Source organism: Papio anubis, chromosome 13, assembly GCF_008728515.1.
Source record: "Papio anubis isolate 15944 chromosome 13, Panubis1.0, whole genome shotgun sequence".
NCBI classification, from domain to species: domain Eukaryota; kingdom Metazoa; phylum Chordata; class Mammalia; order Primates; family Cercopithecidae; genus Papio; species Papio anubis.
The window spans coordinates 17,249,203-17,321,291 of record NC_044988.1 but is presented as its reverse complement, the minus strand read 5'-3'; positions in this window follow the sequence as shown (position 1 = coordinate 17,321,291).

The window sequence follows — 72,089 nt, the reverse complement described above, 5'->3', positions numbered from 1 at the left end:
ATCTACCCAGCTACATTTATATTCCACAGCCTGACCCCTCAGCACAAATTTGGGGCCCCTGTTTTGGCCAAGGGAAACTGCAACACCTGTCCCTGCTGTCTCCCCACCTGTAGAAACTTCAGACTCTCTGTGCCTGGCCACCTTCACTTCTAGGTCCCAGCTCCTCCTCCCATCCCTGACTTGGGAATTGCCTCAGCCGAAATCTTCACCATTTTGCCTGCACAACCAGTCATGGGACTAATGACAACTTGCAACCACACTGTAAATCTGGGAGCCACTGCTCTACTCACTTTGGGGGCCCCTGATGAGCAGTAGTGGAAAGTTTCTCTCCCCAGTATCCCTGTTATGCTGAGCCATCATCCATTCCGTCATCCATTCCATCATCCATTCCATCATCCATTCCTACCATTGACAGCAGTGTTCTGGATACCACCCCTTATTCAAAAGCTGTCATCTTCTAGTCTACTACTGTCTCATGGAAGAAGTACAACCTGTTTCATATGGGACTCTCTGGTTCTGGGAACACACAACCCAGTGGGAACATTGCCTCAGTTCACATCTCTACCAATTTGTCTATGCAGTCAGTCATAGGACCAACTGCAACTGTAGTATGGGAGCCACGGCTCAGCTCACATTGGGGGCCCCTGATGAGCACAGTGGAAAGCCTCTCTCCCCAGTACCTCTGTTATTCTGAGCCTTGCCATTATGGCTCCTCCAGACACCTGTAGTTTAGGGAGCATCACCTCTGCAACATCATCATTCATTCCTACCATTGACAGTGGTGCTGTGGTTACCACCCCTTATTCAAAACGATGATGGATGATGATGTTGCAGACCTTTCAGTCTGTTATGTCTTAAGGAAGATGCCCATTTAATCTTACCTGGGGCTCTGTGGTCCTGGGAACCCAAAAGCAACATTGCCTCAGCCTACGACTCCACTAGTTTGCCTGCACAGTCAGTCATAGGAAAAACCGACTTCCTGCCATGCTATACAGGATTCATCTTCCAGCCCATATTTGGGGCTTCTCATGGGCAGGACAAGTCAGACCATTCTTTTATTCTGGAAAACCCTGCAACCCCAGCATCAGTTATAGGCCTAAGGTTTCCTTGCAGCCCAGCCACCCAGTGGCAGCATAGCGGCAGCAGATCTCACTGGTGTGGCATCACCATATTCTGCATTTGACCTGCCTGTCAAATGCACCCAGACATGATTAGAAACCCAAGTGCCTTCCCCATTGGCAAAGCCAAGTCTTCCACATTTAGATTTACCACTGGGATGCTTGGCACTGGGGACAATAACCTCAATGGTTTGCAATTCTACTCTAGGCCTACTGCAGACTATCAGACCAAAGCCCCTACAGATGGTGGAAACATTGGGGTTGGCATGTCTGCCTCAGGCCCCAGTTATACATCAGGAACCCTGGAAGCTACTCCAGGATGGAGGGGAACACTCAGTACCAATTCTGACTCCCCATTTTTTGGGGGGTAGCCTGGGCCCACTTGCCCAGGACGTGGACTGTGGTATGGTAGGGGATAGCAGCAAACCCATGGTTGGAGGCTCTGGTACTCCTGTTTTTAATCAAGGCACCTGGAGCAGACATAGACGGAAGAAAATTTAACACTTAGAGGGCCTACCACCATAAACAAGAGACATGTGTTAGGAGACATGTCTCTTTTTAACCTGGATAAGAGCACCTGGGGCTCACCTGGCCACACATCAGTTGTGGCCACAAACACTGGCACCATCCCTGCTTGTTCCACCTTCATACCAAGTACCTGGCATGCACCGCTCCAGGACCCAGGTGTTGCACCCAGAGGGATAACCACATCCCCATTGTTGGAGGCCCTTGGGCTCCCTTTATTCATCAGTCTATGGTAGGTCTGATGGTGCATCTGCAGTGAATGCCACCATAGCTATAATGAGAGGCCTTCATGTGCTGGCACAGCAGCCAAGCACCCAAGGTCGACCTGGACAAAGAACAGATGGTGCAATGGGGGACAGCACCACAAATGCTGTGAGTGGCCACATTTATGGTCCCCCATTCACAAAGAGCACCTGAGGCCCACCTGGTACACACAGGTGCTGTGATGAGGGACAAATAAGAAGTAAGTCTCCCTCATGTGATCCCCATGAAGGAACTTTGTCCCTAGAGGAAGGAGCTCAGTCCCTTTAAGTTAAACTTAAGCTTCTGTCTCCCTTTAGAAGACAGAGGCCCAAAACCTCAATGGGTGTGTGTGTGTGTGTGTGTGTGTGTGTGTGTGTGTGTTTTGGAGGGCATGAGACCCCTGTGGAGAGTAGAAGAAAGAAGAAACCAGCATGTGTCAGCTGTGCTCTCCCTGGCTTGACTGTTAACCTGGCTGCCCCAAGTCCCCAGCCAGGGGACTTCTAATCTTTGAACTGCCAGGACGCCCACTGCTATTTAGAGGTGCTACTTTCCCCCTGGCCCGTTTCCAAAATGGGCCCATATCTTTCCCCATTGTGTGTATTAAAACCTTGTTTTTGCTAATGTGCCTCTGCTCATGTGTCTTTCCTCTTTGACTCAACTGTAGAAAAAGAATTCACTTGCATGAGGGGTAATGTATTGAGACAGACTTTGTGCAAAACTTTCTGTGTCTCAGGGAATAAGATCTGGAAGCAACTACCCTTTCTGAATTCACATGCTGATGTTTCTGTGTGAAGTTTGAGCATCAGGGATGACAACGCAGCGGGACATGACTTTCATACTGGAGAGATATCAGGTGGCTAGCCCTTGCCTCTACCCTCTGTTTGTCTCTCCAACCACTCTGACTTAATTGGAGTTCATATCCTCCCAAATGTGTGTTAGGATACTGCACTTTCTAATTTTCATTTTTAAAACTGTTTAAATGTCTTTTGTGTGTGTCTTTTTGTTTAATTTAGACTTAGACATGTCATCCTTACAGATTCCCAGAGAGGTTGGGCTTGGCATCCAGCTTCTTGCGTGTAGACGAAGAAAGAAAGGAAGCATTCATGCCTACTCTGTAATTATTGAAAATTGGTGTTTACTTAGAATTTATCATGCTGCTTAAAATGATCAGAAAAGATTGTCTTTAATAACTGTATTGCCTCTAGTCTAAATCACTAAGATATCAAATCTCAAGAGTTACAAATACACCCAGATCTGGCTGACCCTAGCATTCTTCTAGGTCTCCACTAGAGTGAATTGCTGAAAATACAATCTTTTCTAAGGTATTTCACAATCCAGGAGAACCATCTCAAGATGGTTCTAGCATCTCAAGCTTCTAGCATATTAAATATTTGCTAGTGATGACTTTATAGTAAACTCTGTGCTAGGCCCTGGAGATACAGAGTTGAGACATCTCTTGTCCCAGAAAATTTACAATGTAGCGAAGAAGGCAGATGACTAGACCAAAATTTCAACTAGGTAGGTAAGGTGCTGAGATAATGGGAGCAGGTAAGAAGAATATTAAATACTTCTGGGGGTAATGAAACATGAAATGCCCCTACAAGTAGGAAAAGGGAATAGTTAAGTGGAGAACCACTTCTAGGTTAAAGGATCACTTCTAGGTTAAATCCATGGCATTGAAAAGTTAGGGAAAGAATGGAGATGACCAGCCAGTGGGACACCAGACAGGTGGCCAGGTGTGGCTGAAGAGTGAAACCAAAGCTGGGAGATGCACCTGCAGTGTTCAACAAGGGCAAAATGAACACAAACTTAAACACCACAGTGGGGCACCCGTCCATTATTCTGAAAGCATGAGAAGTAATGAAGGAATTTTAAGCAAAAACATGACAAGATTATATGTAGTTTTTTTTTTTTCTTTCTTTTTTGAGATAGAGTCTTGCTCTGTCACCCAGGTTGGAGTGCAGTGGCAGGATCTTGGCTCACTGCAAGCTGCGCCTCCTGGGTTCACGCCATTCTCCTGCCTCAGCTTCCTGAGTAGGTAGGACTACAGGCACCCGCCACCACGCCCAGCTAAATTTTTTGTATTTTTAGTAGAGACGGGATTTCACTGCATTAGCCAGGATGGTCTCGATCCCCTGACCTCGTGATCTGCCCGCCTCGGCCTCCCAAAGTTCTGGGATTACAGGCATGAGCCACCACACCCAGCCGATTATATGTAGATGTTAGAAACCTCTCTGTGACTGTGTGAGAAAGAAGTAAATGGTGCCAGGGCAGAGGCAAGGAAACTTAGTGACACTACAGTGAGCCAAGCAAAGATGAAGCAATGAGCTTCTGGTGCAAAGGACCTGACAGCAGGGATGGTGAGGAGGTCAGAGAAGAGGGAAGTGAAATGGGTGACAGCAACAAGCCGAGGCCTATCTTCATCATCTGGCTTGAGTAAACGAACATGAGTGATTTTGGCAAAAATATAAGTTCTACTTTTCATAGTGTGAGATGATGATGGAAAATCTAGATTCGATTTGGAAAGCAGTTCATTCACTCTATCAAGTTAACATATCTGTCGAGCATCTGGGATGTGCTGTGGACTGTTGTAGGTAGTAGCGTCAATTACAAGAAAGGAAAAATTCCTGATTTTATGGACCCCACATTCTAGTTGAAGTGGAGAAAAGAAGCAACAAACTTGCAACTTATCTGGTAGATTAGTCAGTAACAAATGCTATGGAGAATAAAGAAGTACATGGAGGATTGAGATTGTGGATAGAGAGAAGCAGGGGTTTCCATTTAAACTATGGACAAGACAAGCCTCACTGGGAAAGTGAAATGTGAACATCAGAGGCAACTGAGCCAGATATCTGAGCAAAGAGCATCCCAGATAATAGGAATAGTCACTGCAGAGGCTCAGGGGAAGGACACCTGGGGTCTTCAGGGAGCAGCTAGTGAGATAATGTGGCTGGAATGGAGTCAGTACATGGGAGGGATGGAGGGAGGGAGGGAGGAGGGGACAGAGAAGATGTGGGGTGAATTCCTTGCACCACCACTTATTAATTGTTTAATGACAAACAGTGGACTCCAACCTTCAAGAGTCTCAATGAAATCAGTTCTACTATGGACTGTTTACCTGACAAAATTTCTAAAACGATAAAATGAAATAAAATAAGGAAATGACTTGTAAGTCATTATTGTTATTGTTCTATACATTTGGATGGATAAATGGATATATGGATGGATAGATGCATGGATGGATAGATAGATAGATAGATAGATAGATAGATAGATAGATAGATAGATAGAAACTGAAATTTTGTGTCCCCTCAAAAATTCGTATTTTGGAAACCTAACCCCCAATGTGCTGTTAATAGGAGGTGAGGCCTCTGGGAGGTGTCTAGGTTTAGATGAAGTCATGAAGATGAAACCCTGTGATGGGATTTGTGCCTTTATAAGAAGAGCAAGAAACATCAGTGCTTCTTCTCACTGCCACATGAGGACACAGCAAGAAGGTGGCAGTCTTTAAGCCACAAAAAGGGTCATCACAGGAACCAGAATCTGCTTTCATCTTGACTTCCCAGGCTCCAGAACAGAAGACAATAAATGCATTTTGTTGAAGCCATGAGTCTATGTTATTTTGTTATAGCAGCCCAAGCTAACTAATATAGATAGGTAGGTAGGCAGATAGATAGATCGATGATAGATAGATAGATAGATAGATAGATAGATAGATAGATAGATACATACATACATAGATACATAGATAGATATAGAGAGCGCATATATATATATATATATATATATATATATATATATATATATATTCTGTGAATGAGTTCTTTAGGCAGTGGTCCTCTGATTGCCTTTACTAGGCAATGCAAATAGAATAACCCTATTTTAAAGGAAGCATAAAAATGCTTACTTTTATGAAATGAACACATATAAAATATGATAACTGAAGAAATGCACAGCATTGTGCCTAGTGCAATATTTATGAGATTAGCCCTGTATCAACAAAACCATCACAAAGAGACTAGTGGACTCCTCCTGGTGCCCTGCTGCTTGATTCCTTTACTCTCAGTTGTTTAGTACAGTTCCAGAGGGTCAAAGTTCCTGCTCACTGGCTGCAGAAAATCACCTGCCTTCTGTAGTCAAACTGCCTCTCGGAAGCAGGGTCAAAATCTGTTTGCTTCTAATAGTCCTGCACCCTGTCTCTACCATGCCTGGAATATTACCAATGACAAATTAAAAAATTCAAATTTCTTGACTTTTTCTAAAAAGGCCTTCAGTTATAATTCTGATGAGGCACATTTTTAAAGAATATGTGAGAGATATGAAGATGATTTTGATATTTATGTTTTGATGCACTTACATAGCTAAAACTATTTCTAAACAAATAGAAATATTTTTCTGTTTATTAAAATAATATATGAAGATGATATCATTTGAATAATGCTAAAATTCAACCTTTCCTACTCTAGTTCCAAAGACAGTCATTTGCTTTTACTCCCATAGTTCTAAACTTTATGCTTATTCTGCTCTGTCGTGATGTACCCATTTTAGAAAATATTTCTACCACCCTAACATAAGGGAGGATGACATACTCCCACTCCCACTCGTATTCCTTATCTCTTCCTTTCCAATAGTCATGTTCATTTCATTGATTTTGCTGCTTTTGTTTTATAACTTCATGTAATTTTACTAGTTTTATTGATGAGGGAAAGTGGTTAAAAGCATTGGTTCTTAAAGTAGACAGCTTGGTTTGGAATCCTTGCTCTTCAGCTTACCAGCTTTGCAACCCCAAGTAACTGATGGAGCCTTCCTATGCCTCTCTTTCCTCACCTGTATATCAGGGAAAAGGCTAATACCCGCCACATGGGGTTGCTTGTAATGCTTAAGTGGAACAAAGCATTTGCAGACTTTAGCGTCCAACACATAGATGCTCTTAAGTATTTTCTATTATTATCAATTTCTTGTTATATCAATATTCACTCTAATCTTATGACTGTATGCACAAAACTGTTTTCCCACGGCTCCTCTGTCTTTCCTTTCTTCTTGCACAACTCAACTCTGTCTATAATGTTTACTTTTGTTTGTCTGCCCCCTAAACACTTACATTTTGTCATGCACTGGCAACAAAGTATCCCATGTTTTATCCGTAAGTTGACTCTAAGGGTTTGACATAGTTTGGCTGTGTCTGCACCCAACTGTCTTCTTCAATTGTAGTTCCCATAATTCCCACCTGTTGTGAGTGAGACCCCATGGGAGGTAATTGAATCGTGGGGGCAGGTCTTTCCTATGCTGCCTCATGGTAGTGAATAAGTCTCATGAGATCTGATGGCTTTATAAAGAGGAGTACCCCTGCACAAATTCTCTCTTGCCTGCCACCATGTAAGATGTGACTTGCTCCTGCTCGCCTTCCACCATGATTGTGAGACCTCCCCAGCCATGTGGAACTGTAAGTCAATTAAACCTCTTTTCTTTATGAATTACCCAATCTTGGGTATGTCATTATCAGCAGTGTGAAAATGGAGTAATACAGGGTTGAAAACTAATAAATTGTATTGACTATTTAAGTACTGCTCAGTCCTGGAGAAAATAGTGAGATAGGATTATATTTTCTTCTTGGCAGGTGGAAGGCCCCAACTTGTGTCTTTTCTATCAATTATTTAAAATTGTACTTTTCTCATACAGATGTTATTGCTTTTCATACCATTTGAATTCCCTTCCTCTTTTTTCTCCTTGCATTCTTTGCCCATAAAAAATGTATTTTGTATTTTTAAACTCAATATTGCTTATGTGACTACTTCCTTTACTTTTCCTGAAACCTTGTGCCTTCGCAACTCCATTGGAAGCTCTAGGGCCAAAGTAAGGACATGGTCTCAGAAAAAAGAGGGCCAAAGCAGCTACTCAAATTGTTTTTAGGCAACAACAGAGCTGCTCACTAATTACTCATTACAAAAAAATGTCTAATTCTGACCTCGTCATCCTAACTTCTTAGATCTGTGGTAGAACCAAGAATCTGCACTTCAACCAGCACTCTGGGTAAGTATGATGCAGACAGTCCACACTTCATATGCTGCTTCAGGCCTTAGGTGAAAGCTTGCCAAAGGCCCATTCATTTTGTCAGATAGATAATTATATATAGGAAGTGCGGCTAAACCAGTAGTTATTAATAAGCAGAGTATCTCTTCTGCATCTGCTTCTCAGGAACTAGAAAGCAGCTTGTGGGAAATGTGAGAATTTCAGAGATGTGGATGCATGTCTTTCTGGCTCTAAATATTTTCATTTTAGAGATCTAGAAACTTCCCCTGGCTGTAAGGACCGTTCCCAGGCCCTCCCTGAAGCAGTCACTGCTGTGACCCCAGGGCGATGTGATGCAGTGATGGCCTCCTGAACCACAGCTCATTCTTTTCCGGAGATAGAGCTGGGAATGACTCTCCCAGAAGTCCCAGGACAGGAACGTCATCTTCAGGAGTGCCTTCTGAATAGGGAAACTGAGGATCCTAGCATCAAATAGCTGCTAAGTGTTTGAGCCATGATCTAGATCCTGGGTTTATTCAAGGCAGGGTGGGGGACGTGGGAGGGAGCAGAAAAACAAAACCAAAGAGAACTTCTGCTAAAAAAGGGGTTATCTTAGGTAAATAACACCTTTTCCTTAAATCCATACTATGTTTTAAATGACTGTTATCAGAGCCTTTCTTGGAAGTAGGTTTCATAAGATGGAAGGCAAATGAAAGTTTATGGGCAGAGAGATTAGGGATGGTGGGGAGAAGTACATTGAAGTTAAGGATTCACAGCACAAACTTGGACTGGCTACAGTGGATCTCGGCTGTAATCCCAGCACTTTGAGAAGCCAAGGAAGGAGGATTGCTGAGCTCAGGAGTTCGAGACTAGCCTGGGCCACATGGCAAAAATACATCTCTACAAAAGAAAAAATAATAAAATAAAATAAAAAGTTATCTTGGAGTAGTGTTGTACAGCTGTAGTCTCGGCTACTGGGGATGCTGAGGTGGGGGAAATCACCCAAGCAGAGGGAGGTGAAGGCTGAAGTGAGCCATGTTCACACAATGGCACTCCAGTATGGGTGACAGACTGAGACTCTTTGTCAAATGACTAAAACAAAACACAAACTAGGTCAATTTCTAATTTGCCATTGGAGTAGCGTAGGCTGTTGTACAGAAATTTAGAAGCACTGACTGGTGAAAATACCTGAGTTAGCCACATTGACAATCGCTATAAAAGTGTTTTTCTGTTTTCCTTGAAGTTTTATTGATCTCATCGAATACGTATCTCACATACGCAGGGAAATGTGAGCCTTAAAAATGCTAAAATATTTGTGAGCCTAACCTCGATGGACCTCAAAACTTATGACAGAATGCTGACTAACTAATGAGCTTGGAATTTGCATTTATTATTAATAAAAACATTCATAGTGCTTACTCTACAACAAGCACTATTCTAAGTGATTAGCAAATACAAGCTCATCGAATCTTTGTAATAAAAATAAAATTGGTAGGTATCATTTGTAATCCCACTCTTTTTTCAGTAAACTGAGGCCCAGAGAGGTTAAATACCTCATTCAATGTCACACAATAGGTTGCAAAAAAACCGGAAATTACAACCAGATCATCTGAACTTTTGTCACTGGGCTGTATCATCTTATTATAAGCCATGTGTAGGGAAAGGACTAAACTAACAAGAGTCTGAGGTAAAGACAGAAGAGGAAGATGCGAACATGAGTGATGCTGGAACCTGGGGAGAATTTAAGTTCGGAAGTTCTCAGTGATGAGGCCTGGGAGGGAGCATGAGACGTGGCTGGAACATTAACTTGGGATGGCATTGGCATCTAAGTCCCCTGAGACAGGACTCTCTTCTCCTTAAAGATCAGAAAGACAGGTTTGATGAAGCATAATGGAAAACAAGGTAGAAAGGAAAATAATAATGTGACTTCAGTGAGGAGCAGTAACATTTTTCTTTTAAGTAACAGAAGAAGAGAGGGTCTCTGGGGAAGCAAAGACCTCTTGCTGCCAGGTGTCTAGGTATCTATTCCCCGGATGAATATGGGGAAAGGTGGCAGTTGTTGTGTTGGCTTCAGAAATCCTTTAAAACCAAAGCTTCAGTTCCCCAGATCAACGTTAACAGTTGTGTCAGGTTCTCCACTGTGTCTGCAGTCACATGTTTTCATTGGAGTAACAGTTCCTCACAGGTATGCATAAGTCTCCTATGTTCACCACAACAAATTACCACAAACTTAATGGCGTGAAACAAAATACATTTATTCTCTTATAGTTCTTGAGGTCAGAAGTCTGAAAGCACTTCCACTGGGCTGAACTCCAGAGGTGGCAGGGCTGTGCTCATTCTGGAGACTCGAGAACAGAATCAGTTTTAGATGAGATAGCACCTACAACCTAAGCTGAGAATGCAATGTAAGTTGGGTGGAAGTCAGTGATACCAGATATGAAGGCAGTACGAGTTCAGAGAAAGAAATCAGAGAATAAAGGTTTATTTGTTAATATTTGGGAAGGTTTTAATCTTCTACAACAAACATTTATGGAGAAAAGGTGACTGGAGAATAGGAATGTGCATGGGATTTGGTAATTGGTAGTGGGGTATCTGCTGTTACAGTCACGAATCCACATGCTTTGTCCTCAAATGGCAAGCGGAAGTCTGTCCCCCACCACTGACATTGTCAGCTAGAACTGGATTTTGGCATTTCATTGGCTCAAGTCACACTTTTGGTGTTAGAATCTTCCTATATTACAGTTTTGCAATCTTGTGTTCTACTTAGGTTATTTTTTAAATGTTAAATTCCAGCACGGGCTGGGGTTTTACCTACAGAGTCTCTGTCATAGGTGACGCCATGAGCATCCTAGGGCGTCCAAATCAATCAAGTTGTCAGAAGTGAGCAGGAAGCTGGAAGACAGCTGGTGAAGTTACAAAGGGAAAGTTAAACCTTAAAATGGGCTATGAGAGAGGCTGCCCCGTGACACAGTATATTCCAGGCCTTATTGAATCCACTAGGTCCCCATAGCTGAGCAAATTAGAAACTGTAGGGCTTCTTAGATGAAAGACCTTGTTTGTTACTTAACCTCTACCATGTACCAGACCTCAGAGATTCTTGAGGCAACTGCTACTTTTCAATCCAGAAGGAAATCGATAGAAACAAACTTTTCAATGCAGAATTTTATACTCTCAAAAATAAGAACTAAGGTTTCCTTACCTATTATTTATGAAAATCATGATCTATTTTTAACAAAAATTTTTAAAATTTAATACTAAATTATGGGTGAAATTCAGCATCTGTTCATATGTTTCCAAGCTATTTGTATTTTTCTCCAAAATGTATTTCTTCTTAAAGGCAACTAAAACTATGTTCTATAATTACATAAAATAATAAAGTCATTTTTTTCCTTAAAAATATTACTCTGTCTTTTGATAAAAAGCAATGAAACACTGATCCAAGGATAAAATTGGCAAACCTTTATACCTACAATTTTTTTAGGGTCAAATATCTTAATGTGACATCTGAACAAATGCTTAGTAGCATCCATAATTTTATATTAAAATTAAAACAACTGTGGATTACCATTTTAACTTTCATATTCACCAGAAAAATTATTGTTGAAGATGTGGAGAAATGAACATTTTCAAGCATTTTTAACAGGAATATACATTGGATTATCTGCTTGGAAGCATAATTTAGAAATATCTTTCCAAGTTTTCAACATATATACTATTTGACCTGACAATTCCATATTAAGGACTCTTTCCTATGGGTATATCTAATGTGTAAGCAAAGATGCATGTCCATTATTATTAGTAGTAACAGTCTAGAAATATTTTAAAAGGTTCATTAATAGGAAACTGATTAAAATAATTATAGTGTATTCATGTAATGGATCACCTTGCAACCTTTTTAAAAATGGGATACCTCTGTATGTACTGACATGTGGACACAGAACTTTCCCTAAGATATATTGTTAAGAAGAAAAAAAGAAAGGTGTTGAAGAAGATAACACAGGGCACAGTCATATTCATAGAAAATTAGAGAGAATATACATAAGAACTTTTAAGCAGTAGTTCTCTGTGGCTTGTTGTAGGATGACAGAAATAATTATTTTCACTGTCTACTTGTTTTGCTACCTTGTGTGTACATTTCCTACCTTAATTGTAAAATTTAGCTAAGGATAAATAAAGTATACCATGTCAGAATAGTCTGAGTTCTACAAGCTTTTTAATATCTCTTTAAGAAAAGGAGGAATTGGGAGGCTGAGGCGGGTGGATCACCTGAGGCCAGGAGTTTGAGACCAGCCTAGCCAACATGGTGAAACTCTGTCTCTCCTAAAAATACAAAAATATTAGCTGGGTGAGGTCGCTCATGCCTGTAATCCTAGCTACTCAGGAGGCTGAGGTGGGAGAATCGTTTGAGCTTGGGAGATGAAAGTTTTAGTGAGCCGAGATCGCGCCACTGCACTCCAGCCTGGGTGAGAGAAGAAGAACCCATCTCAAAAAAATAAAAATAAAAAAGGAGGAAAAGCATTCAGCTTAAATATGTCAAGATGCCAGGAACCATAGGCACTGTAGCTCAGGCCTGTAATCCCATCATTCTGGGAGGCAAGGCAGGCGGATCACATCAGCTCAGGAGTTTGAGACCAGCCTGGGCAACAACTAGAGGCAGCGGCACCACCACTGGCTAATTTTTGTGTATTTTAGCCAGGTGTGGTGGTATGTGCCTATAGTCCCAGCTACCAGGGAGGCTGAAGCAGGAGAATTGCTTGAGCCTGGGATGTCGAGGCTGCAGTAAGCTGTGATCATGCCACTGTACTCCAGCCTGGATGACAGAGCAAGATCCTCTCTCACTACATATCATATACATATATATTTTTTATATTATATAATTTACATAGAAATTCCAGAAAATATACATAAGAATTTTTAAGCAGTAGTATATATGTAAATAAAATTACATATATATTTTGTATATACATAATTCATATGAAATTACGTATATACAAAATATATATGTAATTTTATTTAGATATATATCTCAAAAGAAAACTACATGAGGAATGAGTAGATATGTGAACATCCAGGATGCATGCCACTTTCAAATCCAGGCAGATAATTTGTACACTAGTCTCACTGGCTACTTCACGTTTTATGTAATTCACGCAATTCCTCACATTAGGTTCAAAGAACACAATTGTACCTAAAAGATTAATAGAGATACTACTACAATTTTTGTTATTATAAAAGAAAGATGCCCATCCTGGGCAACATAGCCAGATCCTGTCTCTACAAAATATATATACATATGTATACACACACACATACACATATATATACACACATATATAGATATACATATACATATACACACACACACATATATATACATATATTTACATGGCTTGGCATGGTAGCACACAACTGTAGTCCTAGTTACTAGGGAGGCTGAGGCAGGAGGATCACTTAAGCCCAGAAGTTTGAGGCTGCAGTATGTATGATCATGCTACTGCCCTCCAACCTGTCTCAAAAGAAAGGGGGTGGGGGAGATGCATAAAATTCTCTCCCATATTGCCAAATCATTTTTTCGTTCTGGTTTATATGGTTGGGTAGTAATTTTCCCAGCTGCCATCAATTGCAATGTGTTTTCTTTTATCCACTGTAATAACACCTAGCTATTTGTTAACATTTTCATAACACAGGCTTAGCATATGGTTGGTACTTGATTTACTTGACATTTTGCTTAAGCTGTTTAAAGGTTGGTAGTTGTTTTTCTGAAGTAGCACTAATTTGTGGGAGTTGCAACATCCCTGTGGCTTCATGGTTTCTGCTTTCCTCCCCACTGAGGTTTCCACTGAATTCATAAGAACCAGTCATGAGCTTTTATTGAAAGCTCATGACTATATAGGCAAACTATACACTGCTAGTGGACTTCTAAAGAGCTCTTGTTGAAACGAAATGCATTTTAAATGCATCAAGATTAATGTACGTAGGCTACATACTTCTCATGTGTTTTGCTCTGTCAATTTGCAAATTAACGTCAGTTGGTTTCCAGTCCATAGCCTATAAATACAGAGTCCAAATTCTTCTTTCTTTCCAATTTTCAATGAGGACAATAAAACCAGTTCATTTGGATTTTATGTTCTGAGGCTCTCTTATTGAACAAAATTTGAGTTGAATATTCCCAGCCTCTAGAACTTTCCCTCTCTCTTCCTCATTCTAATAGGAAGTTATATGCCCAAGATGAACTTCATGAACAATCATGTACGTAATGAATATTTTGAAAACGTTTTCTTGCCACAACACTGCCTTTTGATATTACAGTTGTGTTTAGTCTGTCTCTCTCTCTGTCTCTCTCGTTTTGGAATTCAATATCACAGTTGATAAAGGATCATATCTACTTAATATTCTATGTCTAGAACCTAACATATATAACTTAGCATCCATTTTAAACCACTATCCTTGTAAAAGTCAGCTAAAGACTAATATATTGATTTTAAGTGTAGTTCTAGTTCCAACCAAAATGTGAAAGGTAAAGTAATACATTGTGATCAAAAAACACTTTATTTTAGAACACACCTTGGAAGATAAGAGATTATTTTTTATTTTTTATTTTCAAGGTAGTTATTATGAGTGGGTAAGATTAATGCGCATTGTGCGATTGCAGTGGAATGGATGAGAAACAAGGTGCTGGGGTATGCATTGGGCATAGGTCAAAGAAATAGCATTTCTTTTTACAGATCTTTTGCTGAAATTTTCAACAGCAAAGCCAAATATTAAATGTTCTTTGAATAAATATGCCCCTAATCACAAGAGTAGCCAAGTAAACCGCCATGAGGCATTGTCCTAATAGCATCAGACAGGCCGTGTGGCCACTGTCCACTGTGGATTTGTTGTGTGATAGATTCTAGTACTCTCCTTCTGCTGATTTTTTTATGCGTATGCAAATTGAAGGCTAAAGTAAAAACAAAAATAGCATAAAATAAAAACCCAAACAAAATCTTCCAGGGGGAAAGAGGATGAATGAATGAGCAACAACAATAAGAACTGCTTACTTAAGTAGAGGCAATTTTTGAAAATCACTTTCTGCAGTCTTAGAAAATATCCACATTTTACTTTCTTGGGTTTGTCCTTATTTAAAACTGATTTGGCTGGCTATGTTTTGAAATTCATTTCCTTTACATATTTTCCAAGGTAATACAGTCTGTGCACGCACGTGTGCGCACACGCACACACACATACACACACACAAACATTTTATATTATGTAACAGCCTCCACTGGGGTCTAGGGCAATTCCCCTTTATAAAACACATTAAGATTTCTATAATAAAAATCATCAATATTTACACTAAGGAAGAGAAATCAATTCCAAATAGTCTCATATCAGTTCATCAGATTTTCCCACTAAATAACTATGGTGCTAATTGTAAAAAATAAAACAAAACATTTTTAATTTTTAGATCTTCTGTTTTTTGTGGTTAAGGGATAATGGATTTGTACTAAACTGGCACTATCCAGCATGCAAGAGTACGTAAAAGGCTTTTTCAATGACATCAAAATTAGTTGCCTAGTCTTTTCCTATAACTTGGATAAAACACCATTGGTAATGAGTTAGAGTTCAAGAACACAATGAATCACAGGCATTGCCACCAAATACTTAAGCTTACTATTCAAGCAGAATTCTCTGGTCTGGAAGCTTGAAAAACACATGAGGTTAAAAAAGAAAGAAAGAAAAAAAAGAAGCCCCTTTAAGGCCAGACGTGGTGGCTGATGCCTAGAATCCCAACACTTTGGGAGGCCGAGGCGGGCGGACCACCTGAGGTTGGTGGGGAGTTCGAGACCAGCCTGACCAATACGGAGAAACCCCATCTCTACTAAAAATACAAAATGAGCCAGGCGTGATGGTGCATGCCCATAATCGCAGCTACTCGGGAGACTGAGGTGGGACAATTGCTTTAACCCGGTAGGAGGAGTTGTGGTGAGCCGAGAACGCGCCATTGCACTCCAACCTGGGTAACAGGAGCGAAATTTTGTCTCAGGAAAAAAAAAAAGTCACAGTAGATGATTTGAACCAGGTATCATTTCTGTGAAAAAGTGAAGCCCCATGCTTCTCACTGAATTTGTAAGCTTTAACTGATGTAATTGAACTTTGATCTCAAAGATTAAGGCGTGATCAAGACACTGGGGATTTTGTTGCCATTAGGGATCTTATCCTAGTTGCTGCCCGTCTGACATTTCTGAAACTATTACTGCTTTAGAATGGTTACTATTTTAATGAAAAATGTTGAAGTCAATGTTTCTGCTAACCCAACTGATTAAAAGACATCAACTACATGATAGAAACTTATTATTAATTGGCATAAAATTGTATTAAAAGACCATTGGTTTAATAAACTTAGAACATAATGGAAGTTATATACAGAAATAGGCTGACTGAGGATAAGAAAAAGGAGAAGACTTCACATGCCTAGAAAGTTTCATAAATTAAATGTATATTTTTTCTTGAGTTGAATGTGTTGAATGTTGCCTTCTGGTAGTGAACCAAAAATTTTAGACTGCCGTGGAAAGCCCTGTTCAGAACACAGGGTACTTTTAAGACCCAGGGGAAGTGGAGAACTTCTCAGGTAAGAACGCTTGGGAAGTCCCCACCTGCCCTCGTGACAGGGATCAATGAACCATGTCAATGAAACCCGCCCTTTCCCCCCTAACTTTCAGCTCTTACATAGATGTGCCTGACATGCAAAGCTATCGTCCTTAGCTCTTCTTTTAGACTTTCCTAACAAACAACCATAACTTCCTGATATTCAACCCTGTGCTTTGTTTCTGTATGAGTATCTAACTCCTGTCTTCCCCACCCTCCCCACCCACATTAGCTTGATCTGGTTATAGGGTATTTGATATCTCCAAATAACCTATACTTATTTCTGCTCAAACCAAAGTTTTAGTCTCTGTCAACAGTCTTTCTGTTGTTCCCAAATGTCTGCATTAATTCCCATATCAAGGCCAAACGAACTAGACTCCAGGTGAATTTCATTAGCGTCAGCATCCTTCTGAAAAAGAGTCAGTTGGGAGAAGAGCAAAAAGAACTTTCAATAGAAGCAGAAACTCTTTCACTTACCAGTTGTCTAATTTTGAGCAAGTCACATTACTTCTCCAGAGATGAGATTCCTCTCTGCAGAAATGGGAGATAATTAAATGACTGCCAAACCTTGCTTTGACTTTCAACGCTTATTAAACTTTGATTCTTCTGTTTTGGACAGACTCTGCTATCCCAGCCTCTGGCCAGTCTTACTAAGAAGTAACAGAGCTGACTTTACTAAATTTGTTCTTTTTCGTCCCTGTTAAGCTATTATCTACCTGCTCTTTCATGCTAGCTGTTGGTCCTTCCTTCATTGCCCTCTCCCTCAGATTGATTAAGTGACGATCGTTTGCACATGTGCTCAATATGGGTTTGTAGTAGATGAGATTGTGCATATGTTTTTCCCAAGCCAAAAGCTTGAGCAATAGTGCTTATTTGTTTCAGGATTGCACTTGAGAGTTGGTCAAAAGAGTCATTTATCTGGCAAAACCATAACTCAATAGGCAACCACATACATTTAATATTTTCTAAAAACATTTCTTGGCTCTTGGGTCTTAATAGCATAATTTTGTTTCCCTGATTCTGACTAAAAGAGTAATTACTGGCACTTGGTGGGCATACTTTAAAAAAAGAAAGGGTACGGGAAAAAGAAACACATAAATATATATTTTGCTCTCTGGAATTATCACAAAACTGTGTAGTAAGTGACAATTTAGAATCTGAGGTTTGCAATTTGTTTTCTTTCTTTTTTTCCCACTTTTCCTGTGCCTACGTTGTACTTGGAAGGAAAGTAGACGGAAACTAAAACCAAAACATTGGTATTTTAACAATATTTACTAATATTAATTACATGTGAAACATGAAATTTAAGCAAAATAGATAGATGTTATTTATGTAAATGGACCCCCAGTCACACCAGAATCTGTGATTTTGTTATACAATTTTACTTCTCATAGACTATGTCACCCAGGAGAGTTACCCCTGAAGTATTTATTGACAAAAAAGAATGCTCCCACTCAAGGAAATCTAGGAAAAGAGAGATCCCATCTGATGTATCTTCTCAAGAAAGAGCCAGTTCTGCAGCCAGAGCATGAGCTGCAGAGAAGCCTTAAGGCAGAAGAAAGAAAAATAATTGCAGTCAACTGCATCTTAACAGAAGTAAAGCCAGATGCCATTTTAAATATCTGAATAATTAGTCGCAAATCAGCTGGTTCAGCCCTTCCCAACTAGAATCTGGGACAAAGCAGAATTAGGACTTGACAACTGCTCGAACATGTTAGGATCAGGAATTTGTACTTAGGGAAAAATAACACACAGGTTTAGAATTTTGACCTTTAAAAGGTTTATTAATCTCTGCAGTTCTGTATTTTTCAGTCAATGAAATGAGATAGTTGCCAACTACACCCCACGAAGTTTATAATATGACTGTGAGTAAATCTTTTAGAAACAGAGAAAAAAATGAGTCCAACAACCACAGTCATTTTCTTAATTTATTTTGTATTGATTTAAGAAAATTAAAAGTGGTTCGTGCTTATTAAAGACAATTTAAAAACAGAGAGGTGATAGATATATCTCAAGACTTACATTTATCAGAACATTTCAAGTCTAAATGGATGTCAGAACCTTTTACTCTTTTGATGAGAGGAAATCCAGTTGTCCCTAGGACTCTATTTCTAAATAATTCCCTCTAGGAATCTCTGCTGTGGATGGGGGGTGAGTAGAAACAGGGTTTTTATTCTCCAGCTCCCTGTTCTCTCTGCTGTGGAATCTGGTGATCTATTGTTTTGTCTTCCCGCTCCTAAGACCACCACTACTCAGCTGCTTGCAGGCTCCTGTCTCCCTCTTCTTTCCTTCATCCACCAGCGCCTTCAGGGTCGTTTCCTCTGGAGATTATTCTTCCTGGTATATGTGCCTAGAGAATACAGGGTGTTGCAGGATTGCAGCTTGGTGGGGATGGCTGTTCTGAGTCTCCCCAGCCTCCCCGTGGGACATGACTCACAGTAATTTCATCTCAGGAACTCCATCATTTTTCATGCCATCCCAGCCTCCATTAAATTAAATGACTGGTGCAGCCTGGCCCATCCAACAGGAACTTGGGTCGTGTGGTGGGCACTGGGGGGAGGCTGTTGCCCTGGGGTGCAACTGAGATGTCTAAGTACCCTGGATTATAGTTTCCCAACATCCTTCTGAAACTGGAGCCAGTTTGACTGCTTCTCTTCCTTTTGTTCCGTGAAAAACACATGACCTGGCCCTACTGAATCTAGGGTGAAAGGTGGAGCTGAATAACTTTCCGTGAGACTCAGTTTCTCCCTTGCAGTGGTCCTAGGCTCAAGTAACTATTTGTGTGACAGTTAGGACATTTCCAGAACAGCCTTTAGGCGGATTATGTGACTGTTTCCCCTAGAGCATATGCAGCTTTGCCTCCAGTGCTGATCTAACATAGTCTCACCTCTAACAAAGCAAGGGCCCCTAACTCTTTTAAATTTCCACCTTCCATATCAGAGATCTAACGTGAAAGTTCCTCACAGCTTTTTCTTGAGTTTTATTCTTTCCTCTCTCCTCACTTCCTCTTTAACAGATCTCTATTCCCAAGGCAATCAAATGCATCAATTTGCTGGTGACTCCATAATTTACTGGTAACTCAAGGCAGATCTCCCTTCTGATCTCCAAGGTGGGGTGTTTTGAAGAGTGGGGGTGATAGAAGTATAAAGCGTGTCTGGGTTCTTGATCTATTTTGAGTATACGGACAATGAAATGTCTTGGTGGCTGTAGAAAAAAGAAAAATTGATCGGGTGCGGTGGCTCATGCCTGTAATCCCAGCACTTTGGGAGGCTGAGGCAGGCAGATCATTTGATCTCAGGAGTTGGTAACCAGCCTGGGGAACATGACAATACCCTGTCTCTGCAAAAAATACACACACACACACACACAGACACACAAAAAGTTAGCCAGGTGCAGTGGTGCACACCTGTAGCCCCAGCTACTCTGGAGCCTGAGATGGGAGGATCATGTGAGCCTGGGAGGTCGAGGTTGCAGTGAGCCATGATCACGCCACTGCCCTTAAGCCTGGGTGGCAGAGTGAGACCTTACCTTAAAGAAATAAAAACTAAAAAGAAAAGAGGAATCAACAAGAATCCTAAGCTCTTTGCCTGAAGTAAATGATTGGAAGAAGTTCCCGTTTGAGATGAGGAAGATTGTGAGATGAGCAGGTTTGGCAGAGAGGGTCAAGAGTTTACTTTGAGATGCCTAGTAAATCATCCAAGAGGGCTTGAGAAGGCAGGTCTCTGTTGGAACAGAGAGAAAGGAGAGAGGTCTGATGGTGGTCAAACACAGAATTCATGGAACAAGACAAGGTCACCAGTGGAATAATATAAATGCATTAGGTATATTTGTATTATGTTTTCATGTTTCAAGAATTAGATACCATTTATTTATAATATTCACATAGATATGTATATAAGTCTAATGTAAATGCATGTACTGTATGTTAGTAATATTTCCAAGTTTTTGATCATATTGCATCATTACTTTTAAAAATGGTTGTATGATTTACACTGCCATTGTTGGTCTATAAATGTATCCATTTCTCTCTAGAACAGTGGTTTTTACTTCGTTATCACAACCCATGTGGGTTTAAGATACCCAGAAACTGGTGAAGTGTTATATTTATCTGCAGGCCAAAAGATGGCACTTCTCCAAGATTATGAACAGTTCAGAGATGTTTAACCCCGTATATATGAGATGGGCTCAAGGGATTTTTGCCTTGAGTTTAAAAGATTAACTCCAAGGGAACTATCCTTGTTCAAATAGCCACTGTGAAAATCTGATGGAGATTGGGATGACACACTTCTCCAGGGTTAAAGAAGAGAATCAGTCTCCCTGTTACTGCCACATGCTAAATTGTGAGCAGCAATAAGAAAACCAGAAAATACACTCCTTTAAGAAGATGGATTTCCACTTATGAATAGGTAATGGAGTTTCTTAAGTACATGTTTTTGTTATCATTACAACAAGTCATTATAAGCCTGTATTTATGGCTGATACAGATTTGGTAAATAGATTAGTGTCCCTTTGGCTAGTATTTTCTCTGTCCTGTGCCCCAGTGATCCCATTCCTTTACATTTTACCATGCCTGGGAGTTAGGCTGGTTTCCTGCGAGCTTGGGAAATGAGTCAATGATTGTTAAGTGATCATTCTCTTCAGGACAGCATTTTCAAGCTTGGGGAAGTAGTTGAAATTTATAGTAATACTATACCTTTAGAGAGCATCTTTCTCTTAGGAGCTTGCTGTATTTTACAGGCATTCAGCTGGACTCTCCCCAGGACCCAGGAAAAACTGGTAACACTAATGACATATACAAATACCTATAAACTTTAATGATAGGGGCAGATATTGTCCTAGGAAGGAAAATGTCTATCTTGAGTGTAGTATTTCTGTTTGATGCAAAACCGCTGAGAGACTCCACTGTTGTGGGCGGAGCGTCTCCCCCAAACCCTAGAGGCTGAACAGCATTGTGGCACTGAGTGGATTTCCCTTTGCAAAATATTAGAGGGAAAATGGTTCTCATCAGTGCTTTAATGTGGGGATATCACCATACAGATTGAAGGTTCAACAATTCAGTTCAACAACAATTTATTGAGTGACTCCTAAGCCGGGTCCTGTTGTGACAGACCTCGTGCCTGACCAAATGCCTAGATTCTAAGACATGATTCCCAACAATGTACCCATAAAATCTTGCTAGGCAGGCTATATGACAATTGACTGAGGAGGTAATGTAATAGATTCCAGAGTCCTACCTCTAGTGGGTCTAGGCGGGTTCCAGGGTTTTGCCTTCTTAACAATCCATTTAATAAAAAAGTGATTTTATTGAGCTATCGTATCCAGGAGTTCTTATTGATTTGTTACATATGATAGCATTATATTGTCAACAATTTGGAAAAAGTAAGCTGTAGAAGTACCATATCGTTGAACTGGCAGGAGGTAATATTGTGCAGTGGTAAAAGTTAGATTTTGGAATTAGACTGTTTGAATTCCTCCTTTTCCTCTTAGTAATTATGTGACATTTGGCAAGCCACTCAAGAGCCTTAGCATCAGCTTTAGTGTATAGTTCTCTTTTCTATTTTACAAGTTGTTTTGCTGATTAAATAAGATATTGGATGAAAAGTGTGACAATGAATAGTCTATTAACAGTGGTTATCATTGTTGCTATCATTGTTGGTAATTCAAAAGAAAATCAAACCATCCACATGCATCTCCTAATTAAAATATGGGCTTCTCCATTATCACCCCGCAGTGGCAGATATCAATCAGACATACACACACTCACACTTCCATAAGTGGAAATTATGACCGATAGCTCATCTCAAATAGCATTCTTTTTTTAGTCTTAGTCTAATTTTGTGTTTTAAGGCATAAGTTAAAAGAAGACAATCTTGTTCACATATGAGTTCTATGTTATATTTCCTCTGAGAAAATTTTGACATCACTAGCTTTGAGTTTTTCTGAGCAAGGGCATAGGGCCTCTCATATACAGACCCTATTCATGATTATATCCAATGTTAGCATGGAAATGCTGACCAGATGATATATTCTATTCTAGGACCCTAGATTTTTCTCCTGAGGAAGACAGGAAAAGTGATGAGACACTTCCTGAAAAATCAATGGACACCACGTAAAAACTGCAGGAGAAAAATCCCTTAAGATTTTTATGATATGTGGCTTGCTGCCTATTAGTTTTAGCCAGTACCAGTTACAACAACACATGCCCCCTAGGGAAGAAAAGGAATGTAAGTTCCAAGACAAAATGCAGAACAGAGCTTCCACCACTGAGCCAGGAAGGAGATGGTTAACAGAGCTAGGATTCCTTACCTGTTAACATCTGTGAGGATGTTTTATAGACCCAGCAAGTAAAACAGGCCAGGTTCCCTTTAACACAGCTGAGGCTACCAGCCTCTGGAGGAATTCTCCGAATCATCCCTCTTAATTCCTCTTTCTTCAGAAGGCAGAAGGAAGAGGGCAAAAGTTGGAGAAAGCAACCAGGGAGGAAAGAGGTGGGGAACAGATGTAAACAGTAAGAAAAATGCACCTAGCATAAAATATGTTGATAAAAATGATCAACATATTTTAAAGACTGGTTTCACAGATGTCTGATCTAAAAAGTGTGCAGCAGGCATTTTCTGCTGTTTCTGTTACCATGTCACCCTGTCTATCACCATGATTTTAGCAGTTTTAAATTTCTACCATACTGTACTTAAAAATGTTCACTATTTCATTTATTCATTTACTCATTCATTCATTCACCAAAAATTTATTGAGGTATTTTCTATAAGTCAAACAATAAGACGTTAGAGTACATACATGCCCCTTATAGATCACACTACAATTGGGAGGTGGAGACATGACCAGATAATTATCCTGTGATTAGATATGTATGAGAGCAGAAGTTGCCAGGCCTGGAAACAGAACTTAGACGATTTGGGAAAAGTGAAGCACATTTCTGTGTTGATAGGCCACTGGGCCATTGGGTGGGTGGGAAGGGAGGAGGCCACTCACTGGGATCATGCTGGGGAGAGAAGACTTTATCTCATGAAAATAGGGAAAATGCTGAATTTTCTATTTGTTAGGCAGAAAGATCGTATGTTCATTAACAAAATAAAGAAAGAACAGAGATGATGGGGACAATGGTGAAGAAGAAATCAATTAACAGGACATGAACATTAACTACAAACCTGCCAACCTGCAGGCAGAGAGCTAGGTGCTTCCATAAATAAAATTATTTATGAAATTCATGCCCCCCCCAACCCCAAACTGCTATGTAGCAATAATTCCTTCCATATCCAGATAAGAGAGTTGAGGCTGGTCAAGGTTATGCAACTGGCCCAAGCTGCCAAGTTAATAAATAGCTGCTGTAGAATCCAAACCTAAGGATCTCTTGATGTAAAAAGGCATACTCTCTCCCCTCTCAACCATGCTGCCCCAGGAGTAAATTGCACCAGGTCAGGATTTCACAGGGTTTGAGGGATGATGAGAATCTGTCAATAACTTAAAAGAAGGCTTGAAATAACAAAGTGAAATACAGTCTAACTGCAACAATTGAATAAGACCCCAATTCTTAATCTTCCTGTCACAGAAGACAAGGAAGGATGGTCGGGATTAACACAGTTGGCAATCTCAGCAGCCCGCCATCAGCTGCACACTCCAAGAACACACAGAACAGCACTTAGTCCTACCCAAGCCATTGTGACTGACAAGAGAAGCGCTCTGTCTTCTGAACATGCACAACACGGATGATTTTTTCCAAATGAATTATTCATTCAAAGCTTCCAACAAAAAATTCATTGCTTTTCATTCAGCAAGGGGGCTGTGAGGAGGGGGATTAGAAGTGTGGAGGTGATGGGAAGGATGTTGACGTTACTTAACAGACAGAGGTGCTATAATAATAAGCTTTAAGGCAACAGTTACTAAATAAAGGAAAGCCTACTCAAATATGCAATTTAAAAAGCATAGAAATTGATTGGTGAAAAAAAAGTCGGGGATCACAAATGCAAGTTGGTTTAGCACCTAAGGTATGAGAAGAATGTAAAGAAGAAACAACTTTCTGAAGACAGTCATGGTTTCTGAAAAAGTCAAATAATTATTAGAGATTCAGATGAACTCTTTGATGAACACTGAATTGCATGCCATAGTATCACTGGGAAATTTACTAACCATAAGAAATCTCAGGCAGATGGTGTTTTAAAATTGTTTTCCTCCCAAAGGAAAGAGGCAATTCAGGAATTGTCTTTCAAGGATATCTTTAGGACACATAAATAAAACAGACAGTAAAACATAAATCAGAAAAAATTAAGGGCTTATAAGACACAGGGCTTAATATATCAAAATCTTACAAATCAGTTAGAACACTTTAAACTTCTTAATTAAAATGGGGTAAGAATATTAACAAGCAACTCACAAAAAAAGGATATCAATTGGTCAATATAATTTTACATGAAATAATTCCCAAAAGCAATAATCACAGAAATTCAAATGGAAAGAATAATTTCAGATACTACTTATTTAGGCAAGTCAATTGGCAGTTTTTATTGTATTATTTATTTATTTTAATTTTAGATTCAAAGGGTACATAGCAGGCTTGTTACATGGATATATTGCGTGATGCTGAGGTTTGGGCTTCTAATGATTATATCTCCCAAGTAGTGAATATAGTACCCAACAGGTAGTTTTTCAATCCTTGCTCTTTCCTTTTTCCCTTTTGAAACACCCAATGTTTTATTGTTTCCATGTTTGTGACCATGTGTCCCCAGTGTTTAGCTCCCACTTTAAGTGAGAACTTGCAGTATTTTGTTTTCTGTTTCTGTGTTAATTTGCTCAGAATAATGGCCTCCAGCTGCATCCATGTTGCTGCAAAGGACATTATTTCATTCTTTTTTATGGTTGTGTAGTATTCCATGGTGTGTATGTACCACATTTTCTTTAGCAAATCTACCATTGATGGACCTCTAGATTGATTCTATGTCTTTGCTTTTATGAACAGTGCTGTGATACACATACAAGTGCAGGTGTCTTTTTGGTGAAATGATTTATTTTCCTTTGGATATATATACAGTAATGGGATTGCTGGGTTGAATGGTAGTTCTGATTTTAGTTTGTTGAGATAGTTCTATTTTTAGTTATTTGAGAAATCTCTAAACTGCTGTCCACAGGAGCTGAACTAATCTGCATTCCCACTGATATGGTTTGGCTTTGCATTCCCACCGAAATCTCATGTTGAATTTTAATTTTCAATGTCGGGGGACGGACCTGGTCGGAGGTGATTGGATCATGGAGGCAGATTTCCCTCTTGCTGTTCTTGTGATAGTGAGTGAGTTCTCACGAGATTTGGTTGTTTAAAAGTGTATAGCATCTCCCCTTTCACTCTTTCTCCTGCTGGCTGTGTGAAGATATGCTTGCTTCCCCTTTGCCTTCCACCATGATTGTAAGTTTCCTGAGGCCTCCTAGCCATGCTTTCTGTACAGTCTTTGGAACTGTGAGCCAAGTAAAGCTCATTTCTTTATAAATTAGCCAGTCTCAGGTAGTTCTTCATAGAAATGTGAATGGACTAATATACCCATCAACAGTCTGTAAGTGTTCCCTTTCTTCCACAACCTCATGAACACCTGTTTTTTCTCTTTTGACTTTTTAATAATAGCTTATGTTAGCTGGTGTGAGATGATATCACATTATAGTTTTGATCTACATCTCTCTGATGATCAGTGATGTTGAGCATTTTTTCATGTTTGTAGGCCAGTTGCATGTCTTCTTTTGAGAACTGTCTGTTTATGTTTTTGGCCCACTTTTTAATTAGGTTATTTGTTTTTTTCTTGTTGATTTAAGTTCCTTATAGATTCTGGACAGTAGTCCTTTGTCAGATGTATAGTTTGCAAGTATTTTCTTTCGTTTTGTAGGTTGTCTGTTTACTCTGTTAATAGCTTTATTTTGCTATGCAAAAGCTGTTTAGTTTAATTAGGCCCGAATTATAGTTTTATTTTTGTTGCATTTGCTTGTGATGATGTAGTCATAAATTTTTTGCCTAGGCCAATGTCTAGAATAGTATTTCCTAGGTTTTCTTCTAGCATTTCTATTGTTTGAGGTCTTACACTCAAGTCTGTAATCTATCTTGAGTTAATTTTTATATATCATAAGAGTTGGGGGTCCTGTTTCATTTTTCTACATATGGTTAGCCAGTTTTCTCAATACCATTTATTGAACAGGGTATCCATTCCCCATTGTTTATTTTTGTCAATTTTGTTGAATAGTAGTAGATGTAGGTGTGTGGCTTTATTTCAGGTGTTTCTATTTTGTTCCACTCGTCTATGTGTCTTTTTTTTTTTGGTCAATACCATGCTGTTTCAGTTAGCATAGCCTTGTAGTACAGTTTGAAGTCAGGTAATGTGATGCCTCCAGCTATCCTTTTTGCTTAAGATTGCCTTGGCTATTTGGTTTCTTTTTTGGTTGCATATGAATGTTAGAATAGTGTTTTCCTGATTCTGTGAAGAATTAGGTTAGTAATTTGATAGGAATAGCATTGAATCTGTAGATTGATTTGGGCAGTATGGACATTTTAATGATACTGATTCTTCCAGTCCATGAGTATGGAAGGCTTTTCCATTTGTTTGTGTCATCTATGATTTCTTTCAACAGTACTTTCTACAAGTAGCTTTACTTGTAGAGATTTTTCATCTCTTTGGTAAGATGTATTCCTAGGTATTTTACCTTTTTTGTGGCAATTGTATATGTGATTGTATTGTTGATTTACTTCTCAGCTTGAACCTTATTGGTATATAGAAATGCTGCCAATTTTTATACATTGGTATTGTATCCTGAGACTTGCCAAAATTGTTTATCAGACTGGGACATCTTTTCAAAGAATCTTTAGGGTATTCTAGGTATAGAATCATATTGTCAATGAGACAAGATAATTTGACTTCCTCTTTTCCTATTTGGATGCCTTATATTTCTTTGTCTTGCCTGGTTAGGACTTCCAGTACTGTGTTGAATAAGAATAGTGAGAATGGATATTCTTTGTTTGCTCCAGTTCTTAGGGAGAAAGGTTCCACTTTTTGCCTATTTAGTATGATGTTGTCTGCGGGTTTGTCGAGATTGTTTTGATTATATTAAGGTATGTTCCTTTGATGCCTAGTTTGTTGAGGGTTTTTATTGTAAAGGTACATTGGATTTTATCAAAAGCTTTTTCCACGTCTATTGAGATGATCATATAGTTTTTAAAAAATTATGTTTATGTGTTGACTCATATTTATACATTAATGTACATTGAACCTTCCTTGCATCCGAAGATTCGAGCACACTTGATTGTGATGAATTAACTTTTTGATGAGCTGCTGGATTTGGTTTGTTGATACTTTATTGAGAATTTTTATGTTTATGTTCATCAGGGATATTGGCCTGTAGTTTCCTTTATTGGTTGTGTCTTTGCTAGAATTTGGTGTCAGGATGATACTGGTTTTGTAGAATGAGTTAGGGAAGAGTCCTTCCTCCTCGATTTTTTGGAATAGTTTCAGTAGGATTGGTACCAGCTCTTTGTACCTCTGGTATATAGAATTTGGCTGTGAATTCGTTTGGTCTGGGGCTTTTTTTGTAGGGTAAGTTTTTATTACTGATTCAATTTCTCATTATTAGTCTTTTCAGGATTTCTGGTTCTTCCTGGTTCAATCTTGGGAGCTCGTATGTTTCCAGGAATTTATCTATTTCTTCTAGATGTTATAGTTTGTGCACATAGAGAAGTTCATAGTAGTCTCTGAGGATCTTCTGTATTTTCCATGGGATCAACTGTAATGTCCTCTTTGTCAGTTCCAATTGTGCTTATTTGGTTCTTGTCTCATTTTTGCTTTGTTAATCTAGCTAGAAGTCTATCAATCTTGCTTATGTTTTCCAATAACCAAGTTTTTGTTTTGTTGATCTTTTGTATGGATTTTTGGGTCTCAATATCATTAAGTTTTGCTCCGATTTTAGTTATTTCTTTTCTTCTGCTAGCTTTAGGATTAGTTTGTTTTTATTTTTCTAGTTCCTTTAGATGTGAGGTTAGGTGGATAATTTGTGATCTTTCTGTCCTCTTGATGTAGGCATTTAACACTATAAACTTTCACCTTAACACTGCTTTTGTCAAATGGCAATTTTTAAATGATACAAAACATTATCAAGTTTTTTAAGGAAATGGACACTGTCATACATTGTAGGCAACAGTGAAATGAGTACATATTTCTGGAGATCATTTTGATAATACCTGTATATAAAATTAAGAGAATCGTATACACTTGTATTCAGCAATTTATGTGTAGGAATTCACTCAAGGAACTAATGAAAATAGTATGCAAATATTTGTGATTTATTGAGCAGTATGCAATGAACATCTTTACTTGCAAGAACGATGTTAGTACTGAACTTACCACTACATTGTGAAGTAGATATTATTTTAATCTTCATTTGACAAGAGGAGGGAGCAGAACATCTTAGACATTAATTAATTTGCTCAAAGTAACCTAACTGGTAAGATACAAGTGAGAATGAATTAGAACTGATGTCTGCCTGCAGCCTGTGTTCTATTGTTTGAGCAGAGCAGGAGCTTTCTTCAAAAATCTTCCACTTAACTGGTTTACCGGATTAATGGACAATCTTCATTCCCTCTGCAAAGCACATAGATGAATGCTCACTTCATGCTGTGTGTCTGTCAACTGGTTGGCTTTCCTCTGATGAGCCCTAACTCTCTTGCTTCTCCAGCTGGGTTCTATGCTTACCAATAGTCAGTTGTACTTCTCCCCATGCATTTATCCCAGGTATAATTATCACTATCATTATTTAATTAAGTATTGTATAAATTCTTGGCCCCAGGTGAGTGCAAAAAAGACAAGAGTTTTTGTTCCTGTGAAAACTAAGTTAAATACTTTAAACAGATTCGTACATTTAAGCTGCTAAGAAAGAAAAAAATAACTATTGCTTTGAATTAAGTGGAAACAAGGCAGCTGTCAAATATTAGGGAGATTTTATTAACTCAATATTAATCATTTTATAAGTAAAGACTTTATATTGTTTTTAAATTCCTACTCCTACTAATAAATAGCAAATACTTATGGAGAACTGGTAGGCAGAACAATGCCTACCCACAAGTGCTGACCTCCTAATTCCCAGGACCTGTGACTATGTTAAGTTGCACGGTAAAAGGAGAATTAAGGATGCTAATAGCTAACTATAAAAAAGGGAAATTATCCTGGCTTATCTGGGTGGGCCCAATGTAATTAGAAAGGTCCTTAAAAGTGGAAAAGGGAGACAGAAAAAGAGAGAGCTAAAAAATGTGATGACAGGTGCAAGTTCAGAAGTATACTACTTAAGGACTGAAGCTGCACTGATGGCTTTGAAGGGGCAGGAAGGGGCTACAAGCCAAGGAGTGCAGAAAACCCCAAGTGGCTGGGAAAAATCAAGGAGATGTGATAACAGATTTCCAAAACATACGAAGAACTCCTAAGACTCAACATTAAGAAAAATGAACAACTCAGTTAAAAAATGGACAAAAGTCCTGAACAAACATCTCTCCACAGAAGATATACAGATGACGACTAAATGGAAAGATGCTCACCATCATATGTAATTGGGGAATTGGAAATTAAAACAATAGCTAGATACTTCATGATATGGGCTAAAACACATAGTATTGACAAAATCAAATGATGACGAGGATATGGAGCAATAAGAACAAGAACTTGTTGCTGATGGGAATGCAAAGTGTTGTAGCAGTTTTTGGTGACTATTTCCTACAAAACCAAACATACTCTTACTATAGGATCCAGCAATTGCACTTGTTAGTGCTTATCCAAAGGAGCTGAAAACTTATGTCCACACAAAACTTATACATGTATGTTTATAGCAACCTTATTCATAATTGCCACAACTTGGAAGGAACCAAGATGTCCTTCAACTGTTAAATGGATAAACTGTGGTACATTCATAGAATGGAATATATTCAGTACTAAAAAGAAATGAGTTTTCAAGCCATGAAACAACATGAAAGAAACGTAAATGCACATCACTAAGTGAAAGAAGCTAATCTGAATAAGATTCATACTCTATAATTTCAACAATATGACACCCTGGAAAAGGCAAAACTATGGTTAGAGTAAAAACATCATTGGTTGTTCAGGGTTAGGAAGAAGGGATGGATAAACAGACAGAGCAGAGAGGATTTTTAGGGTAGTGAAACAACTTGGTGTGATGGATACACATCATCATACAATTGCCAAACCCATAGAATATACATCACCAAGAGTGACCCTTAAAGTAAACTATGGACTTTGGGTGATACTGATGTGTCTATGTAGGTTCATCAATTGCGACAAATGTTCCAGTCTGGTGCTAGATGTGGATGGTCCGGGAGGCTGTTTGAGACAGAGTCAGGGGATGGAGGCTGGGGCTATATGAGAACTCTGTACTTTCTACTCAATTTTTCTGTGAACCTAAAACTGCTTCAAAAATACTACACACACACACACACACCCACACACACACAATTATGAGACCTGTTCTCTTTATATCTTACACAGGGTTTCCTGGAGTACTTGCCCCTGTAATGCATAAGTAAAAATATCACAATTTATCACTTTTCTTCTGCCCTTCCTCCTCAGCATCCTCCATGCATTGAACAAATTTTGAACCTTCAGTCTTTATGATCAGTTTTGCCCATCAATGACTGTGAATTAAATAAACGACCTTTGGGTTTTCATATCCCGTTGCTTAAGTGTTTCCTGTGTTGTTCTTAGAATACATTTTCAGGTTTTTAACATGGCCTGTAAAAGCCTCTGTGGTCTAGCACCCGTCTACCTCTCTCGCTTCTTGCCGTTCCTCACTTTCATTCTTTGTGCTCTAACTTAAAAAATAAATGATTCTGTTACTTGAGAGTGCTACTTTTATTTTATGTTTTCCCCACCAGGGCTTATGTCCTTGCTGTTCCCTCTTTCAGAACTGTTCCCTCCCTCACCAATTTATTTTTCTTTGTTTTCTCAACTTCAAATAGGCTGGTATCTGTCCAGTGTATTTCCCAGCCTATTGAGAGGATTAAAAGTCAAATACCTGATTACAGATTCTCTGGGGGGGGAAAACAAGTGCTAATTTAAAAAACTAATTGTAGACTTTAGTCCTAGAAACCCAACCTACTCTGTAGGAACAGGAAAGTCACCCTGAAGCAGTTGCACTATCCAAATAAGAAACACCACTAGGAAGAATTAAGTGAAAAGAGGAAAGGAAGGGTAGTCAGCATGGGAGTGGTGATAAACAACACAGACTCTGGGCAGATGCACCGAGGTCCAAATCATAACTCTCTGTGAACACTTGATGTTTGACAATTAACCTCTTTAAACCCTAGTTTCCTCACTTGTAAAATGGGGAATATGACAGTCTCCTACGTGTTAGAGTTTTGGTAAAGATTATGAGTATAAATATTAAATGCCCATTAAATATTATCTGCATTATTACTATTATTATTATGAATTCTGTTTTGTATATATTGAATTTAAATGCCAGTGGTATACCCAGTGTGCAAGAAGCAGCTGAGTATTTGCCTCTGATTTTCAGGAGCGAGATAACGGGTGGGTAATTTGTACTTGTGAGTCATCAACGTATACATAGAACTTGATCCTGAGCATCAAAGAGATGACCTGAAGAGAGCATGAAGACTGAAAAAGAGGTGTGGACCTTAATATCTAGGTGATGGAATTGAAAAGAAGGCTGAGAAAATGTGACCTTTGGAAAAAAATCAGGAGTCTGAGATGTCACAGAAGTCAATGCATTTTATGTTTGAAGAAGACAGATAGTTAATTTGGAGAAATCAGTAATTTAGTGACTCACCTCCACATTCTAGATCTGCCATGCATGTGAATAAAATTATGCCTGGGGAAAATGACAAATGATTACATATTACGGACCTCGAAGAGTTTCTGGCAAAGTCAAATCTGAATAATCCATCTGTGAAAATCAAGAGTTTCATGAACTTTTGGGACCCCTGATATGATCTGTGTGTCTCTTGAAACACAACACTTAGTCATTTTTGTAAGACAACACTGTTCATGACATCACTGATAATAAAACTATCCAGGCATTAAAAATAAATTTAAAATATGGAATTTTTCTTGACTATTGGTTCCTGCAGCAGTAAAATATACACTTTGAGTTACATAGAGTTGTGGATGGTTTAATTAAAAGCTACCACTCCATGAATATTAGAGAGATAAGAAACCTGCAGCCAGGGGTAAGGTGCCTTATCTGAAAACGCAAACATAACAAAGTGGTAATGTTATCTTCTGCAATGGATTTTTAAACAGAGTAGCTGCAATGCCCCACAAAGCAACACTCCTAATTTGTAATGTTAAATCGTACCCCTCCTTTGCATCCCTTTGCTGGGTTCTAGTTCTGGTTGATAAAAGAGGACATGAAACTTGAAATAAGATCTTTGCATAACAAACACCTATGATTCATACCTGATGTGCAGAAAATGGCCATCTGCTAACAAGCACATGTGAGCAGCCTGGCTATTTGCTGAAATCTCATGGGTGGACCTAGATTTAATCATACATAGAAGAGCAAAGTGTTTCTGTTCTCAAAGGAATCACCAGTCTCCATGGGCTAATGCGGAAGATGCTGGCAATAATGTAGTTACTGATAATTGCCATTTTACAGAGCTTGGATGGGTGGGGTCATTCAATTAGAAATGCCATGCTGCTTCCATTTCACCTGTTTGGGATCAAAAGGTGCTTTAGCTTGAAGTGAAATGAGAAACAGAAAACCAGTCTCTCATCCCTCCTGGGCCACTAACCCTGCTTTCCTAAGCTTGCCGTGTTTTGAAAGCTGCTCTGTCTGGCCTTTGAAATTGCATTCAAATCCTTCTCTGAAAGTCCTCAGACAGTAACCAATCTCATATGGTGAGGGCAGCTTGAGACTGAAAAAGGAACATATAACTGTGATGGGTCTATTGAATATACTAGAAGGCATCTTAAAGTGAAATAATACAATTGGTTTCAAAAGCTACACTTCCCCCCAAAAGTCAGCAAGGGTAAATTGGACGGGAATGCGTAGAAATTGAGTTCCTTGGGCTTTTTTTCTGTGACTTGGTACCAATAAATTTTCCTCAATCTCTTTTTATTTCCTGGCTTGCTAGTCTCCCATTCATGTGCTACAGTAGAATGTAAACAGTTGGTTCATTTGCAATCCATTATGACATTTATAATACTGCCACCCTCATAAAGACAAGGTTTATTGTTAGGGCTATGCTATTTCTAGAGTCTAACGACTTGTTATCTGACAGAGTGTGTATCCGGATTTTAAATTTATAATTAATCAGTTTGGTCCACTTGAAACTGACCCAAAAAACACAAACATGAGAAGGTTTTTCATTGCTTGTAAGAATAACAATTGAAACATGACTAATTTGTTGAAACAAACCCGATCCTTTTGTCTCTTTGGGGTGAAAATATTATTTTTAGCCAGTTCCTAGATTTACACAAGCTGTACATTTTGACTCTGACACTTCCCTCCTGGTATTTATACTTTTTATTCATAAACTTGGAAACTGACAAGGTATTGTAAATAGTCTTTCAAGGATTCCTATTTTAGGACTGGTGCACTAAAGAGGGAAAGATCAGTTGCCCCCACTGCTTTCAACCTTAATAGGTTTAAACCTCAGTCAGAGGAGAGAGAAAAAAAGTATGTCTTTTTAACTAATACCCATGTCATCTTCTTAATCATGCTGATTCTGAATAATTCAGCCTCTATGGAAGTTGCGGAGCCAGAATCTATAGCTCTGTCTCTCTCAGGGGTGGTGGGGGGAGGAGCTTATTATTACGAAGCTTGACAGGAGAGAGCTCTGGCAGGTTAATTGCTACAGCAGGACTAGCTGGGAGTTTGCTGGTGATATATAGCAACGAAAGCGAGTGAAGGAGATTGACTATGCCTGTTACAGCACAAATATCTTCATGCACCTCAGGTTTCTCAGAAAGAGAAATAAATGTTCGCTGTTCATTTTCTGTCTGCACAATAAAAATAGCCTCCAGCTAAACATGGCGGCTACAGCACAGAGACTTAAAAAAAAAAAAAGAAGGAGATTTGTAAATTAACATTATTACAAACATTCCTGCCTGAAAGTGCTGAAATCAATTTCAATATATTTTGCATTTTAATGAATTGCCAAAGAGATAAATCAGACAGTGTTTGAAGAATGCTTGCTTGGCAATGATGTTTTCTTATCGCATCTTGTCTTAACTGATAGCATTTAAAATGAAACCAGTGTTAATTGAAGGCGTGGGAAATGTAACTGCTAGTTAATGAAGTAAACGCATGCTAGTTATGCAGAATTAGAAATTTGCTTTAATGTACTAACTCTAATATTGTCTCCCTGTTCTGTAGCCTCCTCATTCCAAGGCAGTAATACTCAGTATTATAAATGGTTGAAAGGCAGAGCTCAAGCTAGAGCTAAGGGCCATTGTGTTTTAATCCCCCAGTGGAAACAGGATGCAAATACTGTTGTTTTTACTTTACACAGTAAACAACAAATTTCAACTCCTGAGCCTTTGGGGAGCTTTAGGGGGAAGGCCAAGTCTCCCACTTCTTTTCTACTAAGAAAATAAACAACGTTACTTTTCAATCTAACAGCTGTTTGCACTGTTTAAAATTAGGCAGCTGAAAGAGGATGTCAGTTTGCTAATGTCACTGAGGTTGTAGCTTTCTCCATGTCTTATCTGTCCACGCTCAGCACATAGTATGTGCTCATTCAAATTTTACTAAATGAATGGAAGGATGGATAATTGTCCTCTTTTAATCTCCGTGTCTCTAAACAACAGAGAAATGATTACGTTTCCCAATCTGTATGTCTGTGTGTTTAACACAACAAATAATAAACTAACACTTTGTAATAGCATGTAGAGAATACACATGCATTTTTTTCTTGGGCCTTCTGCAAGGATATGATTCTTCTCCAACTTCACATTGTTTTTTCTAATTGCATTTAACTATCCATGAGTTTCCTTCCTTTCTTTCTTTCTTTTAATTGTGTAAAAATAAATAAGGCAAATTATTTTGGGGGAAATAGTTTCTTGAAAAGTAACAAATGACTCATCATTTGTCAAACTAAAATTAGGCAGCAACAAGGGTGGGAATTTATATTTTCTTCTGCACCACGTAGTGTTTTAAGTCTGGAGATGGCTGAGGGGTTCTTTACATTCTATCAATGAGACACAAAGGCGTACCTTGTAAAACCATTTGGCCAATGCAAAATTTGTTCTCCATAATGCAATTCTTAGGAATTTTTCCCTTAAATTTTAAATTTCATCACTAGTGTGTCAAATAACTAAATATCATTTTGTAGTTGTGAGGAATTCATCGTTAAATAACTAGGAAATAGTTAAGGGAAAAAAAACTTCCCAATGCCTAGAAAATATGACCATTAGATATTAATCATGGAAAATTTGGAAGATGTGATTAATATTCGAACAAAATAATATATGGCATAGAAGCAAGTCTGCCCTACTGTTAAAATTAAAGCCCTATTTACTAATATGTTTAATGTGTTAACATCCTGTTACCCTGATTGTCTCATTCAGCCTTGGATACAGCGAAATACAAGCCCCTCACACAGCCAGATTTTATATACATTATATATAAAACATGGAATTGCTTAATAGACATTATGAGTTAAGATGACGAATTCGTACAGTAAATCCAAGGGTAAAGCGCCTTTAAAAATTAATCTAATTTCTCCTAAAACACTTTTCTACTGAGACTATGAAATGGCTTGTAACCAAGTTGGCTTTGAAAAACTATCACTAACAGCTATTTTTTCCTGATCATTTAAAAAGTCAATTACAGGTATCAGAGGGGTAATTGACCTGGCCTGTACTGGAAACCTTATTGCATAAAAGGCTTGGGACATTTTTCCTTTTATTGATTTCATTTAACTTAATATAAACAATATTTTAAAGTAGGTACCAAAAATGAATGATTAACTAAATTTCAAATTGACCCAGAATCTCACATCTGTCTGATGAAATGCAATACACGTAGTATTTTAGACATAAAATGAAAACATGAAGCAGTGCAATGTCTATTTTTAAAATGAAATGAAGTTGCAGCTTTAGTTTTGTTAAATATTTTCAAAGTAGCTGCCTCCCTTTCCACCCTCCACCAAATCTTCTTCAAAAAACATATCTGGGAACTTTCTATTGTAGAATGTTTTTGAAAACTTCTTTAGGTAAGGGCTGCATAATGCATATGATGCATTTGAAGAATACTAAGAAAAGAAAATAAATGGTCTTTTTCAAAGCTGGTAGATATTAATATAATTAATATTTCCTTGGTAGATACTAATATAACTAATATTTCATTTTCAAAGATGGTAGATATTAATATAATTAATATACCCAAGGAAATATTACCCCCTACTTTATAATTTATAATTATAGTCCCTACCCCCACTTTATAATTTATAATCCTGTCATGTTATTTATAATATAAATAATACTGTTAGTGGCATCTGTTTGTTGTTGTTTTTTAACTTTAGCTTAAAAAATTAAACTTATCAGGATTTCCAAAGGAAAGACTTGAAATTTACATACAATTCAGCCAAGCTTTTTTCTTTTTCTTTTTTTTTTTTTTTTTTTTTGAGATACGGTCCCACGCTGTCACCCAGACTGGAGTGCAGCAGTGCTATCTTGGCTCACTGGCAACCTCCGCCTCCCAGGCTCAAGTGATTCTCTTGTCTCAGCCTCCCGAGTAGCTGAGATTACAGGTGCATGCCACTACTACCCGGCTATTTTTTGTATTTTTAGTACAGACAGGGTTTCACTGTGCTGGCCGGGCTGGTCTTGAACTCCTGATCTCAAATGAGCCACCCTCCTCGGCCTCCCAAAGCGCTGGCATTATAGGCGTGAGCCACTGTGTCTGGTCCTAGCCATGCTTTTAAGATTGGTTTCCAGAATGGATGATGACAAGTCTTACTAAAATCGCATGGCTATAATCTATAATACTAAATGGCAAAGGGACATCTGTTCTGGGTCCCCTGGGTGGTACTCATATTGCAGGAAAGACAACAGTGAATCAAGTACAATCAAAACCCCATCTCTCCTATAAAATGATGGAATCAGATTCCCTGAAAACAGAAATATTTACACACAGCAATTAATTAAACAAGCAGCAGAGATGACTTTAAAAGCTCACGTGAACTAAGCAAATATATTTTAGCATGATAGAATTAATCTCTCTAAGCATGGCTCCAAAATTATTTCTTCTTATTGGCATTTGACCAGTGGTAGTTTGAAACAGTGTCTCCGATTTTTCCATCCTTTCTGCAGCTACACCTTTACCATGGTTTCATTATGGATGGGTTGACTTTCCCTATCTTTGAATTTGGGCTTGGTCATTTGACCTGTCCTGGCTAATGGCACATAGGCAGATGTGATGGTATGCCAATTCTAAGTCTGAGTCTTAAGAGGTCCCATGTATCTACTTGCATTTTTTTGTTTTTTCTTTTCTTTTTAAGTAGAGACAGGGTCTCACTATGTTGCCCAGGCTGATCTCAAGCTCATGGCCTCAAGCAATCCTCCTGCTTTAACCTTCCAAAGTGCTTGGATTATAGGCATGAGTCCCCATGCCCAGCCTCTACGTGCTTTCTTGACCTCTGACATCACCCTGAGAAGAACTAACTCTGGCTTACTTGCTGGTCCAAGGACATAAAACACACCAGTTGCAGACTTGAACCTGAAGGCCTGCAGCACAAAGCACAACAGCACCATCTGTTCTGTTAATCCATGCAAGTCTGGTGTGTAAACCAACCATGTTCTCAATGGCTTGTTACACAGCATTATTAGATTACTTTTAATGGCAAAAACTGCAATTACTTTTACATCAATCTAATAGCAATTTTTGACTGATACAAGGACTTTGACCAAAGCTTGTTTTGAAATAGTTGTTTACAAAATGTTAGGAGTTAATATGTTGTCGTTGTTTTCAGTTTAATATTAAATATGTATTCTGGGCTGTGTAATATTTTCAGTTTCTAAGTTATATAGGTGGGATGGTTACAGGTTTCATTGTTTGTGCCAATTTTCTTTTCTCTCTCTTTCCTTCCTTCCTTCCTTCCTTCCTTCCTTCCTTCCTTCCTTCCTTCCTTCCTTCCTTCCTTCCTTCCTTCCTTCCTTCCTTCCTTCCTTTCTCTTTTTCTTTTTCTTTTTGAGATGGAGTCTCACTTTGTTGCCCAGGTTGGAATGCAGTGGCACAATCTTGGCTCACTGCAAACTCCACCTCCCAGGTTCAAGCGACTCTCCTGCCTCAGCCTCCAGAGTAGCTGGGACTACAGGTGCGGCACCACGCTTGGCTAATTTTTGTATTTTTGGTAGAGACAGGTTTTCTCCATGTTGGCCAGGCTGGTCTGGAACTCCTGACCTCAGGTGATCTGCCCGTCTCAGCCTCCCAAAGTGCTGGGAATACAGGCATGAGTCACCACGCCTGGCCCCAATTTTCATTGTTAATGGAAGAAAGAAGTATAAAGGTCTAGGAGAAAGAAGACTTTGATTAGCAATGACTTCCACAGGAACACATTGTACATATTTTCAGATACCTATCAGAGTATTAATACTGGGTCTGATTGATCTCTTGGACCCTCACATCCTGAGCTGTATTTCATCAGTGATGTGAGCTAGCCTCATAACCCAGAGGTCAATGATCAAGATATCACTGACTAATTCTGCTTTGAAAAAGCATACATAAGTACAGGGCATTAGACTGGGAGGAGGGAGGTCTGGTACCTAACCTTTATACCACCAATTACCTGTTACCCATAGGACAAGCCTCTTAGTAACTACTTGAGTCATAGATCGCATAAGACTGTAAAGTTTTGCAATTTTCTAATTCTAGATGTCTCACTTAGCTGCGTCAATTCACAGTAATATCAGAAAATGAAATTCTGACAATACCATTATTAATAATGTAAGTATGGGAGAAACCAAACACGGGTCTACAGACACTTTTGTGGCTCCTCAAATATCTCTCCAATAAAATTAATTGAAGAAAGGACATGTACAAAAAGTGAAAAGACATCCATGTAACAAAAGGGAAATGGTACTAATACAGCAAAAATTCAAAATGAGATAAAACATGTAAAATGCTAAATTAAAAAATGAGTTATGATGAGAATGAGAAAAACATTGATGGCATTGGCTGACTGATTGGCGTTACCTAAACCCAGAGACATGGAATCCCTTCCGTGAGCCCTGTGCTTTAGAGGGTCCCACTCCAGTCTGGCCTTGGTTACTCCCCTCCTGTTTGAATAAAGAGATCAGGGATCTAGATCACATGCCCGCATGGACCAGATCCTATGTATCTAAACCATGATCTAGGTAGCTTGGGATCCTGAAACTTCCTGCCAAAGGCTTTAAGTCTGCTTTGAGTACCTGCACAGGCCTCTTCCCTAACTCTGTCCTCCCAAGGATAGGTGGTCAACACATAGCTGTTTGCAGAGAATGAAATATAACCTGGATGTGTGAACTGAAATATGCTTGCTAGTGTTCAGTATGGAGCCAGGGGTGGGAAGAGGAGTGGGGTAGACCTACTTCTGGCTTTACTGGTATGTAACTTGTGTAATCATACAAGCATCTACACAGAGAAAGATTCCAGACTTAGATTAGTACTCTGCTATTGCTATCTTGGTATTCTTAATAATTTCATCCTTGAACTTGTTCTTCAAACATCAAATCTAGTGAGAAAACTAAGCATACACATGAATAGAGGAAGTACATGACATGTGGACGTCCACCGCCATTCTTTACCACTGCATTTGCATACACCATCATGGTGCCTCACTGGCACAGAATCTAGTAGACCCACAGTGAATAGGACTTCAGTGAGACTCGAAGCAATACAAGTATACGTGTTAGGTCTATGTCTAAGTGGGATTGCTAACAGCCCTGAGAGGCTAAGCTTTTCATCTGAACCAGAACTTGCTTTAAATGTGGAGAGAGTGCAATTGCATTCTAAGAAACACAAATTATCAAAGAACCCTAGCATATTCTTTATTGTGCATGTTAATTCTCTTTATTAGCCAATCATTTACACTGAAAATGATGACATAGAAGGAATGAGAAAGATAGGACAATTCATAGTTCCTTTTCCTTTTAGTACTTCCTGACTTATCAGTAAGCCAAAGGTAGAAATTTTTGTAGACATGCACACACAAAAAAGGGAACTAAAAAGGAGTTGAATTAATTTTGTGCAGTTTTTCCACTATTGTGCTAACAATGAAATATGTATTCATATATGAGCTATGCAATGCAAATCTTATCACTTAGGTCACTCTGCATACGAGTTAAATGTGCCTATATTTGCATATAAAGCTGCCAATGTACAATATAAAAAGGTTCACTATAAACATATTACAATATAAAAATATTTGCATTTAAATTGGCATTGTGTAACATGAGGATATAAGATTCATGCTAAACATTTAAAATTTTAATTGTTCTTTATTCAAATAGCAAATACAAAAACCCAGAACACGTTGATAAAGAAAAGGAAAAACTTCATATTTTAGTACATTTAATCATATTTTGCTTCTGCTTTCTTAATAGTGGCCTTACATTTTTATTTTGCACTGGGCCCTAAAAATTATGTAGCTCATTCTGTTTGGGAGGCTGTTGATTATGACCAGCTCTTATATTTGATATTATATTATATAAAAAATTTGATATGTTTCAAAATTTTAACCAGCCCTTTAAAGTTCTTTCTAAGCATATTTTCAAGAGAAGAGGATAAAACCAACTTAACAGATTCTAGTAGAATTAAAACTTGTCAACATTTGCATATATGTGATATGTAGGGATTTGTATTTTCTCTTGTTTTAGGACCTGCAATTGTTAGCTGTGGGCTTGCTCTTTGGAGTCAATGGTATTATGAAAATAAAGGACAGAAAGGATAGTTGGTTTTTTGGGAAGAGAGAGTACTGACACAGGTGTTGTTTGCCTCTACAAAATCCAACTGTATCAATGTCAGAGAAAGTAGAGGAATGTATCTCTATCTGAAAAATGAATGTTAAATCCTACAGAAACTCCTGGGGAGAGGAAGGCGGTTGTGACTGGGCATGGAATGGCAAAAGAAGTCTAGGCAGGCTTATGCTAGGAGTTCCCATTAGGAGATCAGTTAAGAGAAAACTCTGGAGTGGTGCTGCTTCAAAAAAGAAAAAAAAAACACCTGCCCAGCAGAGTTTTGTCTCCAGGTGACAGCAGGGCATCATTAAAGTGTGGCTCATGTGTAAATAGACTGCCTGAGCCTTTAGAGTTGCCTTCTACTTTCTCCTACGTTCTGGAAGTTATATGATTGAAGGGGTAAAGCCTTTGAAGAAGAGCAATGTCCAGGGACGACAGACAGGGGGAGTTGCAAATGTTTCGGGTTAGGCAACAAATAGGTAAATTCAAGCCAAGATCATTGGACTAAGGGTCATCCATTCCAAGGCAAATCCTCTCTCCTTAAATTCACCAAGAGAATCAGAGAATAGAGCCTTGGCTTTGACCATCCTTCCTTGAGTACAAATTAACAATTGAAGTCATATCCTAGGCTACATACTGGGAACCTACAAGTGGGATGGCCATATAATTTATTATTAAAACCAGGACACTTTGGAGAGTGAAAAGGGGAAAAATAATTACCTGGGCTCAGTTGGTATAAACTGAGAATGTTCCAGGCTAACCAGGACACATGGTCACCCTACTCAAAATTTCATTTGAAAAAGTACCTTTCCGGATGAACAGATTAGAAAAAGTATTTGCCACAAGATGGACAGGTTGTAAGAGTAAAATAAAAGGCACAACTTCTGGGCAGGAAAACTAGAAACAAGTACTAATTTTGGATCCCCAAATTAGGAAAAAATATTCTCATATGGCCTGGCTTGACGAGTGAATGACTCCTTTGAGTGAAGAAAAGTTCATTTTGATTTCTCGGAGAATGTAGCCCTGTGCCAGGGCACCAACTTGGTGATGGAGCACAGGTGCATTTCAGGTCTCCTGGTCCTTTCAACTGTGCATGCGTATGCAAGTTTCAATTGGCAGAGTCATGTATGGTGGTCCTGCTTATGACCCGAGAAAAATGTGAGCACCAGGGACTGTAGCAAGACATTTGAGGAGCACGCAGATCATACAAAAGAGAATATATCAAAATCATAATTTCAGACTTAATTAAAAATAAACAGTGCTAGATTTTAAAATCAGCATACTAAGTAGTTGGAAAACAAAATGCAAGAATACTTATAATCTGAAGCAGGAACAAGTGAGTTTAAATAAAGGCCATTTGTGAACACCATGAAAGGTCACTGGATTAAAACCATAAAGTGTGGCAAACAGGATAGGAAAGAGGAAAACCCCACATTTAAAAAATGTATTAGAAACATTAAGAACATTACAAAGAGAACATTCAAAAAGTCACAGAAAGAAAGAATGAGTAGATGAACTCTGCATCAATAGGTGTCATGTGAACATCAGGTTTCTCAATCGAAATGCAGTTCTGAAGATAATGAAGTAATAACTTCAAAGTTCAGGAGGAGAATGGACGGAAACCCTGAATTTTAAAACATGCTAAGTTAATTAACATTTGCATGTAGTCTCAATGAAGATATTTTGGGGTACATAAAACATCGGAAAGTTTACCATACAAAAACCTCATTTGAAAACACTTGTTAAGATAGCATATCATAAATAAATAAATAAGTAAATATGCTATGAAATATACTGAAAGTATGATAATGGTATTTTAATGTCTTTAAAAAATAAGGGTCAGATTAATTGTATATTCATAATAATTCACAGTTAAAATTCTTAATAAGGAAGGTAAGGGAAGCCCAGAGAAAGGTAAAAATGATGCTATACTGCTTTTCTTGTTTGAGGGACATTATAGAGGGATGTTTGAAATACTCATATGGAGAAATGAATGTAAGCAGCAGTCTCTGTGATGTTCTTAATGTTTCTTATAATTTAATTTGTATTTAACCATAAAAAGAAAAAAGTGAGAATGTATACCTTTCAAATAAAAAAAGAGGAAAAAACAATCTTTGCTATGAAAGGCCATAGAGGCAGGGGAAGCAAAATGAAATGAAAGTGAGAGAAATGGAAAATATTAAGTTAAATGGCCAAAGGAAGTCCTACTATAATATTAACTAGAGTAAATATCAATAAGTTGAATTCAATTACCAGACTACTGGATTAAAAACACAAGATCTAACAACATGCTGTCTGCATGAATCATACTTTAAATAATAGGAAAAAGAAAAGCTAATTATAAAAAATAAAAAAATTAGATTAAGTCAATATGAACTAAAAGAAAGCCATTAAGGCAGGCCTCAGAGATATTGTGGGTTAGATTCTAGTCCACCACAATAAAGTGAATATTACAATCAAATGAGTCACTCAAAGTTTTTTGTTTTCCCAGTGCATAAAATAGTAATGTTGACCTATGCTGTAGTCTATTATATGTCTACACATGCACATACCTTATTTAAAAAATACTTTATTGCTAAAAAATACTAATGATCATGAGGGCCTTCAGTGAATCATAAACTTTTTCCTGATGAAGGGTCATGCCTCAGTGTTGATAGCCGCTAAGTGATTTGGGTTGTGGTTGCTGAAGGCTGGGGTGACTGTGGCAATAACTTAAAGTAAGACAGCAGTGAAGTTGTTCACATCAATGAACTCCTCCTTTTATGAACAATTTCTCTGTAGCATGCATTACTGTCTGAGAGCATTTCACCCACAGTAGGATGTTTTTCGAAATTGGAGTCAAACCTCTCAAACCCTGCTTCTGATTTATCAATGAAGTTTACATAATGTTCTAAATCCTTCGTGGTCATTTCAACTATGTTCACAGCATCTTCACCAGGAGTTGATTCCATCTCAAGAAATCACTCTCTTTGTTCATCCGTAAGAAGCAATTCCTCATCTTTTCAAGTGTCATCATGAGATTTTAGCAATTCAGTCACATAGAATTAGAAGCTCCACTTTGAATTTCTCTTTCTCTTGCTATTTTAACTATGTCTTCAGTTCCTTCCTCCACTGAAGTCTTGCATCCCTCAAAGTCATCTATGAGGATTGAAACCAACTTCTTCCAAACACCCGTTTACATTGACATTTTGACCTCCTCCCACGAATCACAAATGTTCCTAATGACATCTAGAACAGTGACTCCTTTCTAAAGGTTTTCAATTTACTTTGCCAAGATCCATCAGAGAAATAACTATCTATAGAAGCTATAGGCTTACAAAATGTATTTCTTAATAAAACTTGAAAGTCAAAATTACTCCTTGATCCATAGTCTGCAGAACGGATTTTGTGTTAGCGGGTATGAAAACAACTTAATCTTGTATGTCTCCATCAGAGCTCTTGGGTGACCAGGCGCATTGTCAATGAGCATTAGTATTTTGAAAGGAAACTTTTTTGGGGGGCAGTAAGTCTCGTTGCTGTGCTTAAAATATTTGGTAAACCATGCTTTAAAGAGTTGTACAATCATCCAGACTTTGTTGTACCATTTACAGAGCACAGGCAGAGTAGACTTAGCATGGCGTTTAAAAGCCCTAGAGTTTTTGGAATGGTAAATGAACATTGCCTTCAAGTTAAAGTCAACAGATGCAGTATCCTTGTCCTAGTCTATTTGTATTGCTATAAGGAATACCTGAGGCTGGGTAATTTATAAAGCAAGGAAGTTTATTTGGCTCCTGGTTCTGCAGGCTTTACAAGAAGCATGGCACAACATTGTGTCTGGTGAGAGCTTAGGCCTGCTTCCACTCTTGCAGAAGGCAAAAGGGAAATTGCTGTGAAGAAATCACATAGCGAGAGAAGAAGCAAGTAGGCAAGTACAAGGTGTTAGACAACCAGCTCTTATGGGAACAAATAGACCAAGAACCCATTTACTACCATGAAGATGGCATCAAGCCATTCGGGAGGGATCTGCTCCTGTGACCCAAAGAACTCCCATTTTGGAGGGGTCAGTAAATCCAAATTATAGTAGCCCTTAGCAAGAGAGTCGGCCTGTCCTTCGAACCTTTGAAGCCTGGCATTGACTTCCCCTTTTTAGCTATGGAAGTCCTAGATGGCATCTTCTTCCAATAGAAGGCTGTTTTATCTACATTGAAAATCTGTTAGTGTAGCCACCTTAATCAATGATATTAACTAGATCTTCTAGACAACTTGCTGCAGTTTCTACAGCAGCAGTTGCTGTTTCACCTCACACTTGTATGTTATGAAGATGAATTCTTTCCTTAAATTTATGAACCAATCAATGTTAGATTCAATCTCTTCTGCAGCTTCCTCACCTCTCTCAGTCTTCATAGAATTGAGGAGAGTTAGGGCCTTTTTCTGGATTAGGCCTTGGCTTAGGAGAATGCTGTTGGTTTGATATTCTATCTAGATCACTAAAATATTTTACATTTCATGGATAAGGCTGTTTCGCTTTCTTATCATTTGTTTTTTCATTGAAGTAGAATTTTTAATCTTTTTTCAAGAACTTTTCCTTTGCATTCGACAACTTAGCTAACTGGTATAAGAAGCCTAGCTTTCAGCCTATCTCAGTTTTGGACATTCCTTCCTCACTTCATATAATTAGCTCTAGCTTTTAACTTAAAGTAAGAGATGCATGACTTTGCCTTTCACTTGAGCACTTAGAGACCATTGTAGGGTTATTAATTAGCTTAATTTCAATATCGATGTGTTTCATGGAATAGGGAGACTGGAGGGGAAGGAGATGGGGAAAAGGCTGTTTGGTGGAGCAGTCAGGACACACACAATATTTATTGGATTTATTGGTTAAGTTCCCTGTCTTATATAGGTGCGTTTTGTGGTGCCCCAAACAGTTGCAATAGTAACATCCAAAAATCATTAATCACAGATCACTTAAGAGATATAAAAACATACTAAGTTTGAAATATTGCAAGAATTAGCAAAATGTGACACAGACACACAAAGTGAGCTCATGCTGTTAGGAAAAAGTGGAACTGATAGACTTGCTTCAATGCAGGGTTTCCACAAACCTTCATTTTGTAAAGTGAAGTCAATCAAGTAAGTTACACCTGTATAGTGACTAAAAAGTAGATCAAATTTATGAATAGAAAAATGTATTGAGAGATGATATATACTAGAAAAACAATAGATCAAGAAGGCAATATAATTATGAGCATATATATGTGTAAAATAGAGTGCAATATATGTGACAAAACAACTGATAGAAGCATATAAAAAATTTAAAATATCAAAAAACTTTGTTTGTTTGTTTGTTCATTTGTTTTTGGAGACAGGGTCTTTGCTCTGTCACCCAGGCTGGAGTGCAGTGGCACAACCATTGCTCACTGCAGCCTCAAACTTCTGAGCCCAAATGATCCTCCCACCTCAGCTTCCCAGTCAGCTAGGACCACAGGCATGTGGCACCATGGCCAGCTGCTTTATTTATTTTTATTTTTTCTATGTTGCCTAGGCTGGTCTTAAACTCCTGGCCTCAAGCAATCCTCCTGCCTCAGCTTCCCCAAGCACTAGGATTACAGGTGTGAGTTACAATGCCTGGTCAAAATTTGGTATTTTAATTCCAGTTTCTTAGAAACAGTTAGATCCATCAGACAAAAAGAAGCAAAAATAAAAGTTTGAATAATGCTATTAATAAAATCAAATTGATCATTTCCAAGTTATATGAGAGTTTTACAAAAAGTTGTCAGAAAGAAAACTTTGATGCATTTGTAAGAAACGATAGCACATTACAGAATACATAGTCTTCTAAAATAGTGTCATATGTATAAAATTAATGAAAGAATAGATGAATTAATTTCATATATCTGCTTATTAAATACACATTTAAAATCTATACAATGATCTTTGAGTTAAAGAAAAGGTCAAGATGAATTCTTAAATTCTTAAAGCTAAATGGCAAAAAACACTTTACATTAAAATTTGAGTTAAAGTAGTGCTCAGAAATGTCTAGGTTTCAATCCATGCTTGTTAAAATATAATATACTTGAAACAAACACCATAGTCTTCTATCCTACAAATTAGGGGAAGAGATGTAACTATTTTTTAAAAAAAGAATTTGTAAGTTAACTTTATAGTAAGTTATACATGTCAAGTCAGATATCTCTGAGAGATCCCCCTTCTAAAAACAAGCAAACAAAACCCCTCCCTGTCCCAGAAAAGCCATGTATCTTTAAAAGATTCATAAGATAGAAAAACCTCTGGCAAGAATATTGGAGAAATGCAATAGGGAGAAAATGCAAACCATCAAAATTCCAAATGAAAACTATAGAAAATACTACAAATATACTCAGTAGACAGAGAAATAATTTTAAAACGTAAATAAACTATATGCTACTAAATTTGTTTGGAAACAAATGTAATGAATGAATTTCTGAAATGAATTACTTTCTAAGAAAAGAAGGGTAAAGTGGCACATATTTGACATAAACAGAAATCATAGAAATAGACTATGTGAATAGATAACCACTTAAGAAATTGAAATAGAAATAAAAGAGTAGCCAGGGGTAGAATACACACACACACACACACACACACACACACACAGAGAAAAACTCAAAGTCCAAGTAATGTTGCTGATAGATTCTAAAATATTTCCAAGAAATGGATCATTCCTATTAGCTTTTACGATTTTTACAAGATTTACAAGAAGATCAGAAAATATACTGTAAAACACGTAAAGTGAAAAAAATTAGAAAACTAGAATTAAAAGAGGGGAAGATTGATTTATTTTTATTTTATTTATTTATTTATTTTTGAGACAGTCTTGCTCTGTCGCTAGGCTGGAGTGCAGTGGCACGATCTCAGCTCGCTGCAACCTCGCCTCCCGGGTACAAGCGATTGTTCTATCTCAGCCTCCCAAGTAGCTGGAACTACGGGCACATGACACCACGCCCAGCTAATTTTTGTATTTTTAGTAGTGACGGGGTTTCATCATGTTGGCCAGGATGGTCCTGATTTCCTGACCTCATGATTCGTTTGCCTCGGCCTCCCAGAGTGCTGGGATTACAGGTGCGAGCCACCGTGCCTGGCCAGATTGATTTATTTTTTCAGCTTATTTTCAAAATCAGTCAACCAATTAGCCATATATTTAAAAATCATGCATTATTTATTGCAGGAATTCAGGGATGGTTTAACATCAGAAAGTTGATCTTTACAATAAAGAAGAAAAAAGCTATTAATAAATTCTTAATAAATGTTCCCTGAAAAGCTTTGGAAAACATTTAAGATAAAAATTTTCAGAACATAAGATATAGAATAGAACTTTCCCTACTTAATAAACATATATTAAAAAGCAAATAAAAACTAAAGCTAAAAATGCTATATTAAAATTTATGGAGAAAGTTTAGTTGAATTTTCATTAATACTGTGAGCACAATAGAATATCCATTATTACAATATGATTTATTATAGTATTGGCAGCCCATAGACATAATGAATGACAAAACATTATGTGTATAAACATTGGAAAGAAAAGAAAAATTATCTTTATTAGCGGAACATATACTCAGAAAATACAACAGAATGAAGAAATAAATTCTTTAATTATAATTCAGCTAGGTTACAGGCCACATGAACTAAAATATGTCAATACACCCTCATTGCTAACAAAAAATAAAAGCTGAGAAAAAATATTTCATCCACAATCTCAAAAACATTTTATGTAAAATCTAGGATATAACCTAAAAACAAATATAATACCTGAGTGAAGAAAATTTAAAAGTTATAAAAGAATAGAAAAATTTCTTAAAGGGTGAGATAGACCTTGTTCCTGAGTAGTATAATCTAATACCTAATTATATCATTTATACTGAACTATCCTGTTTGTTCAGACCATGCAAAATAAAAATGCCAGCTCAGTTTTTCTGAGAAATTGGAATAATAGCTTTCAAAAGGAAGGTTCATAAGTAAATAAAAAAAAAAAAAATTAAAAAGTGAAATTGCTCATACATCATCATAAAACAAATTCTAGTAATAAAACTAGTATGGCATATGTTGTAGGAACTAATATTGCAAAATATATAGCACTGTTCAAAAGAAATATAATGCAAGCTACACATATGTGGTTGTACTTTTTGCTTAGGTACTTTATGGAAAAGAAGATTATATAAATGTTGATAATATTTTGTATTTAACCCAGTGTAACCAAAATGTTATTATTTCAATATGTAAGCAATATAAAAATTTAGTGAGATACTTCACAATTTTCTCAATGAAAAAAATTTGAAATTCAGTATGTATTTTAGATGTAAAATACATCTCAAATACTCAATAGCTGTAAGAGGCTAGCTACTATTCTGGATGTTGTGAACACAAAATTGACCCACTTATTCATGAACATTACAGAAAAAAATTAGAAAAGTATCAATTGTTTTATAGATGATGTTGGGAAATACAATGCATTTTAGGAAGAAGAATAAACTTGGGTGCTTAACTCACCTTTCATACAGCAGTAAATGCATATGGAATAGAGATGTTCATGGGAAAGGCAAAACTGTAAAGTTCAAAGAAGAAGACACAGGAGAGGGCTTTGTGCCCTATGAGTGGAGAAATAATCCTTCATGATACCTTAAACAAAAGTTGTAAACAATGTACCAGCTTAATTATATAAAAATCAACATTTTATACTCAACAAAGAATTTCACAAATAAAATTAATAGAGAGCAGACAAATTCACTGAGAGGAGAAATGTCAAATGTGAAAAACAGATTAAAATTCCAGTGAATCTAAAAGAAGACAGAAAACCCAAAGGAAAGGGGATAGGAATAGGCAATTGGAAAATAGAAAACCAGATAAACATTGATTCTATTTCATATGTCTTTCCCGGACTTTGAAGACCAAATGGCCATATTTCTTTACATCTTCTGTTGCAATTACTCTGTATATAGCTACAGTATTAATGATGCACTTAGAGCTATGGATGAAGATACAAAGAGGTGCACGAATGCAACTATGTTCCTTTCTCTCTTCTGCAGTCTCTGTAATGTGACACTGCATTTTTCTTCCTTAAGGTAGGGTTTTCATCAACACAAGAAAGAATTACTTTCTTTTCCCATTGAGTACTGTAAATGTATTTTTAAATTGTTCAAACCCTTCAAATTTGCCTCTTTCAATAGTTGACTTTGTAATCAATTCTCAGACAAGAAAAAAAAATGGGAACAGCAAAAGAGCAATTACTACCAAAAGAACAAAGTCCATTTCATGCTTAAATATTATATTCTGTAAAGAGGAATGAGTGAGTGTTTATGTGCATGTGTATGTGTATTTGCCTGGGAATTCTCCTGATTATGTGGCCATTAAAATGATATTCGCCTAATACATACTTGTCAATCATTTTTCAGTGGTAACATTAAACCAGTGTGACCCAGCTGAGATGTTAGGGAACTTGCTTTTTTTCTTCTCTGATACATGAGAGACCAGGCTTGGCATAGATCCTCACAATACTCTGGTGGGTATGTACCTTGCAGATATGCGTACTGAGAATAAAGACCAATTATATTCTTTGCTTTAATTTATTTTAGTACTCATTTTATAGTATTGCTTTGAGTTAGTATTTTTGAATCATTCCCTTCTAGCAGGCTTTTAAGCCCCCAAAGTTATTGTGGGGATAACTCAAGGTGTTCGTGGGGTATGTGAACTGTTTCACTACTCTACTGAGGGAGAAAGGAGAAAAATTGTGTTTCAATGGTGGTAAATTAGAACCAGGTATTTCATGGAAGTATCTGCACACCTAGGGCAATGCAAGGGTGAATCTGAAAAGAAGGAAGCTAAAGTTGGAGAGTGAAAAATGAGTTAGAAATAGTTTAGAATAAGTTATATTTGATAAATTCAAAGGAAGATAACATTTGTAAACTAATATATTTTCTTTGTGTATACAAAGAAGGTTAAAGGTTAGCTATAAAATGTTAACAGCTAGTTTCAGCATCTTTTACACTTTATTTCTTTTTGCTTATCCTAAAACTGGCCATATATTAGAATCATCACTGGAAGGAAAAAAAAAAAACAAAGTCCAGATGCTCAAGCCCTATCACTAACAATCATCCTTCAATAGGATCTGAATTTCTTCTATGGTTAAAAACCTCCACATGTGATTCAGATGTGATTTACAGCCCTAACTTAAAGCCTCTGCTTTATAGTAAATAATACATCATTATATAATTAGTTCATGGTTATATTAATAGACATGAAGTTTCAGTGGTTTAGTCATGTCAAATGTACTCCCCACTTGGAGAAAAAAGAGAAACTAGTACTCTTTACTGCCACTTGGTGGCAGCATACATATATTGCAAGGGCAATTATTGTAGGAGGCCAATTTAATAAAACATTTCAGAATTAGAAAACTATATAGAGATCATCTAGTCAGATTTACACCTGAAAACTAAGGCCCATATACATGAAATGATTTATCTCAAGTCAAAGATAGTGAAAGAATATGAAAATTTAAAAAATTTCTGGATTTTAAATTTAGTGCTATTTCTATTAATGTCAAATTATAGCTCAAACTTTAGTCTAACAAATTTGAGATTGACTTCTTGCTCACATTTACTACTGTGTGGCTTTCAGCAAGTTAATAAATACATTGAGCCTTGCTTTTCACATTTGTAGAATGTAAAATAGTAAGACTTGAATGATGTATAGTATGAGAGATCCTAGAATCGTTCTTAATATGCACAAATATTTTAAAAAATTGGCTCTCATCCCCTTTAAACAATCCCTATTCATTTAATGGTTAAAAGAGCTATTCAGCTAGCAAGCCACCCCAGAGCTGACAAGAGTTTGGCAAGAGATATGGGATTTTTTTTCACTGGAGTTCCTTAGACTTGATATTTGAACTGCACTTAAACATCAACTTCTGTTGTTTACATCATATTAATAAATTTGATAAAAGAAAGTTTAAAAGAAATATGCAGAAATTAAGCAGCTGTCTGACTTTTAAGAAATATAATTCAGTATTGGTGGCAAGAACCGTAAATAGTATTTTGATGGGAGATCTGAACAAAAACAGTGTTTTGATGATAGATCATGTTACTCTTTTCCCCCTATTAAGAGTAATTAGAATTCTTTTAAAATGTATTTTAATGAGCAGCAATTTCCTTCTCGCCATTCAAGCTATCTAACAAGAAAAAGAGCTTCCCAGAATTGATTAAAATATTTTAAAAATAAAGTGAATAACTTTTTGCAACATTTTCCAAACCTTCATCAAATTGGGTGAGGACTTTCTAAGATCATCATTTTATAGCTCTGTCTCCATTTTCAAGTTGCTCAAATGAATGGGCCTAATAAATGAGCAATTAAACCAGAACTTCACTCCTTTATTTATTTATTTATTTATTTAAGGGACAGGGTCTCACTCTGTTGCCAAGGCTGGGGTGCAGTGATGTGATCCCTTCATAGCTCACTGTGACCTCAAACCCTTGGACTCAAGTGACCCTCTCTTCTCAGCCTCTCAAGAAGCTAGGACTACAGATGTACACCATCATACTCAGTGTGCTAGGCCATTTTTGCATTGCTACAATATACACCTGAGGCTGGGTGTTTATAAAGAAAAGAGGTTTAATTGGCTTGTGGTTCTGCCGGCTACACAGGAAGCATGGCACTGGCATCTGCTTGGCTCCTAGGAAGGCCTCAGGGAGCCTTCCTGAGGCTCATGGAGGAAGGTGAAGTGGACGCAGGCACATCACATGGAGAGAGTGGGAACAAGAAAGAGCAAGTGGGTGGCAAAGGTGCCACATACTTTTAAACAGCCAGATCTTGTGAGAACTCACTCACTTGAGAAGGTCACTTGAACCCAGGGGTTTGAGGTCACAGTAAGCTATGATCACATCACTGCACTCTAGCCTTGGCAACAGAGTGAGAACCCTGTCTCTTAAAAAAAAGGGGGTGGGGAGTGAAGCTCTGGTTTAATTGCTTACTTATTATGCACATTCATTTGAACAACATGAAAGAGGAGATCACAAGGACAGCACCAGGTCATGAGCCATCTGCCTCCATGACCCAAAACCACCCACTAGGCCTCAGCTCCAACATTGAGGATTGCATCTTAATATGAGACTTGGAGGGGACAGGATCCAAAATATTATTCTGCCTCTGGCCCCCCAAATCTCATTCCTTCTCACACTGCAAAATACAGTCATCTCTTCCTAATGGTCCTCTAAAGTCATAACTCATTCCTGCATTAACTCAAAAGTCCCAAGTCCAAAGTCTCATCTGGAGATGAGTTCCTTGCACCTATGAACTTGTGAAATCAAAACTAGTTATTTATTTCCAACATACAATGGGAGTACTGGTATTGGGTAAATATTTTTATCCCTAAAGGAAGAAATTGTCCAAACGAAAGGGGCTATAGGCTCTATGCAAATCTGAAACCCAACAGGGTAGTCATTCAATCTTAAAGTTCCAAAAATAATCTCCATTGACTCCATGTCTTGCCTTCAGGGCACAACAGTTCAGGGGTGGGCTCCCATTGCCTTGGGCAAGCTGCATCCCTGTAACTTTGCAGGGTGCAGACCCTGTGGCTGCTCTCATAAGCTGGAGTTGAGTGCCTGCAGTTTTTCCAGGCACAGGATTCAAGCTGCTGGTGGACCTACCATTCTGGAGTCTAGAGGACAGTGGCTCCCTTCCCATAGCTCCACTAGGCAGTACCATAGTGGGGACTCTGTTGGACCTCCAAACCCACATTTTCTCTCTGCACTGCCCTAGTAGATGTTGCCTGTGAGGGCTCAGCCCCTGCAGCAGACTTCTGCCTGGGCACCTAGACTTTCCTGTACATCCTCTGAAACCTAGGCTAAGACTGCCTAGCCTCCTTCACTCTTGCACTCTGCATGCATGAAGGCTTAACACCACATGGAAGCCTCCAAGGCTTACAAGCTTGTGCCCTTGAAAGCAGCAGCTAGAGCTATACCTGAGGCCCTTTGAGCCATGGCAAGAACTAGAGCAGTAGGGATGTGGGCAGCAGCCTCCCTAGGTGGACCAGGGCCTTAGTGCTCTGGACAAGGCCCACAAAACCATTTTTCCTCTTAGGTCTCTGGACCTGTTATGGGCAGAGACACCTCAGAGATTTCTGGAATGCCTTCAAGGCCTTTTGCTTATTGCTGTGGCTACCAGCATTTGGATCCCTTTTAGTTATGGTAATAATTCTAGCAAGTGCTTGTTCTGCAGACTTCTTGAATTCTTCTCCTTATAATGCTTTTTCTTTCTCTGCCACATGGCCAGGCTGCAAATTTTCCTAACTTTCACATTCTGCTTTCCTTTTCAATATAAATTCCAACATTAAGTCATTTCTTTGCTCCCCCATCTGAGCATAGCTTTTGAGAAGCAGCCAGGCCACTTCTTGAAAGCTTTGTTGTTCTGAACTTTCTTCCACCAGATATCCCAAGAAATTATTCTTAAGTTCAAACTTCCCAGATCTCTAGTGTATGGACACAATACAGCCAAGTGCTTTGCTAAGGCATAACAAGGGTGACCTTTGCTCCAGTTCCCAACAAGTTTCTTATTTCCATCTGAGACCTTGTCAGCCTAGATGTCACTGCAGATATCACTATTAGCATTTGGGTCACAATCATTTAACCAGTCTCTAAGAAATACCAAGCTTCCCATCACCTTCTTTTCTTCTTTTGAGCCCTGTAAACTCTTCAAACCTCTGCTTGTTACCCAATTACAAAGCTGCTTCCATATTTTCAGGTATCTTTATAGCAATGCTCCACTCTTCAGTACCAATTTTCTGTGTTAGGCCACTTTTTTTTTTCTTATTAAGAAATACCTGAGGCTGGGTAATTTATAAAGAAAAGAGGTTTAATTGGCTCAAGGTTCTGCAGGGTGTACAGGAAGGATGGTGCCATTATCTGCTTGCCTTCTGGGAGAACTCAGGGAGCTTTTACTTATGGTAGAAGGTAATACAGGAGCAAGCACATCACATCGCAAGAGTGGGAGCAAGACAGAATGTGAGGGACGGGTGCCACATACTTTTAAACAAACCGATCTCTTGAGAACTCACTCACTATCATGAGGGCAGCACTAAACCAGGAAGGATCCACATCTGTGACTCAAACACTTTGCACAAAGTCCCATCTCCAATACTGGGGATTATATCTCAATATGATATTTGGAGGGGACATTCAAAATATATCACCTGGCTAATGTTTTTGTTTTTATTTTGTAGAGATAGGGTCTCACTATATTGGCCAGATTGGTCTCAAATATCTGGCCTCCAACAATCTTTCTACATCAGCCTTCCAAAGCACTGGAATTACAGATGTGAGCCATCATACCTCGCCTTTTATTCTTAATATATTTTTAAATTTTGTGTGCAAACAGTATGAAATAAACAGGCCAACAAAGGATCAGAGAATTCAGTTATGAAAAGGAATTCAATATTGATATATGCCACCACACGGATAAAATTGGAAAGACTACATTAAGTGAAGGAAGCCAGATACAAAAGGTGACACATTGTATTAATATATTTCCATTTATATGAGCTATCAGGAGGAGGCAAGTCCATGGAGACAGGAAGTCTCTATGACATAAAAACAGAAAGTTGTTGACAGGGGTGTTGGTGCAGGGGAAATAGGGAGTGATGCTAAATGGTATGAGGTTTCCTTGTAGGGTGATATAAGTATTCTGGAACTAGATAATGGCAATCGTTGCTCAACATTACACATGTATTAAGTTCCACTTAATTGTACACTATAAATGATGAAAATGGTGAATTTTATGTTACGTGTATTTTACTACAATAAAAGAAGAAACGGATTACAGAAAATAAGGTGATCTGGTCAAGAATAAACACAGCTCTACTATTCAGTTTTCTCTCAGGTCTCCAAGTGACCTCAGCAAAGAGTAGTTGGAACCTGTAGATGTTGTTGTTGTTTTTTTAATTTAACACAGTCCTGAAAAAATTAAAGGGAAATCAAATAATAAAATCCAATGATTTCTCCTTAGCACATCTATGACATCTGTTTTGTTAACTTCCTACTCAGTCATATGGACAGACATCCACATTTCAATTTTGCATCTCCTCTACTTCAGCACACATTTACAAATGTACACACCAGAATTCCTTCATTCAGTGGACTCTCCAGTGCTACCTCTAATCAGTCTCATGGAAAGAAAACAAAAGGAGGGAAAAGCCTTCAATTGGCCTGGTAGACAAGGGACAAAAATGATTGCAGGAGAGAAGAGCACTGCCTGAGTGTCAAAATAGAAAAGTTGATTTTCCTTTTCCTTTTCTTTTTACCTTTCTTATCAGTCTTCCTTCTGCCTACTTTTCCCTTCATTCTTTTGAATTTAAAAAACACTAATTGGCTGCATTATTTTTATTTATTTGTAAAACAGCTATAATCAGTTTTCTGCTGTTCTGCAAGTGTTATTGTTGTGAACCATGCCAGAGGGGCTTTGGTGGTTGATGCAGGAATCTCTTGGGAACTTAACTTTTCCAATTTTGGGGGTGAAAGATTTTGTTTGAATTGGCTTTTGCTAGTGCTTTAAGCTTGGTTCTTGCCTCTTTAACAAAGGACAGAAAAGCACCACATTTTCTTTGAGGTTATAACAAATAAAGGATTGTGTTTCCTCTTTGAGGCTTTTAGGTGTTTTTGCTAGGTCCTTTAATAGCTAGATAGGTATTCCAGGAAGATGACATAAATAATTCGATAGAAATAATCTGATATTTTAGAATTTGCTTTAGCCATCCTGGTCCCACTCTACTTCTTGTAGCAAATGACTTTAGGAGGGCATTACTGTGTCTCTACAGAAAAATCTAAAACAAATTAGCTGGGCATGGTGGCTTGAGTCTGTAGTCCCAGCTACTATAGGGGCTAGGGTGGAGGATTGCTTGAGCTCAGGAGTTTGAGGCTGCTGTGAGCTATGATTGTGCTACTGCATTCCAGTCTGGGCAGTGGAACAATACCTTGTCTCAAATAAAAAATGTGTTAAAAAGGAGAGTGTTATCTTTTTATATATATATATATATATATAAACTTAAATATTTAAGTAGGCATTGTATATATAAGTATGAATATATATTTAAAATTTTATGTGCATAGGAATTTGCTAATTATAAAGAATTATGATATAAAATGAGCAATATTTTAAACGAAATGGCCAAAATTCTGAAACCACCTTGGCAAATATGATGACAATGAGAGAAATCAAACATGGCTGACTCCATTTTGTCTCCAGCCTTAGACTGGCTGTCTTCACTCATTCCTGGGAGTAGGCCAAGCTAACCATGGGGGGAATTTAATTTATAGTTTAACTTTGAAGCAAGAATGAAAATAGTCCCTAAACTGATCCCCTCCTTGTTTGGGGACTGAAACTGCCTTTGTAAGATTAGCAAAAGTCCACAAGGTTAGGATCATGGGAGGGGCCTAAACTCCGCAAAGACATAAGCATAGTTTCTATAATCCTTGACTGCTCAGGAGTCAGTCACGTGGCCAGAGGTCACACGATCTGTGACTCCCCCAATTGCTCCAAAGATAACATCAGTATTATAGAACCTACGATTGGCCTTCTGATATGTTTTTCAGACATTTACAACCAAGTGACCCCACCTGGACTCATGACTTATGACTCAACTGGTCCTGTGGTCCCCCACCCAGAGGCAGAGTCAGTGCACAAGGACAGTTTTCCGCACACCTATAATTGCATTCCCAACCAATCAGAAGCCCTTATTCCCTATTCTCCTGCCCACCAAATGATCCTTGTAAAACCCAAACCTTCAAGTATTCAGGGAGAATGATTTGGGTAATAACTCCAGCCCTTGGGCTCAGTGGCCTTGCATTCATTTAATTCTTTCCCTCTTGCTATACCACTGCAATAGGGAAAGTCTCAGTGAATAGGTTTTTTCTGTGCAGTGGCAGGAAGAACTTGTCAGATGATTACAATCTCTCCAACCTAGAGATGACTACTTTTAAAATTCTTGGATTATGTCTAAATCATATCTATATATCTCTCTGCTTACATATCTGTGTGTAAACATGCACATATACACACACCCATATGCTATATATATATGCTTCACGTTTTAATGTATATGATATAAATACATATGTATATTTTTGTATATGCACATATAAAAATATTAATCATATTTTCATGTATAAAATTATATGATTTCATGTTTGTATATAAATATCATAAAAACTATGTATACATGTATGTAAATATATGATTATCTACATACATACACAGACATATGCTAATTTTTAAAAGGAACCAATATGAACACATTTCTATATCAATAAAAATAGTTGTGTTTCATTGTTTTAATAATGGTTTATAGTTTTCCACTGTATGTGATTCTATAATTTTTTATGATTCTATAATTTTTTATGAACAATTCTCCTTTATTGATGTCAACTTATTTTTAATATTTTTGCCATTATTAACAAGACTATGAACAATATGGTAGGCAAGATTATTGGAAAAACACTTAAAAAATAAAACCTTTACATATTCTAGGTTAAATGTAATCTACTTACTTTTATGGGTACGGTTGATTTAGAAGAATGTAATTAAAATTACCCAAACAGAAAGGGTTACACTGATGTGAAAGTTGTGGCTAGCGTAGATTGCAGGTCTTGACATCCAAGAATGGGAGTTGGCAAACTTTTTCTAATGGGGTCAATTAGTAAGTGCTTTAGGCTTTGTAGGAAAAGAGGCAAAATTGAAGATACGATGTAGTACTTACATAACCATTTAAAATGTCACTACTCAAAACACAGGAAAATGACTCATAGTTCATAGGCTATAAAAAACTAGCTGTATGGATTTGGCCTGTGGGCCATAGTTTGCTGGCATCTGACCTAAAGACTTGCACTAATGGCAGAGACAATGTGGAAGGCGGGAGATAAGACTTTATCCATACTGAATGGGAACTTAGAACTGAGAATCTATACCTAGCCTTATCTTTAATTCAAAGGAGGACCAGGAAAATATCTACTGTCAAAGGAAGACTAAGACAAATTCTGTTGGCTTCTCTGAGTAGAAAACAAGATAGGAACTCTTGAGAACTTAGAACCCCATATCTACTTTCAGAGTGTTTGGGCTGAGAATTTGTTTATAGTTCTAGAAACAAAACTAAATAAATTAACCTAAAGTGTTCCCAGCTAGGTAGTCCTTTAAACACAAAAGTCAATCCCCTCTGGAGAGGTACACTCTCAACCCTGATCTTATGGCCACAAAGTTTAGCCAAACGTGAGCTCAAAATCTAAATTCACACAATAATGAAAACATCAGCTGCAATGAAAGTGAATCAGCAAAAACACACAATAACGTAATTTGATTCTCGGAACCACCAGAAGTTGGAATGATCAGGTACAGGATAGAAAATAAATAAATGTATATATTATAATTTGTATATATTATAAAAAAATGAATATATTATAATATACTACTATACAGTACATATAAGTATATGTACTATATATTATATAATATGTCATATATAAATATATGTACTATATATTATACATTTTTATATATTTATATATTTTATTTATTTACATAAAAATATTTTTAAATTTTATATATAGTACAGATATATACATAATATAAAAATGATATATTTATATATTTTATAAATATATAAGATATATAACTATGATATATAATATATATTTATATACAAATTTATATATAAATATATATTACATAGATATATATTATATGTAAAATTTGAATTTGTAATATGTTTGAATTTGTAATATAAATATAAAATTGTATATAATTGAATTTATAATATAATTTGAATTATAATATATTCTTATATATAACACATTATACAATATACGATATAGAGTTATATATATAGTTATATATGCACACAATTTGAATATGAACAAGGAACTAGGTACAATTTAAAGATGCTAGGTAGAATTTAAACAAATATAAAAATACATGTAATCAAGAAAGCTAAAAACCCAATGGTATAAACCATGGAAGTAAAGAGAGAAATGATGCTGCTTTCAGAAAAATAGCATATCATATTTTCTGCTTGATTATATTAGTAGATAGATCTTGAAAAGAAGTTATTTTTAATCACTTTCTGTCCCTTCAGCATGTAAAAAATATTTTTGTAGGGCTTCCCTTCAAACGAAAGTAAGAAGTAGTAAAAGACAAAATAGTCAACAGGGCAAAGAAATGCCAACATGTTCATTGTACAGAGTGAATTAAGTCTTGGGCCAGCAATAATGTGGAGGAGCTGACCCTTACAGACTTAAAGGAATTTGGGACTTTCAAAGAGGCTTGTCACAAATAAAAAGATTTGTTAAAGTTAATGAGCAAGTGTTCAAATTAAGAGGTTAGAAAAGCAAAACAGGGAAGGTGTAGTGGCTCATGCCTGAGGTGGGCAGATTGTTTTAGCCCAGGAGTTCCAGACCAGCCTAGGCAATAATGGCAAGATCTTGTCTCTCAACAACAACAACAACAAACAAACAAACAAAAAAGCCAGGTGTGGTAATACAGCACTCCAGCCTGGGAAACAAACCCAGACTCTGTCTCAAAGAAAAAAAAAAAGAAAGAAAGAAAGAAAGAAAAGGAAGGAAAAGAAAAGCAAAACAATAAACCCAGAGAACATAGAAAGAAGTAGATAATAAAGATAAGAGCAGAACTTAACAAAACAGAAAAATAGTATATAAAATTAAGGTGATTTCTAGACTCAAATGATAGTGCTTTAAAAAGATTTAAACACAAACAAGCATTTTATTTATTTGTGTTTTCATTTTTCTTAAAATGTTTTGTTAAGTTCTGCTTTACTTAGTAAAGTACATTTGAGTGTCTAATCCAAGATACATGTAATAGCTACTTTTCTGTTATAGCAACATTTTGTTGAGGAAATGTGGGAGTCATTGTAGATTTTTGATTTAAAAAATTAAGACATTAAAAATTGTGTTGGCAGATGATTTTCCTGGTTCAACTGTGGGGATGAGTTGGAAAGTGGCTAGAAGGGAAATTAGCTTAGCCAAAGTTAAACTCATATGTGGGTGAGCATTCATTAAATATTTATGATCTATGTTTTTTTCTGATCATCATTTATCCCAATGTATGCCCCTTTTTGATGTCTGATTAATCATTATCAAAGATATAATTAACAATAATTATTACTACAAGTATTAAGTTTTGCCTGGGTCCTGAAGAGAAACTGCCCCAAATTAGCAGCCGTGATCTTCACTTGATTTCCTTACAAAGAACAGTGGGAATTTCTGGTTTCAGAGTGAATTAAAATGTGAAACTAACTAGATTATCATAGATGACCCTGCAGAGCCCATTGGTGAAAGTTTGGAAAACACAAGGGCTTCTTAAAGTGGATTCTTGTAGCGTTTTTGGAGAGACAAATGAACCAAAAGGATGACAAAATACTTCTTGTTCTGTTATTTGTCTTCTGCATGGAAACATCACTGAAGTTTCTGGTCTCCATTTTCCCATGTGGGAAATTTACTAACAATATCCAGTTCCATTCTATCTCCATGTAACTTCTGAAACTAAGCAAAAATGCTCATTTATTAATCTCAGTAAAAACTGAAATGAATATGTAACAGAATAGTTGGGGGAGCCCCTTGGAAAGTGATTGTTGTTCCTTGGTGGCAAGTTGTGGAATGAGCTTGTAACTGGGAAAATATCTGTTTGGAGTTCTGTATTTGGCCAAGTATTAACCACATGACTCTGGGTAAATTGTTTAATCTCACTTATCCTCATTTAATGCCCACATCACAGGATGTTGTGATCATTAGCTTAGTTATTTGTGTAATATACAGTGTTATAGAAATTCTTGTTGCTATTGTTCTTCTTGCATAAATTCATATCCTTAAGCAACTCACTTAAATAAGTAGTAACTTATCTCCTTAAATTATACCCTATCTTCTGTTATGGGCTAAATTGTCCCCCTGACCCTCAAATTTACGTGTTGAAGTCCTAATCCCCAAGACATCAGAATGTGGCTGTATTTGGAGATAGAGCCTTTATTTTTTACTATCATTTTTTATGTTACCGAAGTTGAAACAGGGCCTTTAAAAACGTGACTACGGTAAAATGAGGTCACATGGTAGAACTAACCCATGTGATTGGTGTCCTTATACAAAGAAAAGATTAGGATGCAGACACACACAAAAGAAAAACCATGTGAAACCAGAGGGAGAAGATGGTGATCTATAAGCCAACAAGAGAGGCCTCAGAAGAAATCAACCTTGTTGACACCTTACCTCAGACTTCCAGCCTCCAGAACTGTGAGAAAATAAATATCTGTTGTTTGTCACCCATCCTGTGGTAGTTAGTTATGACAGTCCTAGCAAACTAATATATCTTCTTATGGCATTCTTGTCTTAAGTTGAAAATTCAATATTTGGCATCACAGCTAGAAAAAAAAATTAACGTCTCAATTTTGTGTTGTAGTCTTTCTTTCTTATTCTCATTGCTAGAGATTTCCGTATTTGGATCTATTTTCTGTATCTTGTAAACAGTGCTATGCTTATTCCTATTCTTGCTTCTAATATACAATAAATATGCAGATACTGCATAAACTTTCAAGAAATGCCACATATAGGATGTACATTTTAGGTATGTATATATATTTATATATTTATGTTTTATAACATTTCTCTATTTTCTCCCTTTGCTGGGATCTAGGAGCCTCCACTTTTGTGACTAGTACATTGAATCCTAGTCACTGAGTTTAATTCATTAAAACTTATCAAATAATAATAATAATATGGGGAAAGATAAGAAAATGATGAGCAGCAGAAGAAGTCATCAGGGAAGGGCAATACTATAAAATGTTAGGATCTTACTAATAGGACTAATTTAGTCTAGAGGGAAAGACATTTGGTGGCACCAATGAGCCTAGTCTTTACTGATTGTTAGAGGCATCTCTAGTTCTGTTTCTTCTTGGTCTCCATCCATATGATTACCAGGGTCTGGGAGTAGTATTTGAACAACTACAGTCACAGGATGGAAAAGAAATATGTCTTTAGAGAATCAATAGTAATTTTCTGAGCTGATTAAAAAGGATTGTTGACTGGCTCTTGGGAAACCTGTCATATTCATAAGTAGGAAATTGTTGGGCATGAAAAGTAGATGAGGGGATGAGAGCAAAAGCTTTGGAAATAGATATATCTGGATTTAATTCCCACCTCTGCCACTCATTAACTGGATAACCCTGGGCAAGTTTCATACCTTCTTGAAATTCATTTCCTGCCGTCTGTAAAATGGACATAATAACATATCACAGCATCCTTTCAGGAAATTAACATTAGTTTTTGAAAGAAAAAATACTCCATGAAATGTATAGAAAATTATGAGTTCCTCATGGGTGCTTGACCTTTTATATTCTACCATCCCTTCTCCCCATCGGAAAGAGAGTAATAAATTATTTTCCTCTCTTTTTTCCTCACAGAAAATATCTCATGTTATGAAGTGGAAGCATTAAATAGAAGATAATGGAATGGCCTATTATCCCAAGATGAGAAGGGGAAAAAAAAGGAATTCCAAATTAGAATATAAATTTTCATTAGGTACTTATTTGTGTATGCTACTCTGCTGTTTACAATAGCAATTAAATTTAAAAGACAGTTCCTCACTTCCAAGACTTTATTGTATTCGTTTACCAATTATATACCTGACTCATACTAAATTTTCAGAATTGAGGATTTTGCCTTTTTGGTATATTCATTCAAATCCTTATCAGCAAAAGGAGCAATGACTTCAGAAAACATAAAACAACTGCACTTAAACAAACTATATATATATGTGTGTGTGTGTATGTATATAATATTATATATTTTACATGCATTTATATCCTCGTTTCATACAACATTGTGATAGCTTACAGGAATATGCCTGATCCAATATATTACAGAAATACTTAATATAAACAGGGCCGGGGGGAATGCAGATAAACCAGGAAGAAGCAACTTGGGCACTGAAATTGGAAGAAAGAATAGTCACTCAGGTTGTACCACTATTTTGACTTTAAGATTCTCCCTGGATAAAACAGCATAGTAAACACGATTGGCTCCCAAAGCCACATTATTTGCAGGTGCCAGACTGCACATTAACAGTCTGACACCAAAGGACAGCACAGAAAAACTATCCAAAGATAAAGATCTTAAAATCTTTTCAGTTTGGAACTAGATCAGGTATAATAAGCCCTACACACTTCAACACAAAACATATTGCTCATCCTATATTGAATTATGTCTCAGACCATGTTATTGGAAATAGTTAGGGGTATCTGACCCTGCCATCTAAAACTGACCTGTAACATGTAAAGCATAGGAAGTACTATTGTCCACTTTTCAACATCCGAACAGGAAAACAAAGTTGTTTCACAATGATAATGGAGAATAAAGTAAATACAAAAGGCTATAAAAGCCAGATAAAGTGCTGAAAGAAAGTGTGGAGAAAACCAAACCTAACAAAATTCTGGTGAAGAATGGGGGTCCATGACTGCATAAATCCAATGGAAAAACCTTAGCCAAAGTATAGGCACAAAAAGAAGGGCCCTGTCAAACTTATCACAGTGTAATAACTTTAAATGTCCCCATCTTTTATGAGTAGAGATGAATCCTTCACTGTGCAATGCTCCCAGTTTATCACCCACAGGATCATGAGCACAATTAATAGTTGATGTTTTATACTACTAAGTTTTGGGGGTAGTTAATAATACTAAAATATGTTTGTCTTCTATCTTTATCTATATAGTTAAAGTGAATGAGTTGTGTTTATACCATGTGACCCTTACCCCTAGGCATATTTGTTTAAATCAGGGATGGCCACTGAGCCAGATTTGATAATGGACTTCCTTTCCAAAGAATTTGGAACTGGAACATTGTCACACACATAAAAACTGCAGTTATCTGTAGATCATTTTACACCTTCTGGATTGCAAAACCATTGTAGTTTTGCAAAAATCATTCTTCAAAAGAATAAAGAGGTATGCAGGGAGAAGCAAAGATAAGAAAGTGAGAGAAGAAAGAGATAAGTAGGGTGGGGAGGGTGGGTAGAAAGAGAGAGAGACAGAGAGAGAGAGAGAAAGAGAGAGAGAGAGAGAGAGAGAGAAAACAGTAGTGCAGGCAAGTGAAAGACCAGAAAGAGGCAGCGATTGCAATTCTAAGAGACATTGAGAAAGATTAAACCCTTCTTGGTTTCCTCCTGCCTCCCTGGGAACCATCTGTGCCTCAGGCTCCACTGTCTCAATACCCTCCTTGGTTAAAGGAGATTCCCATATCCTTTCAATAAATTCCTTTCTCTTTTAAGCTAGTAAAAGTATATTTTTCTTAGCTTTAACCAAAGAATTGTGATTTGTACAGGTATATATTCTGATTCTCCCAAAATGTATCTAAAAGTTAGAAAAAATAGATATAGACTCTTAGTCTGGGTAAAGTGATAGTATTTCCTAAAGCATTATTTTTGCATATATCTCAGAATAAGAAAGAAAAAGGTAATAAAAATTATGCAGAGTAATGTGTATTAGTAAGCTGAAATGAGAAAGGATGAAAAAATTAGGCTAATAGAAAAGCAAGACATTAAAAAAGATAAAATTGCACCATGTCAAGGGAAAATAATAAATATAGAGTAATATGGATGACAAAAAAAAAAAAAAAAAAGAAGTGAAAGCATTTGGGTAGATTTAAAACAGGGAATATCTAGTTTCCAACTCTTACATCAGAGTATTTGCATGACTCTGAAAGTTTCAAACCTGTTTCTAAAGTCTGCAAATTTTTAGGGAATCAATGGTAATTTACATTATTTTTAGTTAAAGGACCTGGGACGACAGAGGCTGAATTTCCTTCTCTGAATGTGTAGGTGTCTGATATAGTTTGGCTGTGTCCCCACCCAAATCTCATCTTGAACTGTAGCTCCCATAATTCCCACGTGTTGTGGGAGAGACCTGGTGGGAGATAACTGAATCATGGGGGTAATTTCCCCCATACTGTTCTCATGGTAGTGAATAAGTCTCACAAAGTCTGATGGTTTTATAAGGGGAAACCCCTTTTGCTTGGCTCTCATTCTCTCTGTTGCCTGCTGCCATGTAAGACGTGCCTTTTGCCTCCCTTGAAATGTGGAACTGTAAGCCCATTAAACCTCTTTTTCTTTATAAATCATCCAGTCTCTAGTATGTCTTTATTAGCAGTGTGAAAACGGACTAATACAGTATCCTTCCTTGTTCTGCCTTCCAATTGAGTCAGCACTGGAGCAAAGAAACACCAATTTTCATTTAGTTCAGAATATAATCTTTGGCAATATAGAAACAATTTGGCTAAGTAATTTGACTCTGCCAAATCATAGTAAATGCACATAGTGAAAAAAATGTCTTTCAACTTAACAAATTACTCTTTAAAATATATTAATGTAGGCATGTCAGTGGAAAGTTGAAAACAAGCAAAAAAACATTCAGGTAAAGGGTTGAAATAAAAAGTTCACTCCGTTACATTCAGTTCCTCCTATAAAACTGTCTTTTTAATTTGAGTGGACAGTAAACTGAGAATACCTGACTTTGGGCTAAGAAAATCAAAGCCTTCTCTGTCACACTGTATTCTCTTGGGTCACTTAATAAAGATGCAAGTTGGGTTACTGGAAAAATAGTGGGAAAAATCAATCCCTCAGATATAAAGGGCTGCTCCTGGAAGCATGTGAATTGCTGTAGTTACTTTGCTCTTCTGGCCTCTAGAGTCTCTGTCTTAACCTTGGCCTCACATGGAGACTGACTTTTTGAACCGCTTTCCCATGACCCATTATATGCCTGTCAAAAGAGAAAAACCCAGCTCTTTTCCTGTGCTTTCAACCAGCCAGCTTATTCAAAAATCTACTCAGGTTGTAATAACTTAACCTTGCCTGGCAAGGGACTTATGGGAAGTTTCTTATGATTTGAAAGACTGGTGCCATACATATGCCCACAAAGAAAGAAAAAAGGAAAGAAGAAACAGGTGTGGTTATAAAACACCCCAGTAGTCAAGTGATCTGTCCCCAGGTATGTGAAAGCAGCTTCTGAAAAAGTTGACCTGTCAGAGCTTGCCATCTGGTTGTGTTTTATTCTGGAAGTAACAATAAATATTGACAAATGCTCCTGGTCTTCCCAGTTTCCCAAAGTTCCCTGGATTCATGCTTTAATATCTACTAGGAAAAATAGCACAGTATTTCAAGTCACTACTCTCTGCTTGTATTATTGATAGTCACTTCTCATGGCCTCTCCCCTTCAAAGGAGAGTAGATCCTGAGAAGTGTTCTTTGTTCGTCTTTGTGGAGTAACTGCTGGTGATGCAAACTGGAGAGGCTGAGAGATGTTTTAACTGTGGTGTAATAAAACGAAAATGAAGAGATCCAGAAAGATTTTGAAAGGTGGCTGGAGGAGTGTGTAGCAGGAGTTGGGAGCAGAGAGATGTGCAGGGAGACGGAGAGGATCTTTGTGGAGGGGAGAAAGAGAAACAAAGAATTTACTAAGTTATGTCTTGTGATGTAGGACGTGAGCCTCACCCTTCCCCTTTCCCTGGCAATCTCTTCACTAAAGACTGCATCATTCATTAATGCTACTGAGGTAGGATTTGCCATCTAATTTGGATACTGAGATGGACCCATGAATGCAAAGTTACATTTGGTTTATCTTTGAATAATGGCACTAATAAGGAACACACATATTGGCCATACTAGCTGTGCACATGCTATAACCATAGTCCCCTATTTAAAGATCAAATTAAATCTTTTTTTTTTAAGGTCAATCTCAAATTGCAACTCAAATGTACATTTGTCAATATACTCAGCCCATAATGAACTGTCCCTTCTTTGTCTTCAAGCTGTGTCTACAAAATCTCATTTTTGAACTTAGAGACTGTCCCATATAACAAATTGTGATTCCATAAGCATATCTTATATCTTCAACACAATTACAAGCTTCTGTGTAGCTACAATCTTCCATTTTCATGATTTTTCTTGGTACTTACTATGACAATAAGGACATTTATTCATCTAAATATTATTTATTGAGTATAACTGAAGTATCTCAATTCTAATATTGAGATACTTGGATATCTCAATTCTAATATTGAGATACTTGGATATCTCAAGTATAGGTTTGGATGGATTAAAGCCTAAATGAGGGAGTATGTAATAGCATCATGTACTACCCAGATTTTTTAAAAATGCAAACACGAAGAGCAGGTCAAAAAGAGGAGCAGAGCTTTTTGTAATATATCCTTCTCATAGTTGAATCATTCTATGAAATTCAGGATGCTCTGGAAAGGTTTTGATGGCTGAGTAAGAATATTAAACAAATGAAATTCTCTCAAGCCTATTCAACCTGTCACCAGACAACTTTCGTACCTCCTGGGGATTTTATTTAAAACAGACTTATAAAGTCTTTATAGATAACAGACTTACGATTCTTTAAATATTCAAATATTCATTTATACATGGATTTTCTCTATTATTGTGTTCTAAAATATTTAAAGAAAATACATGATACTTGGCAGTTGATATTATCTTTCTGATGTCCAAATTTTTAATAGCAAGAAGCTTCTCTCTACACAATGCCTTCCAATTCCCATAGGTTCAGTTCTCAAGTGAATTTTGCTCTGAGTCGTGGGACATATAAGATGTGAATGAATTGTTTGTATATTTTTTAAGAATTCTTCGCAATGGCATGGCTATGAAAATGCATAGAATATTTGAATAACTAAAATCACTTCCTGAGAATTATTATTTCTTTCTGGTTGAGATACTGTCTACTCTGATTTACAAACATTTCCCTTTAAAGCGGTTTCAATTTTGTTTCGGATGGGGTCCTAGGATTTATTCCAATATCCACACTGCACAAGGTTTTTTTTTAAATTAATCACCTTACAGTTTCCGTATCATACAGAATGTACAATGGCAACCTGGTTATCACAACTCTGAACAACACAGGACTATTTTTTTTAGAGCTGTTGAAGTTTTCTCTGAAGACCTCAGACAGATGCCAATCTTCTTTGCTACTTCTCTGGCCTCTTTTATGGACTGAACAGCCCCTTATGGACTTCACACAGGACCTCTGTATCAGCTCATGGATATTCTTCCATCCTGAGTCTAGACTTCTGGCCCCCAGATGATGTTAGAGTTATAGCTCCAGCTTCTATCTGCATATGGCCTGGATTTAGGACCAGACCCTGTGAGCCTCCGCCTGCTCTCATATCTCTGGATTTTATTTTTCTCATAATTTCAGAAAAGTGGAGATATGTCTTTCTTTTCAGTTACAGCTACATGTTTTTAAATTTTTCAAAATTCACTTCACATTTCCATATATTAAGAGTAGGAGCGTGACATTCAATTGAGCTTACTCTGCCATTCTACGGGCATATTGGAGACCCAATTTACTAGTTATTCATTGGATTCCATTACCTGGGTATTTCAGACACCTGAACTTCACCATGTTCCAAATTTCCCTCCTTATTGTTAATACTTTTGCTCATAATCCGAATGACATGAAATGGAATTAAAGCCAGTGAGTGGTTTTATTAATCAGAGGTAGAGCTTACGATGCCTGACAGCTATAGGTCAGTAAGTACTTCTTCCTCTCGGGGTCCTGGATATAAAGTTAAACTTTGCTTCCTTCTGAGAGGTATACATGTGGCAGTGAACTATGAGGATAGGTTAGGAAACACCACAGTAGTTGCTTCTGCCTGGAATACACTTTACCAAGGTATTTTTTGGCAGCTGCTTTTGCCTCATTCAGGTCTCAGTTCAAATGCCACATCCACATAGAATTCTGTATGGAATACCCAATGAAAATGGTTTTCTGCCTTATCCCATCTTTCCCTTTATTCATTTATTTTTAAATTGCATTTCTCATTTATAAGATACTAGTGCTTAGAACAGTGCCTGAAACATAGTGTGATTTCAACAAATATTTATGAATTGCATGGATCCAATATTTTTTTTTTCCCAAGAACAAATCTGACCTTTATGTAAACTACTAAGTATATGCAGCACTTTCTACTTGCTTGCAAAGTCACTGTGCAACCAGTAATGTAATTAAATTAATTACTTTGCAAAGTGCTTGAAGAAACCCAGGACATGAGAGTCAGGATGTAAAATAAAATACTTTCCATTCTGCATATACCAAAGCATTTTAGGTCAGTGACCACAGTGGCAGAGAGCAAAGCTACTGCCTGGTCTAATGTAGCTCACCCAAAGCAAAGGTTTTATGAAGAAGTGAAATATTACACAAGGCACTGAAGTCTCCTTGCTCCCCTATTCAAAAATTGCCACAAAATCTGATGTTTACACACCAGTCTCTGAACAATGTCTTGGTTTGGAATATTAATGAGATAATAGCTTCCCAGCTGAGAAGTCTCTCCAATAGTAATTCTCAATAATGTATTTCTGGCTGTCCAAATCTGGGTATAGAAAAATAATCAGTATACACATGAAGGATACAAAGCAAAAAATTCCTGATGTACCTGCACATCACAAGTAGTGACAATTCTGATCTTTTGGAAATAAGTGCTGATGGGTTTGGAAGTCCTAGTCATATTCAGTAGTTAGGCAGTTTTGTTTGTTTGTTTTTTGAGATAGAGCCTCACTCTGTCACCCAGGTGGGAGTGCAGTGGCGCAATCTTGGCTCACTGCAACCACCCCCTCCCAGGTTCCAGTGATTCTTCTGCTCCAGCCTGTGAGTAGCTGGGACTACAGGTGCACACCACCATACCTGGCAAATTGTTATATTTTAAGTAGAGATGGGGTTTCACCATGTTGGCCAGGCTGGTCCCGAACTCCACACCTCAAGTGATCCACCTACCTTGGCCTCTCAAAGTGCTGGGATTACGGACAAGAGCCACCATGTCTGGCCTAGTAATTAGACAGTTTTGTGATTGTTTTATAACTATGTATGTCTCATTAGACTTACCTCAAGGTAAGTAACTGTCTTTTTCATCCTTCACCCTATAGATAAGCCAGTATGTGGTACACAGTAAGTACTTAGTAATGACAACTGCTGTTCCTACTTATTCACGCTGTCTTTCACTTCTCCGAGCTTGAGGCAGAGCTTGCATGGAACTTACAAACCCAGGACAACAAACATTAGGAAAAAGTGAAGTGACAAGTGATGCTGGAAGGAAGGAAAGGTGACACAGGCTGGTGCACTGTTAAGTTTCTCAAGGGCTGTAGGGAGGCCCTCGTGGATGGAACTAAATCAAAATCGAGCAGCTCCTCAACAATTTTTGGTATAGTTGTACTTAGGTATGCCCTTTTCCTATTTGTTTTGTCTCACCTGTTTTTGTTACTCTCTTCCTCCTTCACTGACTTTTTTTTTGTATTCAATGAATAAGTGTTCCATATTTATTGTTTTTGGCATTATAACCATATCTGTTACAATGATATGGAAAATGTTCATTACCTAAAGGCTAGTGTTTTTTTTCTTTTATTTGGGGTATTTTCTATTTCTATATCTTTAGTTATTATTTCATTTTTGTTATTGTTTTTCGGTTTGTTTTGCAAGCCAGGACTTTTAAAAGTTTTAGATTGGACAGTGAAAATGCTATGCTGTTGGTTGTTGGCTTGATTATATTCCTTTAAAAGATATACTATCCAACATCTTTTAATGG